The following is a 72,089-nucleotide window of genomic DNA, read 5'->3' as shown; positions in this document are numbered from 1 at the left end:
GCTAGATTATGTGGTCTATTAAAATAGACGATTCAAATGTCCATAATGTTCAAAACCATCGAAAAACTAACGTACAAATAGACTGTTTCAAGGCAGTTGCTAGAAGATATATATGATTCTTTTTTTAGGATGCCGAGTTTACCTTTGTTTATGTGCCTCTTCTAATACCCCGAGCACAACATTTGCTAGTAATCAATATTCTAATTTCAGTTTTATCCAGTGTTTAGTTCCAGTTAGCATAAAGCTATTAATTTCAATTTCATGAACAGTACTGCATATTTTTTAATTAGGAAATGAGACGTTGGAAAGGAGTTATTTCAAATTTTTATTCTTTTCAACCATATTTTCGGTCAGCTTTCTAAATAGCCATGTGTTCAATCAGTACAATCTTAAAAGCGGTGATTAAAAGTGTAATGAGTGCATTGCCTCTTAAAAATTAATAGACCAATATAAGCATGCACCTATTTTTACAAATCTAGCAAACAAATTCAGCTACTGGCAAGGAAAGATGAAGAAAGCTATAAGACAAAACATGAATAAACATGATAACTAGCATAACAAACAACCTGATAATAAAAATTGAACGAAATCTATTTTTACAGCCAAAAGCCTTCAACAGTTCCATAATGAAGCTTAAACAATTTAGCTTCAAGATTCTTGAAAGCGAAACAATGACGCCCATACAATAAACATAATGAAAGCTAAAGCATTTGGTTAGTGTCATAAACAGATGATTCAAATGACCTCAACAGCTGTGAGTCTGTAAACTGCCTACCATCATGATGCATCATAACAGCTTGACCATGTGAATTACTAGTTTGTGCCTGTGAAGTCCTGTGCATCAAGTCCATGGTGCGTTCAATATCTTGGGAAGTTGTTGGATGGGAACCTCTAAAATTATTTCCCTGCAACAACCCGAACATGTGTCCTTCATAGTTTCCAATACCACCTAGTTGCTCTCCTTGGTGCTCTTTATCTAAACTTACAGGAAAGCCACTTGTGGAGGACTGGGAGCTATTAGTTAGCAATTTGTCTGGCGAGACAAGACCAAAGTTGCGCTGTGCTGCTTGCTGGTGCACCATGAGAGGCTGAGTCATTTCTTGTATAAGCTAATCCATTGTAACACCAACACTCCTTGGGGTAATGTGATCAAATGAGGCTGAACTTGGAGCCCCCCTTGAGGTCCAGGAGTTCGATGACAGAAGAGAGAGAGCACACCCAGAGTCAGAGACTCCTGATAAAGTAGCTGATGCTACACCTAACCCTGCAAGATCTTCACCAGAGGAAGATGATGAGAGTGTCAGAGCTTGACTCACATGTCCCCCAGTGCTTTGCAGGTACTGAGGAATGCCCTGATTAATAGCACCGCCAGGTACACCCTTATTGGAACTCTGTAGATACAAAAGCAACTTGTCTGTGTTGTAACGAGAGAGGGAGCTTCCCATTACTTGTCCATCAAATGGTGATTGGTCACCTGACTTGACCCTTGGCCAACATCCTTTTCCATAGCCAAGCTTGAAGTCAATAGAATCCCCCAAAAATGAACTTGTGTCGTATCGTGAGTGCATGAAATGTGATCTATCCATCAATAAGTTGCTAATTCGCCTGTCATCTGTTATTTAAATATGAGAGAGATGTTAGTTTGCACATGCAGTGCAGCTGTGTTATTTTCCTGACAGTAGCTCATAAAGAGCAACAACTAATTAATTAATTTTTGAATTTACCAAGAAGATTTTAGTTGAAACTATTTTTTGCTAACAGACATCTGTAAATCCTTGTGCCTAATTGAGCATAGGAATTGGGAACATGGCTGTGGTCAGAATTTTCTTTGTCTAAGGTTTAACATTAATCTCAGATTGGATTACCTCTAGTTGCAAATATAGAGGCCCTAACGAGTAGAACAGATGGGCATGGGAGTGAGGAAATGTTGTAGAATAATACACCATGGACGCCTGTTCTATGAACCAAAAGGTTACATGTTGCAAAGTTGTATACTGAAATGTAACATGATTCATCACTAATTATTGTCGATGGCTATTAAAGCTCTTAGTGCAGGAATATTATTCACAACTGCAGATTAAAGCAAACTATGTGTACTGTGGGTCGAGAAAACACCAAAGCAATTGACATCCTCAAGTTTAAAGCACTACCAATGTCAAAATCTCACAAACATTATGCAAAGGAAATCAAATTGCAAAACGAAAAACTTAGGGTTCGTTTGGTGAGCGGAATAGGAATATGTATTTCGAAATAGAATGCATTCCTGTTCTCTGTTTGGTTCAGCCAATATTTGATAAAAATTTGCGGACCCAAAAATTTATGTTTTCTAAAATTTTTTAAAATAGAATAGGAATACATATTCCAATAATACCTATTTTGGTGGAATTGCAAAACCTCATTTTTGGGCCAAAAATGGAATACATATTCCATTTTTACTTCGTATTCCAATCTCATTTTGGTGCATCCAAACAAGGAATTCAAAATTTTTGGAATACGTATCCCTATTCCACTCATCAAACGGGCCCTTATGAGTTAGGATGATGTCTAGCTAAAACATTACACACTAAGGGAAGAATTAAGTTTCAAAAAAAAAGTCAACTTTGACTATTTAACACTTTTGATCTGAGAATTAAACTTAGTGTGTGATATTTAAGCCATTCTAGCTCAGAAATGATCGAGGAATTCACCCACTTTTCATGGGTTGGCTTTATCCTTGCATTTAGGTGGATGAATTTATTATAATGAATGGTACTCATTAAATGGAAAATGGAAAATGGTACTCATAGATGATTTCAATCGTAGGACATGGGTGTATTTTTTAAAGAATAAATCTGAAGCATTTGATAAATTTGTAGAATTTAAAGCCCAGGCTGAAAGAGAATGTGGACATTACATCAAGGTCCTCAGATCAGATAGAGGAGGGGAGTATACCTCCAATTCTTTTGTAAATTTTTGCAGGAAACATGGCATAAAGAAAGAGCTCACAACTAGCTATACACCACAGTAGAATGGAGTGGCTGAAAGAAAGAATAGGACCATTGTTGAAATGGAAAGGAGCATGATGAAAGAGAAAGGTCTCACAACTGAATTTTGGGGAGAGGCTGTGGCAACAACAGTTTACCTAATCAATAGCTGTCCCACAAAGGCAGTTCGTGACAGAATTCCAATGGAAGCATGGTCATGAAGAAGATGGACGGTTTAACACTTAAGGGTATTTGGATGTGTTGCATATGCACATGTGCATAAAGAGCAAAGGAAAAAATTTGATAACAAAGGTGTGAAATGCATTTTCACAGGGTACAGTCCAGAATCAAAGGCATACAAATTGTATGACCCACTGAATAACAAGATGATGCTTTCAAGAGATGTGGAATTTCTTGCAAATCAGTCTTGGTATGGTTCAATTGATGAATCACCAAGCACTTCAAGTAAAGTGCCAATCATGAGTGAAGAGGATGCTGATGAACATCAAGAAGAAGGAGTAGATAGAAGGAAAGGCAAGCAGCCTCAGTCATTACCGAGCTCCTCTAGGCATGACAAAGTGTCAGGGCCAAGCAATAGTAGCAAAGATTCTAATCCCACACTCTCCTCCCTGTTACCAAGAAAGACCAAGAGTCTTAGGGAGATATACCAAGATGAAAGGTATGAATATTATGATGAGAGTGTTAATTTTGCATTATTTTCTCATAGTGATCCAATATATTTTGAAGAAGCTATTAAGGAGAAGAAATGGTGTAAGGCCATGGATGAGGAAATAGATGCCATAGAAAGGAATGAGACATGGGAGCTAACTGATTTGCCTCCCAAGAAGCAAGTGATTGGAGTGAAATGGGTCTACAAGACCAAATGCAATGTTGAAGGCAATATTGATAGGCATAAGGCAAGGCTAGTAGTCAAGGGCTAAAAATAGTAGTATGGAAGAGATTATGATGAGACCTATTCCCCTGTTGCAAGAATGGAAACCGTGCGTGTTGTCATAGCAATTGCAGCTCAACACAAGTGGAAGGTATTTCAAATGGATGTGAAGCAGAGGCTGAATACATAGCAGAAAATGGAGCAGCATGTCAAGCTATTTGGCTAAGGAGGATCTTGACAGATTTGAATGAAAGGCAAGGAGATGGAACCACAATTTATTGTGACAACATCTCATATATTGCTTTGTCTAAGAATCCAGTCTTCAATGGGAGAAGCAAACACATAGAGATCAGATATCACTTTATCGGAGAGTTGGTGGAGAATGGGGATATCAAAATTGAATATTGCAAGTCTGAACAATAGCTAGCAAAAATTTTTACCAAGCCATTAGACATTGAAAGTTTTGTACACCTAAGAGAGTGTCTTGGTGTAGTTTATTTGGATCAGTAGTGATCCTTATTTTTTTGGCTTGGGATAAAGGGGGAGTGTTGGAATATTAATTGTGGTTGGTTGTTTCTCCCTAGAGCCAAATGCCCACCTACCACCCTGAACGTTCAAAAAATCCGTTACGGGTAGGTGAGATTTTGAAATTGAAAATGAGAGGGAAAATAATTTTGCTGAAGACAAAAGGAATGTTTTATCATTCATTTTGATCAGTTAGTTAAGAAAGAGAAAGAGCTCAGAAATTGCAGAGAAGAAAGAAGGAAAAGTGATCAGTAGATCCATTGGTGCAGAGACAGGAGGAAGTGTTATTCATGCCTGTAGTAGCACGTGCTCCTTTGTGTCATTCTGTAAGTTTATAGCTTATTTTTTTTCATTTTTCCTATTGAAGCAGTGATTGCTCCAGGCATTTTTGTATGCAGCCATTAGAGCTACACGTTTAATGTTTAAAGTTTGAAGCCTAAAGTTTTTTAAGTTTTAAAATTTTAGGGTTATTTTTAGGGTTTTCTGGTTGAAGCCGAATGCTCCCAGATTTCTAATAGTTTGAATTATATTTGAATAGAAAGTAAGCAGGCATACTTGAATCCATTATTTTCCTTCTTCTATTCATTGCATTTTGGAAAGTTTATTTGGAAGTTTCAAGCTTTGAGTTTCTGGTTTTAATGGTGAAATCATTCACCCTGGAAGTTTGTCACTCGGTTTGCTCTTTAGCTTGAGTTTTAATTTTATAGTCATTACCGAGTTCAATCAGTGCCTTCATCTACCAAGCTCCTCTCTACAGTGTCTACCGAGTTCACTCGGTGTCTTCATCTACCGAGCTCCACTCTCTTGTGGCTACCAAGTACACTCGGTAATCGCTTTGCCTACCGAGTTCACTTGGTAATCACACCCTCTTTGGTTACCAAGTTGTGAGCTCTTCATTTACCGAGCTCACTCGATATCCTTTGGTTACTAAGTTGTGTGTTTACCGAGCTCACTCGATAACCTCTCCTGCTACCTTTTTTTTTGGTTACCGAGCAAAATTTATCACTCAATAATAGTTGTTCCCGAGCAAATCTTAGGGTTAGGTTGTTTTTTGTGATTGAATTTTTTTTTAATATTTTCTCACATAATGTACACTATCTTCATGATTCCGGGTGGTGTGTTGTAGAACTATCTAGAGGCATCGGAGCTTTTGAACTGGATGGTTTTTGCATTTTTGGCCACAACTAGTGAGCGATCTAGTTTGTTGAGAGCACATAGGAGGTGCAGCTTGCAATAAAATTGGAAGTGAATTTTTTTCTCAAGACCCACGAAGATGAAGCACATGCCCAAGTTTGGGACCGAGATTGTGGGTGGGGTTATGCTGAGCGAGACCCTTGAAGAGATGCTGGCGAAATGGGGATTCAAGGACAAGCGATAGGAGGAGGTAGTGTCTGGCCTACATGCCCATTTTCATAATAGGGCTATGTATTTTTCTTATTCTTTGCAGTGTTTTGAATGGTTATGTTGAGGTGTCATGGTAGCTGGTGGCTGGTAGCTGGGTGTGCAAAGGGCGATGTCTATTTAGCAGAATATATGTATCAGATTTGATGTTTTATTTTTATTTATTAATTAATTAAAAAGTCATAGAATCAAGTTTTTTGATTTTTTATTTAGTTAATATATAAAACAAAATGTCAAATCCGGTGCATTTCTGTCATAAGGAGATTTGTCAAGTGCTCTTAAGAGGTTTGGCACTTTGGGAAAACTTGTTTCTAATGGAGTAGTTTTATAATGTAAGATAAGTTTTTGGACATAAAAGTACAAAGGCAAGCCTTCAACTAAAAGCCTATTGACTAATTAAATAAAATTTAATTGAAAAGAATATAAATTACCTCTAAGGATCTTTGCCATATCGAGCATTGGATATATATATATATATATATATATATATATATATATATATTGTGCATTAAGATTATGTTTTTTTTTAATAATGAATAATAATTGTTTTTCTATATTTTGTGGAGTAAATGAATTAGAAGCTCAATGCTAGTCTCTATAGGTTGGCCACCAATTTGGGTACGTTTAGGAGAGGATACACTTTGGTAGAATAGAGTTCTATAATTCTATAGATTGTAGCTGCTATCAAGATCAACTAGTAATGCATTACATAGACTAGTAGGAGAAACAATCATCCACAAAAGTTGAACAATAAGTAATTGGACTGCAAGGAAAATAATCTACTTAGAAACAAACATCTCATGATTAAAGCCTTATTTATCTCCATTACCAGTAATGTGGATGTCATTAAACCATCATTCTAAATAGCTTGGACCATTTAAGCATCAATATGAGACCAATACAAGCACTTATGAGTACAACAATGAGATCGATACTATTTTCTTTAAGGGAAACCAAACTAGAAATCACTTATGGAGACCAATGGTCACAACTTAGAAATCCACTTAATTAGAAACCATTGTCACACTAGAAGCCAATTATGGAAGACCAAAATGTTGGATTAATTAGGAAAGGAAGGATGCTAAGAGGAGCGGGAGAGGTGTAAATCAATATCCTCTAAAAATTTTATGCCTTTTCAAATTTGATTACCCCTTTGTATTTTTATCCACTTCGTAAACATACACATACATTACTTCAATATTTATATGAAAGTAAATATAGCTAATATATCTTGACATATGCATGTAAACATAAATCAACAACATGAAACATAAAAAGGTGATTTGGTCACGTAGAAACCCAAGGTAGTTAGAGGGAAAACTATTGTGGGGATGGTACCCACAAATCCATCACTACTGCAGTAAGAGGTTGCCTTATTAAGGCTACAATGGGGTATCACTTCTAGTGACTTACTCTAGTAGGAGTAATACAATCAAATCTATAAAGATCTACCTTTTGCAAAGATTTTACAACACTATACTGAGTGTGTACTCTATTAAGATATTTACAATAATATTTTTAGGTCTACCTTGTGAAAAGATCTTACTATTAAATTGATTAGAAAATAGCAATGAAAATGATCTATATAATTGCAACTTACTTTGCTTGATCAAATCACTCTTCTTCTCAACTATTCACCTCCTATGAAGGATGTTTCAAATCCTTCCTTATGCTACTTGAATCTTTGGTTTGTATTAGAACTTCCTCCTTGAACTTCTAGTATAACCCTCTAATAGAAAACATCTTCAACAACAACAATATTTTAGCAGGAATAACACCAACATCAATCTATAAATTGTTCCCTATAGGTCTGTAAATATGTATCTTTTTCCTCCTATGATCCTTGACCACATTAGGGTTTAGGAATGTTCTAGAAATCACACTTGATCTAAATCAATGATCTAGAGTCACCGTTGTTCCATTATTTTCTTTCCTTTTAGTTCATTGGCTTCCATTCTATGTTGGAATCATAAACAATCAAATCACATTTACCAATAAATCTTATCGAGTCATTTTCTTGATCTTTGTAAATGTAGTTTTTTGCTTAGTGAGATTGTTGTTCTTAAGATCTTGTGTCATTTTAAAGATTTATGTATCCTTTGTAAGGCTTTATAACTTTGTTGTCACTCAGTGACCTTCCTGCTTGGTTAAGCTTGATCTTCCTGGTGATGTCTCTTCTCAGCGAGTATTGGATTGCTCAATGTATATTGAGCTTGGTTATTACTATCATACTTATACTTATTTCTTCTCCTTTGCTCAAGCACAATAGCATGGCTTGGTAACTATGTCTACTGGGAAATATCATTTGTTCTTCTCTTCTCTATCTTTTTGGCATTAATGGTCCAACATGAATCTGCAATGAGAATAACACATGAGTTGAACTTAAAATTCCATATAAGTCGTCCCTTTTAGAAGTGAACTTGGGTCTCACGGGGATAATTTAATGTTTTAACCAATTGATGTCAATAGCTTGGACATATTTCTTATATTTTGATTAGTGTGCCTTTAATATGGTTATTAGTCTATGAGAGTTGGGCTCACAACATCACCGCATCCCAATATTATTATCATCCATTCTTTCAGAATGATCCCAATCTTGCTCAAAACTTTGACCAGATTCATATTTGAAAATGTTGATTTGAGTCTTAAGCTTTTACAATTTAAATTTTGACTAAATCTCAAAAAAATAGATTTTGAAAGCCCCAGTGAAGAGAGGATGAATTTTCAAGGCCAAAACATTAGGTCATATAAAAAATTTGAGTTCACTAGTATAGGAAATATAAACGATTTACATTAGGCATCTAGATTATTTAAATAATGTAGTCAATTACATAAAAAATCAACTTAGAAAAATGAAAGTTTTGTTGATCACACATGAAACTAATTAACCATGTAATCTTGGATTTTTTGGATAATGAAAACAATGTCTTATGATTCATCAATTAATTGGACTCTTCTTTGCTTTACATATGCAGATGTAGAATTAATCTTTAGAAGTGGCAAATTTAGCCTAATGTGTGAAATTGAGTTTTAAGACATTGGAGTGGAACTAATATAAATATGATTAGTGGTGTTGACTTTCCTTGAGCTTCTAAATTTTGTTGTTTACAAACACCTTTGAAAAAATCTATTGAACCATAAGAGTTATGTTCTTAGAAAATCCCTAGTTTGACTTATTTAATAACTTTAGAACAAAGATCAAAGCCAATCAAATTTGTAGTGGCCTTAGGGTGATGCATGTTCATGTAACTTATATAATTATTATTTTTATAACCTTATCATTCATTGATGAAACATGTATGATTTCAAATGAATGAGTGAATGCTCTTAAATAGAATTGTTGGGTGCTCTTGATAGCACATATATTCTACATAATGATGGCATTCTTATGAATTTTACCAAAGATTATCCTCTCCCAAAATTACCCAAACACTATTATCCACTATTATTCTACTTACCTCTCATCCTCCAACACCTACTCATAGGCATATACCTACTAGAACCATTTCATACACCTATGTTTCTCATACCGCTATTCCTTCTCATCTTAAGACTGCTTAATTATTGTATGATGCCAACATGGTTTCTTTTTCTACCATAATCTCATTATGTATTACAACTCACCCCCTTTATATTTCATCCATTATTTTCCACACTCTACACAACACAAATATTCTGATCTCTATCTTGGATACACCGTCAAAGGAATTTGATCAACTTTAGAATATGTGGATGGGTAGATATTATATACAATCCTCCAAATTATACACATCTCATTTGAAATGGTTATTTATCCAACTTCCCATTGACTTCATGGCATTAAGATTTGAATTTTACTATAGAAAAGAAGATCATAATGTTCATTTGCAAGATTTCAATGACACATTCCTAAATTTCTGATATAATGATAGAGGCTTAATTAAATTATTTATGAAACCCTTAAGATATTATGTCATCAAAAGTTTTCTACTATTTAGCTATGTTCTATCCATTCTTTTATTATCTATCTACAACTTTATTTTAATTATTTTATAATAATTGACTAATTTGATTAAATGTTCTTGACACAATAAGCCTATCATTGATTCCCATTCAATTTGAATATATGTATGGTAAAGTGAATCATCACCTAAATGATGATTAGTTGGGTTGAATCTTGATAGAGCACTTCAAGAGCTTTGTGGTGCTTCAAATGATTTGTCATGGACACGTGGATCAAAACTTATGACATCTAGTGATTAGGTCTTCTAGTATTAGAAACATAAAAGATGTGTTGGACACATTTAAATGAGTTTTAAAAGGAAGTTACATATGTTGGTGTATGTTTTGAAAAATTATAGGGCATCTTGGATGGGAGATAAATTAGGCACAACTTTTTTGGACGGTGTAGACACTCAAAAATGGTTTGCATCTACGACCTCATCACCTCTTCATACTAATTCATCCCATTTTCTCATTCTACTAACTTCAATCCTTTGGCTAGATTGACCATATTATGTCATTTGTATCCCCTTTCGTATCAATTTCATATCAACTCAGAATCATATCAAATCAACTCAGAATCATATCAAATCAACTCGGAATCACCCCAAATCAACTTGAAATCACCCCAAATCAACCCAAAATCACTCAAAATCAGTCCTAATCAACCCAAAACATATCGAACATCTCAAATCAATCATCATTTATCCACTCCTAGGCATTGCTGTGGCTTTCAGTGCCTTGGAAACCTATCAACTTATCAATCTTATCAATCTGACCTTAGTACTGTCATGGCTCTCAATGCTAGGTCAAAATATCATTCATGTCATTCAATCTTTGAGATTTTTGAGGCTTTCAATGTCAGATCATGGCATCATCAACTATTTTAATAATATTGACAGTGTCTGTTAGCTTTATTATGATCAAACCTTATCAATCAATTTCAATCCTATAGCATTTACAATGTCGGTTAAATGTTACATATCAATTAATTCATGTCATGTATCCTTGGCATGTTATCAATTTTGATCTATCAATTAATTTGACCATGGCTTTGGTCTACCTTTTCATCATCTTATTCGATATCCATCATCGTCACATTTTCATCAAAGGATACGGTCGCATTCATTTAATCAATTTGGCCAATCATCTACTAATTTTCTCTATAGGATTAAATAACCCATAATTTAATTATATTATTCTCACTAATTATTCTTCCTGATTATCATGCTCAATTAATTAATTTTATTAATTAATTGATTCATTATCTGCAAACCATGGAAATTTACAATTTCCTAAGTTCCATTTTCTATCATTAATTCCATTCTCTACTAATTCTTATTTTGTGGAATAAAAGGATTTTTAATTCAAATATTCCATAAAATATTTCATCATCATGACACTTGGATGTGACACCTCGTGGGTTCTCCTTTGACACTTGGCTGAGATTTTTCATAATCAAATATTCTTACCTCTTACGCATGTCATTATTTGGCTTATTCGTCATAGATTCTTGGCTTTATGTGGGTTGAGGAATCGTATGATGCGTCATAGATTCTCTTCCAAATTTGACTCTCGTGTGTCATAGAATCTTACTTTTGGCATATTCTGTCATATGCGTCATAGAAATTATTATTACCTCTTATGCATGTCCCTATTTGGCTTATTCATCATAGATTCTTGGCTTTAAGTGGGTTGAGGAATCTTATGACGTGTCATAGATTCTCTTCCACATTTAGCCAAATTTGACTCTCATGTGTCATAGAATCTTACATTTGGCATATTTTGTCATATGCGTCATAGGAATCTCTTGCCACATTGCATGTCTGTAGGTGACAAATCCAATGCTCTCACCCTACATGAAAATTATAAAATGAACACTCTTTCTCTCATTTTGGGTCCTTAAAAGCTAGAATGCTTAAGTCTTGAGTCCTTGAATCTTTGAGTTTTTGAGTGTCTACTAATTTTCATTTAGCATTCTCTCTCTCTCACATAAAATCATACTTCAAGTATTCTCATGGCATTATCCACATCATAGCTTTTGGCTTCAATCTTGTGTGCACTATAGGAAAATTGGAGCTACAATCATTTGGAGAAGAACGACGAACATGGGAGCTACAAATAGAAAAGGGAGTTTTTGATTATGTTTGCTTTCTTTTGTTTAGTTTGGCTTTCATGGTAGACTAGTAGGTGCTAATATATGTTGATTGAGTTTGTGATTTGCTCATAGTATGTTATGCATTTAACTCATTTTTCTAGTCCTACAGATGGTTTCATGCATTATATCTCTTATATATCAGATGTATGTAATGGAAGTTGAGTATAAGAGTACTATATCTTAGAGTTATCCCAACATCTCTAAGTGTTGATACTCTTGTGAGAAGTTTTCTCTAAAACTATATTTTATTGTCTTATTTATTTTAAAATAATATATTGGATAGTTTTTGAAGTGTGGGACTTTTTGTGAAATTGGTTTCACTGCATAAATCACTATATTGTGGTATTTATGTTTATTTATTTTAAATTTCTATAACTCTTGTAAATATTTAAAGAGTTTTTCTTAAGCTCTATCTCGAGATTATTATAGGAAGTTGATATGTTAGCCTAACTTCTTTACAAACACTTTTGTATGAGAACCATCAAGGAACTAAACACTGTTGCACACCAAACATCTTTTCCATAAGTTTTCTTGGGATATTTGTTGAGGAAAATAACTACCACCAAGAAAAACTCACCATGATTTTCACCACCTTGGGAATATAAATTTTAGTTAGATTTCCACGCCATAAATGATTTGGGTTTACCTCATTTTTGTCTACCACTTTCTTTGTCTCGTACTTCTTGGCTTTGGGCTTGGAACCTAACACTGATGTTGATATTGTTGTTTTTTTTTCATGGAGAAGAGATCAAGTTGCCTTAATTTACAAGTAGTTAAATTTTTAGGTGTGGTCAAAGGAAAAATATTTTAGATGTTGGAATAAGATCACACAACTTAGTGTAAGTGGGATGTGTTTCTAGATTTACACTAAGGGCTCCTGTGATCTAAATTACTAAGCATTTTGAAGTGGAGATGGAAATAGGAAATCATTCAACCTTTAAATGGGTTTATTTGACATTTGATTTGAGTTTTCAAGTCTATTACTAGAGAGGGTCGGGTGGTCAAGAGTAGATATCGTAAAAGGCTCGTCATGATAAGCATGCCAAGTTCAATGATTATTAATTCAAATTTTAGTTTATTTGGATAGGCGATGTTATTTTTATACCTAAAATTCTTCTCGTTGTCTTAGGATCTCAATTTCTAGCCCATCCTTATAATTGTTAGTTCTAAGATATTATGTGGTATTTTGAACTTCTTCCATGAATGTATAATCTTTCAGGTGGGACTCTATTAGGTGAAAATTTAGTAGTAAACAAGATAATGCCCTATTAAATTAATATCTTATAGTAGGCAATTAGTTTATTATGTTAACAAATAACATGATGATCAATTTAAGCATTGTATGGAGTACCGTTCAATTGAAATGTTTGTCAAATCAAATTGTTGTAACGTATTATATTACTATCAAGTTTATTTTCTTATAACTATGTGGTAATTATATATCCATTTTTTCCACTTCTTCTCATATATTGATATAGGAAGGATATTTCAAATGCTTACTTCCTTTCAAGGACCAAAAAGACTATAATATAACCAACTATTGCTGTAATTATCAATTAATCACCATAAACTAGAAACAAAAATTAGAATAAAACTCTAATGGGTTAGTGAATGAATTGGAATCTATATTTTTCAATGATAATCACATGTTGATGTTTTTATTTGATGTCCATACTAAGGCATTCACCTAGGTTCTAGACATTCATATTACTTAATTTTACTTGGAGACCACATATGAAATTTCTCACTTTTGATGGTGGTAAGTTTTCCACCTAAAGTGTCACTTCCATCTTTAATGGGCTTATCAATTTATCCAATTTTAACCCTTTTTTTTTATTGTGTCGCACAAACACCTTTCCACCTTTGATCATGATCCACCTTTACTAGATGTGTGGCACAAACATCATTCCACTTTGGAGAGTGACCCCCTCTAATGGATATTTGAAACCTTCTTTATTTCATCTTATGTAGATGATAAGTGATTAAGACACATGTCATAATATAAATGATATGCTTTATGGAATCAAATTGTGTACAAAATAGTTTTACACTTGATGCAAAAGAGTTGTGTACAATATGATTCCAAAAGCATATCATTTACATTGTAATGGATTGCTGAAATATACTATCATTACTTTTCATAATCTTATGAACTCCTATGTTCTCACCTTGGTTTATTTAATCATAAGGCCTCCTTTGTAATATCATTTCAATAGATTCATTGAAGTGAAGGAAGTTAATTAATCTATTACATTAAAGTGGCAAGAATGTAGTTTATTCTTGTCATATTTACTCTCTGCCATTTTTATGTTTTGCATCTTGGGTGGCCACCTTCATGGCCAAATATTACACCACAAGATACATTGAACCTACAAAAGCTACTATAAATAATAAATATATAAACAAAATAGATAAATACAAAATAAAATATTTTTTGTTAATGTCAAATTGATCTCGAACTTTCAATACTCCTGCATCCTCTAAGCTATCATTATTAATTAATGCTTATAGTTGGAAGTGTGGCAACCAAACCTCCCTTATTAATAGTTTGATCCTAAAACTCTATTAAAATAGTGGGTATGTAAATTTTACTAGTATAACTTTTAACTATTTTATCTCCATCTTTAAACTAGACTGATACAATACAGCCTTATGTTCCCATATACACCATCTAGTATCCTTGATGCATTTCAACTACCTCTAGTCTCCTATTAATCATATTATTAGTCAATCCAAATAAATCTCTAGAAAATAAACTATTTATTCTATAATGCCTATTCGTAGTTTAGTTTTATCTTTCTTGTAGGCTTCCAAGAGTAAACCTAAGTCTAGGAGGAGTGGATATAATGCCTAACCCTAGTAGACTTTTCCTGTTGGATTGTCGAATTCTATTAGGCCTATTTTATGATTATGTTTTATGATCATCGGTACTTGGCTACCGAATTTGATTAAATTTTATTTCATGCTCATTTGATTTATGTGATGAGTTACTTGGTCATTTCATGTGTTCATGATTATTTCTATGATGATATATGCATGTTCATACATTGATTTTGATTATTGCATGATGATAGTTGGATGGATTATTTATATGTGGTTTCTATGGTTACTTACCCCATACTTGCATGTGTATGGTGTACATGTATGTTTTACTTTATGATTGATGTTCCTAATGTGGTTGAGGGACGGAGTCGTAATCATCTGCTAGTCAAGATCTACGCAATGTACCACTCTCTGCTATTACCTAGTTAGTTTATAATATATGAGTATGTACATGTGTGGATTTAATGCAGATTGCAGGTACTGGGTACCAACTTCCCTAAATTGCCAGGATGAGCCTACCCTATTGTAGTATCTCAATGGTATAAGTGGGGAGATAACTCTTGAGTCCATATCCTAACCTAAGCCAATTGTCCTAGAAAGTAGGACAAGTATCTGAGTTTTTACCCATTTGAATTTATCAAGTGACGTGAATTCGTGATTTTGACCTTGAAGTTTGATTATGTTCTTTGTTTCAGTTGAGTTTTCGTATTTAGTTTTGTGAGTCTGGTGTGATTTTTTCAGTTATAATCAAATCAAGTTAAAAGATAATTTAATGATTTAATTTAATGGAATTTTTATAAAGAAAATTCAATATTTAATTAATCAAGAAATTAATTAAATAAAAGAATTAAATTTAAATAATTTATTAAAGTTCTAATTTTGGCGTATTTATATTTATTTAATTTAATAATTATTATTTAAGAGTTTTATTTAAATAATAAACAATAAATAATATTATCAGTTAAATTAATAAATATATTACTTAAAACATCTCATGATTTAATAAGAGAGATAAAACATTAATTTAATAAAGTTTATTTTAATTAAATTGCATAAAGCTTGTGCATGAAATTAAAATAATAAAGGATAAAGGCTTTTCATATGATTGCACAACCAAAGCCCTGATTTGTGGGAAATACTCTTTATTAGGAAATTGGAGTTCATTTCTACATACACAAGTTTGGAGGAGCCAATTTCTAAGAAGAGGGTTTTGGAAAGGAAGGAAATTCTTGCGTGTTTTGTGTGTTTGTTGTTTTAGCATCAGATTTAGGTAGGATCTTGTGGGTATGTGCAGTAGTTGCTCATTCTTGATTTCTTTGCCTTCTCCATGTTTGCGAACCTATTTTCAAAATTGAATTGAATTTGAAACCCTTGAATGCGATTTTATCATTCCTCATTTGAGAAACCTCTATTTATGAACTGATCTTGAAACCCTTGTTCGTGATATTATTGTCCTTCATTGTGAAATCATCTATATGTAAATTAGAAAATTGAAACCCTTGTATTGAAATTTTTGCTCTTCATTTCTTGAAAACAATCGGTGAATGAATTTAGTTTTGAAACCCTTATTGAATGGATTTGAAGGGTTGTTTTGAATTGTTAAATCAGGTTGTGGATTTTGAAAAGAAAATCATTTTTTAAAAAAGTTTTTTGGTTGTTTGATCTAGGTTTCTATACTAGGGTTATGTTGGAGAATTTATGAAAAAAAAAAAAAACAAATGTAATTACATAGTAATTTGTAATTGCTATATAATTACATTATTAAATATTAAAAAAGGAGGAATCCAAATTTAACTGAGAGGGGCATTGCATTTTGTGGTTTTTATTTTAAAAAAAAATTATTTTTAGGCAGGTGCGGGCCACCACTCCCTACGCCCCTTTCTCTCCTCCCTATGTTTTACCGAGGGGCGATCTAGTTATTGTTGTTGCACAACATGTACTACTGCAATACATAGCATTGTTGCTGCGACAAGTTTACTCTCAGTCGCACGGGCCTACAATGCTTTTTTTTTTTTTATTGCATTTTTTTAATGGTTTTCAAATTTTAAAATTATAATTATATTTAAATTTAATTTGTTTTAATTTAAAATTATTAAAATTATTTAATTTATTATTGTATAGTTTAGTTAAATATTATATTATTATTATTAATTATGATTATTAATAAATTTAAAATTATTTATTAATAGTTGTAGTTTTTATATTAATAACTAATATTAATTTCTATTTTTATTAATATATATTTTAGAATGATAAAAAAAAAAATTTAGATGATAATTTCAAGTGGATTGGAAATGAGGTTTCAGAGTTACATCAATTGGGTTTAATTTAAACTAATTGTTTTAAACCTAATGTTGATTTATCTAAATGAACATGATGAATTTAAGGGATACATTTTTAAATAGAGTACGAAACATGGAAACCTAAAAACCTTTAGTGAACTATTATGTTTTCAAAACTAAATGGATTATGAAACTTAATGGTACAATTTTATATGAAAATGATTTGTAACACTAGGGAAATTTTATGATTTGAAAACCTTAGTAGTTATCATACTTTGAGAAGGCAAAAATTGTAATGTGTATGTTTACTAAACTCTTATGTTTTGATAATGAATTGAACTATGAAACAATGTTTAAACAACTTTATATGAATTATTGAATTGTCTAGGATTCTAGTGAACTTAGAAACCTTAGTGAATCTGGCAAGTAGAGAAATGGAAACTAAAACCCTGATTGAGACTGAAAACATTATGAACTATGATATTTGGAAATGAAAATGAAAGCTAAAAACCATAGTGAAAATTAAACCTTTGTGTTTTCAAAACCGAATGTATCAAGAAAGTTACATTGTATGTACCGTATGCGATGTGTGATTTACTAATGTTTGGTTTTGGGGTTGACTTATCTTTGACTAGTCAGGTTGTATTACGAGAGGCTTGGGGGTTTTAGTTTGTGATGATATTATGGCTTATTTTTTGTTACGATCTTTTATACATGCCCATGGTAATGTGTCATGCATGTTCTATGAGAAATTTGTTCAGATGACTATTATTGCTTTCCAATATCTCTTGTGTAGAACTAAAGTGAATGGTGTGACTTTTCTAGTATAACCTTTTGAGTCTTCGATTAGTTATCTTTGGATTGCTTCCTAGTTTCTTGTATAGGACTGAGGTGATTATGTGATTTGTTCTTGGTGATGTCATGTTATGATGTAGATTTGGTTTATGTGTAGTTGAGTTTGGATTAGTCCTATTAGGATGATCGTATTGGTGGAATCTATAATTAAGATCAGTTATATTTTAGTACTTTCCATTTGCTTGTTTAAGAATTGATGTGTGGTTTTTGGTCTTATAATACCTTCTACTTTTGTTGAGCTTAGGGTAGGTTATATATATGTCATGTTGGAAAGTGGCTTGCAATGGAGGCCGAAGCCCAGAGAGGTTTCCTGGGTAACCCATTGTAGCTTATTATAATAAGTGATAACATTTCATTAAATGGGTTGAAATAAATTAATAAGATAAGGTGCCACATAAAGTCACTAGGGGTCTAAAGTCCGAAGGGACTATCAAGGTAACCTTAGAGTTGACTTGTTAGTATGTCTTGTTTGTACGAAAGGATATTGATGTTGCATAGAGACACTAAGGGGTCGGAGTCCATAGTGGTTGGGAGGGTAACCTTATAGTTGGCTCATGTGATGACACTTGCCCACTTGCATAGTAGATTTCCTACATGTCATTGTTGCCTCTGCGATTAGTTGATACTTGTGCCTTGGTACCCTTTGAGATAGTTTTCTTTCAAGTGTTTCCTTGACCTAGATGTTGGTTATGACTTGTGTTTTGATATCCATATGGGACTTGAGTTTATCTCCTTAGTGCAGTGGGAGTGGGCCATTTAGGTTCCATGAGGTCAGGTGGTAGTGCATATTTCTTATACCTTTGAGATCCGACCGTTGGATTCCATTGCTAGATGTATCTATGCAATTAATCCTTTCTTTTTAACCTTCTATTTCTATTGGATGATTATTCTCTTTTATATTGTACTTGATTATCAAAGATCTTGTGAGATGTTGTACTTGATTATCAAAGATCTTATGAGATGTTGTATATTATTGATGATGTATATTCTTTGAGCTTATCATACCATGTGACTTGTACATTAGATGATTAAACATTTCTAACTATTGCCAAGTGACATCTTATATAATTGTATATTGCTTAAATAGATCTGTGCTTGTAATAATTCTATGATGTGGATTTTGGTTATGTGTTAGATTTAATTTTAATTAAACTTAAATGTGATTCAATGTCATGGAACCCTTAAGAATTTTAATTTTTTTTATGGTATGTGTTTATGTGTATGTTATTACTTCCCCTATATTATATATGTTGTTGTTATGTTATTATCTTTCAAAAAAAATTGTTTGGAAAACTTAGTGAAATTTTAGGTTAATTTCTTTTGGGTTTGCTAGCGGGGTGTTACATATTCGTATTTACTCATCAAGTAACTTGTTCTTTATCTCCTACACTTGAGGAGGATCCATTGCTATTTTTATCCATAGCTTTGTTATCTTCAAATAGCTATATGGCTGATATCAAACACACTTAGAGTTGTTTATGTCACATCACCCTCAATATAAATGATTACTTATAGTGGTATATATTTTCCATCATGCATATACCTCACAAAGAATATAGACAACTCTTTTATACTCCTGATAATATTTACCATATCAGGTAAGACTTGATAACACTATGTGGCAATTAAGATTTAATAATTTGCAATGTCTTATCTAGATGGTGAAATTCAAACAAGTTCACTTGCAATACTTGCAATGGTGAATGTGTGGTATATTATGCAACCTATTCTCATAATTGATATGAGAGAATTGAGGGTGTTGTGATTGGGGAACACATATCATATCTCAAATCTGATCATAGACTATTGTACATAAATTTGTTGTGGGCAAATGATAAGCTATTTGGGACAAAATCTCAATTTCCTCAACGATCACTTTCATAAGGGAAAAAATCTTTTGACTGAAAAAATGGTAAACATCTTTAGGGCTACAATGAGACTCTATAAGGGGGGAGGACATGCAAGTGCACAATGTTAATAGCTATGCATTAACAAAAATCTTTAAACGGAGTATAGTTAGATAAGGAATTTAAAATGGGTAGGAATATATGAGAATCAAATTAAATAAACCTTGACATTAAAGTTTACAAGAAGATTCTAAAGATGAAATGAGTAGATTTTATGGTCACAAGGAAAGAGGAACTAATTTTCCTTAGTAAAAATAACCCAAACTATTTCGGAAAGAACTGTAGTCTAAAAGGAAACAAACTAAAAACAATATTATAGCCACTTAATGGTTTGATTATGCTAGAAAGTTGTATGAACAAGAAGGTGAGGTGGACCCACCACCCTTGGTCAACAACATGAACAAAAAATCATCGTGAAAGAGATGAAGATGGGTATTAAGAAACTAGGACCACATTACGAATATCTTCAATAATATTAGTCCACATAGGTTTCCTAAAGATTGGACATCAGCCTGGAATGCCCTATTTTAAGAGTGATGATGTCAATAACCCCTCCAACTATAGGAATGATCAATCCTCAATTTATAAACTTATTTGGCAACGTAATAGAAAATAGGTTGAAGAAAAACATAAACGTATAAAAAGTCAAACTAGTTTTAGGCCAAAACACTCAACAATTGATCATTGTATTGCTTTAAGGCACATTATCAAAAAGAGTGGGAGAAAAAGGATGAGGTATTTTTGTTGTTTTGTTGACTTTAGAAAGGCTCTCTACACTGTCCCTAAGGACAAGCTTTAGGTCAAAATGGAAGAATTAAGGATCCCTATACAAAACTTCAGTTCACATTTCAAAATCAAAACTTGAGTCCGCATTTTTAATTCAAAACTTTAGCTAACATTTCAAAATCAGAACTTGAGTCAGCATTTTAAATTCAAAAATTTAGCTAACATTTCAAAATCAAAACTTTAATTGACATTTTAAAATGTTTCATGAGCAATATTGGGGTCAAACAAGGTTGCCCACTATTACCTACTATGTTTGTTTCACTTATAAAATGTTTCATGAGCGATATTGGGGTCAAACAAGGTTGCCCACTATCATCTACTATGTTTGTTTGGCTTATAAAATGTTTCATGAGTGATATTGGGGTCAAACAAGGTTGCCCACTATCACCTACTATGTTTGTTTGGCTTATACATTGACAAACTTGAAGAGTGGTTAAACCTGCAAAATACTGAGGGTATCAAGTTGAGAGAATATTTAATAAGGTTGTTGCTTTATGCGGACAACTACTCTCTTTTTCCCTTGAGCACTTTTGCAAAATATTTTTACTATAGGTCAATATCAAAAAGACTAAAGTCTTGATTTTCTCTAATTGTTAAAAGCAGTATCAACATAAGTTTTATTTTGAAAAAATACCCTTATATCGTAGGATTGACTTCAACAAAAAACTAAGATGAAATGGTTGCAGAAAGAAAAGAAAGTTAGAAAGATGGAAGACATTTTATGCTCTCCAAAACAAGTGTTGAGAGGCAAGCATTTAGGATTGTTCTACTGATTGTTTTTATGGGTGTGAGTCATTGACCATCAACACTTAAGACTCACAATGGAAGAAAATCAAGGGAATCCAAAAGCATATGATCACAAACAAGTTTAGAATCAAAAGCACTATCCCATTTGATATAATGCTAAGTGAAATGGGAGCTACCCCTATCAAAGAACTTGCTATGGTGCATCTAAAAAGTTTTCTAAAAAGAATCCAAAAAAGTACATGGTGCAACACAACATAAAGTTGATGAGTAAATAGAATATTCATTTCAATGTGTCCCACAAACAATAAATATCTTTTTTATGGATAAAATTTACAAGAAAATTGGGGGAATTGGTTTGGAAGTATATACATTATATCAATGAATTCAATCTCAAATGTGACTAACTTCAAAATGTACGGAAGAATGCAAAAGAGGCTTGGGAAGAGAGAGTTTGCCTGTGTTGAACAACACTTTATTTTAAAATGTGTTGCATACAAGGACAAGAGGACCAAGTTACTCGATATAGTGCATTGAAAAGTTAAAAGTGCTCATCATAAACTTGCACATTTAACCTCAAACTTTATAAAATTTCTTTCTTAATTCATCCCTTGCCATTGTAATGACACCTCATGGAAACATGGAAACATAATAAGATGACCAAGTTAATGGCTATAGTGCATTAAAAAGTTGGAAGTGCTCATCATAAACTTGCACAAGGAGTTACTCAAATTGGCTATGTTCCTCATAAACTTCATAAATTTTCTTCCTAATTTATCCCTTACCATTGTAACTTGCCATTGTAAAAACTTGTGAAAACATGAAAACATAATGAGAACCAGCTTGTGCCTTCCCATTAAGCCCACAAAAAAGTTATAACCTCATCTTTCTTTTTGAGATGTTTGTTTGTTACATTCTACTTGTTTAAGGATATTTGTAATTATCTAGTCAGTTTGCTGATCGAATTGCATTGTAAATCATATGTGAAACCCTGTACAAAACCAGTTATTATACATTACATAACAGAACAAGAAGAAAGAAAACTTTATTCCGAATACACGTGTGAATAGTAATTGCAATGAAAGAATTCGAGGTTGGGAAGCAACCTTTTAATGGAATAATGATGGATTAGATTACTGCTCCCAATTACAAATCATTACTTTGCCCCCACGGTTAAAGAATCAACAATGTAATATGCAGTCGCAGACGATGCAATGGTGCATCTTGAATTGAACCCACTTCGTCATCTGCTAAGGGATGAATTCATCATAGCGGCTCATCTGAAGGATGCTTGGATCTCTTCCAGAGTTCGTCCTTTGGTTTCCGGAACACACAATACCACAAAGGCCAGTGTGAAGGTGCACACAATAGAATATAGCGTGAATGTCCCTGCAACAATAAGACGGTAATAATGGAACTTCAGAAAACTGTTCATAATGAGCAATTATTTACTCATTTTTTGACAATATGTTTTCTAGCCTACTCTAGACTAAATATGGTTCGCAAGATCTATCAAATGGATATAGGTGTTTCATCCACATTCCTGCTGCAATCTGTTTTTAGATCTACAAACGGGGCATACATTCCCTACCCCTGCTGGATTTGAACATGCTACCTCTCTTTCAAGGATATGTTTTTACTTGTTTAAAGATTGAAACTTTTCCCACACAAATAGGCCAGATAAGGCTAATAGACATTTTAGAACTCGCCTAGTTCCAATCTTCCAACATTCAGTATCAGGGGACATGGCATGCCCTGAAGGCTTAATGGACCAATATAGGAATCTAGGAGAGACCACAAATATTGTCGTCTGGTCTAATTGCTTTACTAAAAGTGTATACCATATAGAGAAGCGGTGCACATTCCATCATGTTTGTTATAGCGGAACTCTTCCATTTGGCAATGATTTAGTGGGCAATTTTGGTATGCTTAAGTGATGCACAGCTTAAGGCTAAAAACTCACCAGCATAGCTCCATTGCATTAGTAAATTGATAGTCATTGTCACCACCCATGATGTCATCCAATGTGCCAGGGTTGCTACACTGCCAGCAAGACCCTTGACATTGAGTGGAAGTATCTACAGTAGCACAGGAAGAGTTAGATAATAGAGAAACGGATTATTAGTAGCATCACTTTAAGTGATTAAAGGACCAAGAGATTCTTCCCGGTGTTTCTATAAAGGGTGCAATAATGTGACCTAGTCAATGTTACAAGTGTGTTACCTCAGACATGATAATCCATGGGATGGCACCCATACCAAGTGAGAAGGAAACGATGAAAATCTGTAATCAAATCAGCAAATAACAAATGATATATATCAATATGACAAGAGAACGATGTGACAGAGAATGTCTAGTTAATGCATAGAAGTTTTAGTATGTGTTAAAAATCCTAAGAGCTATGTTACTCAAGTGTTCTATTATTTCCAATTTCTATATTCATATTTGAGTTTTCATTCCCAACTTACCAGCAAACTTGTTAAAGCTAATACACTGAAGAACATTTCATATTGAGAAGCTCCTTCCATATGGCTCTGCAATAAGAGCAAACTAGAAGTTAGCTTTGGACAGCCAAGAAATTCCATACCATCAGGCACCAGATAACACCACCAAATAAGTGTTCAGTAGAAAGTGAAGGCATGCTTTTCATAGAGCTTCAAATCAACCATTAGGCTTTTTAGAGGCGCTGCATTCAAGTAAGATGAGAGACCAAGAAGGAAACGACATATGGCTTTTAGTGACACTACCTTCAAGTAAAATGAGAGGCCAACAAGAAAATGACATATGGCCATCCCTCCTGATGAGACCTATTGACAAAACAATAAAACATGTTAGTTCTCTCCACCATTGAATCTATGCTCCCAAATGAAACAATACAAAATCGTGATAACTGCAAGGTTTTTCTCACCATAAGGAGAAGACGTCGACCAGCTTTGTCCATTAGGCATACAGTAAGCCCAGTTGTGAGCACCTGTAACATTATCCTTTATTCATAAGCAACATGAGACTAAATCATGACAGACAAATTCATGCAGGACTTCAAGACAATAATTAAACCTGAATGGCACCAAGTCCAAGTGATGCAGCACTAGCAGATGAAATCCCTGCAAATTTGTGGATAGCACAAATCGTAGCTCAGTGCTTTGTTTAAGAAATAAGATTAACATAGACACTATGAACTAAAAATCACTTCCAACAACCTTTTATCTCGTTGACTTTAAATTTCTAAGATAATTCTCTGCTGCCAAAGGCTATTGCAAAGCATGCTATAGATTCCATAGTTTATAATATGATAAATTGAACATGAATAAAGACATGATATAGAACCTCAACTTTAGATACCTATAGGCTAGAACTCACCAACAGATTTGAAAATGGAAATGCTGTAAAACATAATACCATTAACTCCACTTAATTGCTGCAAAAGTTGTAGCCCAATACCAATCTGCAGTCTCCCATTTCAAGACAATATCAGCATACAAAATTGTGAGTTGTGTCCATTTTGGAAGAATGAAGTAGTTGTTGACTGATAAACCTACTTGTGTAAATTGGCCAAATGGGGAAATCTTAAGATGTAACTCACAGTGAGAGGAAGGGCATATCTCTGTTCAAAGATCTCACCGAATTTGATTCTACTTTGCTGACTATTCATCTCCATGACACTCTAGACTCATAATATTTCCATTAGTTAGACAAGATTCTACCATTATAGAGGTTATGTTAACTAATAGACAATTAAATCCCATTCACGATAGGAAAAGCTTAAAAAAAAAGCAAAATCTATACAAAAGCAGATGACTCCTCAAACTGGTAGAATATTGAAAACACAGTAAGAAGTTTGATGATGCAATTAATGGAATAGGCAAAAAATGCAGTTCATCTTGGAGAAATTGTAGCACCTTGATTTCAATTGCTTCAAGGGAGACATCAATATTAGATCCTCGGAGTGCTTGTAGTGAAGCTTCAAAACTATCATTACCAACTTTTGCCTGCACTCAAGTAATCATAAATTTGCCAAATAAGTTTCTTTGTATAGTACATGTCATTTTAAAATTGTTAGCGATAATTGAATAATATCATTTCAAAATGTATCTGTATGTGAAATATGCTCACCAGCCATCTTGGGGATTCTGGTATGAAGAAGAGGCCGAATACCAAAAGGGCACAAGGGATCATACCTGTCCAGCTAAAGTTGTCAACCTATGATTTCTTTCATAAAAGTTAAAAATCTAATTTATTTTTTTAAATTCACCTAGCAAAAGCATAATAAAAGGTACCTGCAACTGCAAGAGGACGCCATGAAAGGAACAGTCCAAATAGATATGCCAGCATAATACCAATTGTCACAGAAAGCTGTTGAAAAATCAATTAAGTATAAGATTCAAAACTGTATCAAATTACACTTTATATTAGGACTATTATCATGATTAATATACAAAAGAATTTTGAGTTTACAAAACAGACCTGATTTATTGCCCCAAGACCTCCTCGCAAATGCTTTGGTGCAATCTCAGATATGTATACTGGTACCTAAAAGACCCATGATATGGTTAGATTCATAGCTGTCCACGTGCCTGTATGCTCTTTAATTTATTAAGTGTAATAATTTATGGCTTAAAAATGACAACAATAGGCTTGTTCTAGATTGTGAAAAAAAATTGACTTACAGTGAATGAGATGACTCCCACTCCAAAGCCTGTGAGCACTCTTCCCAAGTACAAAAATGAAGAATCCTGTAACCATAGGGTGATGACATCAAAAAGAGGAATTTCCTTATGCTCCAAAGGAAAATCACTATCAAACTTCTTATTCGTTTAGCTATCATTTTATCAAAGGAAAATTAGCTTGCCTTGGCAAAAGAAATAGCAAGCCACCCAAGAATGTTGGGAATGGAAGCTACTAGTAATGCCTACACGCAAACAAAGAAGAGGTTATGCAAATCTAAATGTGTGTTAATTGCACTCATCTTTAAAGACTGGGTACAAAAAAGAATTTATATGACCATCGTTGCTACTAGATGTACAAGACAAAATCTTGCAGTGTATCCCTTTAGCGGTAGCATATTAGGTCTAACATATAAATTTATTTTAGTAAAGAAAGAAAAACATTGAAGGCACTTACCCCTTTCCGTCCAATATAATCAGCAACTTGTCCACTAATTATTGCACCCACCATGGCTCCAACATTAGTTAAAGATCCAAATAAGGAGAACTAACAGAAACAACAAGACTCTATATTAGGATCTACCACATAAACTATATTCTATCCTATTGCAAAAATGCATTCATCAAATAATAGTACCTGGGAAACAGTTAACCCAAGATCATTGATGATCCCACTTTGTGTGGGCGAAGAGTATCCAATCTGCAAGAACGTTGCTATCAGAAACTTCCTTTTTTTATTCAGGTCGACTCTTGTAATGGATGCATGGATTAAAAATCAATCTATTCAAATAAGAAACTATAACTTACACAGAAACCAAACTGTACAGGCCCCAGGGCAACTATTAATGTACATAATATTGCAGTTATAGCACTTCCACAGAAGATTTCAACATTATCTGCCTTTCTAGCATCTTTACCACCATGACAACCACATTTGGATATGGTTAGACGTGTGCTTCCTTTCTCTAAGAGAGCCTTTTTAATATCTCCATTGCCACCCATGCTTCCCTTTTCCAAATCATCCATGTACTCCATTGTTTTTATAGGGTAAAATCCGTAGTGACCAAATTTTCTGCAAACTTACAGGCCTGCACAGCCAAAATCCTGCTGGCAAAATATTCAACGCTCCCCTCAGGACCCGTGACAAGGGCTTAACTACCTCTTATGTACCATAAGTTGAGTAGTTCTATTGGGCACTGACAGATCGGTCTTTTGGTGCAATGGCAACTCCACTCTAACAAGTGGTCCAAGTTTGAATCCTCAAAATGTCAGGTAATGCTCAAGTAACGCTGAGGGGATATTGTTGGAAAAATGTTCAACACACCCCTCTATAAGTTTAGTGGTTGTATCAGACACTAACAGATCAGTCTTTTTGGTGATAGCAAGGATAGCAACATGCAACATGCAAAGAAGTAGAGACTCAAAGATTCAACAATTTGGATTTTCAAAACTTAAGCATTCTAGATTCCAGGACACAAGATTTCAACATTCCAGGATTCAAGGACCCAAAATGAGAGAAAGAGTGCTCATTTTATAATTTTCATGTAGGGTGAGAGCATTGGATTTGTCACCCACACACATGCGATGTGGCAAGAGATTCCTATGATGCATATGACAGAATATGCCAAATGTAAGATTCTATGACACATGAGAGTCAAATTTGGCTAAATGTGGAAGAGAATCTATGACGCATCATAAGATTCCTCAACCCACTTAAAGCCAAGAATCTATGACGAATAAGCCAAATAGGGCATGCGTAAGAGGTAATAATAATTCCTATGACACATATGACAGAATATGCCAAAAGTAAGATTCTATGACACATGAGAGTCAAATTTGGAAGAGAATCTATGACCCGTCATAAGATTCCTCAACCCACTTAAAGCCAAGAATCTATGACGAATAAGCCAAATAGGGACACGTGTAAGAGATAAGAATATTTGATTAGGAAAAATCTCAGCCAAGTGTCAAAGGAGAATCCACGAGGTGTCATATCCAAGTGTCATGATGATGGAATATTTGAATTAAAAATCCTCTTATTCCAAAAAATAAGAATTAGCAGAAAATGGATTTAATGATGAAAAATGGAACTTAGGAATTAAGAATTTCCATGGTTTGCAAATAATGAATCAATTAATTAATAAAATTAATTAATTGACGATGATAAACTAATTAATTAATAAAATTAATTAATTGACGATGATAATTAGGAAGAATAATTAGAAAGAATAAGATTAAATTATGGGTTATTTAATCCTATAGAGAAAATTAGCAGATGATTGGCCAAATTGATTAAATGAATGCGATTGTATCCTTTGATGAAAATGTGACGATGATGGATATCGAATGAGATGATGAAAATGTAGACCAAAGCCATGGTCAAATTAATTGATAGATCAAAATTGATAACATGCCAAGGACACATGACATGAATTAATTGATATGTAACATTTAACCGACATTTTAAATGCTACAAGATTGAAATTGACTGATAAGGTTTGATCATAATAACACTGACGGACACTATCAATATTATTAAAATGGTTGATGATGCCATGATCTGACATTGAAAGCCTCAACAATGTCAAAGATTGAATGACATGAATGATATTTTGATTCCCATCAATACAACTTCATAACCTATACATTCATAATGATATAATTCTCCGATGATATGGATATAAGTAGAAGCCAGCAAACCCAGTTAACATATTCAAAATCCTTGCAAAGAAAATTGAAGAAGACAACAATAGAGGAATAATAATGATTTTAAAAAGATAAATAGGTTTTAAGATATATAACAACAGACTCTAATTAAAGATAATTACCAGAGTAACATAAAAGTGGAAATAATCGAAAGGCACATCACTCTCTTAGTGCAAATTTTCACGGCTTAAACAGTTCCATTTTAGTAATTTCATAACAAGGTTTGAGCAGTTTCCATTTTAGGACCTGTCAATAATACCTATATGATGAAACATGAAGAAAGCTAGATTATGTGGTCTATTAAAATAGACGATTCAAATGTCCATAATGCTCAAAACCATCGAAAAACTAACGTACAAATAGACTGTTTCAAGGCAGTTGCTAGAAGATATATATGATTCTTTTTTTAGGATGCCGAGTTTACCTTTGTTTATGTGCCTCTTCTAATACCCCGAGCACAACATTTGCTAGTAATGAATATTCTAATTTCAGTTTTATCTAGTGTTTAGTTCCAGTTAGCATAAAGCTATTAATTTCAATTTCATGAACAGTACTGCATATTTTTTAATTAGGAAATGAGATGTTGGAAAGGAGTTATTTCAAATTTTTATTCTTTTCAACCATATTTTCGGTCAGCTTTCTAAATAGCCATGTGTTCAATCAGTACAATCTTAAAAGCGGTGATTAAAAGTGTAATGAGTGCATTGCCTCTTAAAAATTAATAGACCAATATAAGCATGCACCTATTTTTACAAATCTAGAAAAAAAATTCAGCTACTGGCAAGGAAAGATGAAGAAAGCTATAAGACAAAACATGAATAAACATGATAACTAGCATAACAAACAACCTGATAATAAAAATTGAACGAAATCTATTTTTACAGCCAAAAGCCTTCAACAGTTCCATAATGAAGCTTAAACAGTTTAGCTTCAAGATTCTTGAAAGCGAAACAATGACGCCCATACAATAAACATAATGAAAGCTAAAGCATTTGGTTAGTGTCATAAATAGAGGATTCAAATGACCTCAACAGCTATGAGTCTGTAAACTGCCTACCATCATGATGCATCATAATAGCTTGACCATGTGAATTACTAATTTGTGCCTGTGAAGTCCTGTGCATCAAGTCCATGGTGCATTCAATATCTTGGGAAGTTTTTGGATGGGAACCTCTAAAATTATTTCCCTGCAACAACCCGAACATGTGTCCTTCATAGTTTCCAATACCACCTAGTTGCTCTCCTTGGTGCTCTTTATCTAAACTTACAAGAAAGCCACTTGTGGAGGACTGGGAGCTATTAGTTAGCAATTTGTCTGGCGAGACAAGACCAAAGTTGCGCTATGCTGCTTGCTGGTGCACCATGAGAGGCTGAGTGGTTTCTTGTATAAGCTAATCCATTGTAACAACAACACTCCTTGGGGTAATGTGATCAAATGAGGCTGAACTTGGAGCCCCCCTTGAGGTCCAGGAGTTCGATGACAGAAGAGAGAGAGCACACCCAGAGTCAGAGACTCCTGATAAAGTAGCTGATGCTACACCTAACCCTACAAGATCTTCACCGAAGGAAGATGATGAGAGTGTCAGAGCTTGACTCACATGTCCCCCAGTGCTTTGCAGGTACTGAGGAATGCCCTGATTAATAGCACCGCCAGGTACACCCTTATTGGAACTCTGTAGATACAAAAGCAACTTGTCTGTGTTGTAACGAGAGAGGGAGCTTCCCATTACTTGTCCATCAAATGGTGATTGGTCACCTGACTTGACCCTTGGCCAACATCCTTTTCCATAGCCAAGCTTGAAGTCAATGGAATCCCCCAAAAATGAACTTGTGCCGTATCGTGAGTGCATGAAATGTGATCTATCCATCAATAAGTTGCTAATTCGCCTGTCATCTGTTATTTAAATATGAGAGAGATGTTAGTTTGCACATGCAGTGTAGCTGTGTTATTTTCCTGACAGTAGCTCATAAAGAGCAACAACTAATTAATTAATTTTTGAATTTACCAAGAAGATTTTAGTTGAAACTATTTTTTGCTAACAGACATCTGTAAATCCTTGTGCCTAATTGAGCATAGGAATTGGGAACATGGTTGTGGTCAGAATTTTCTTTGTCTAAGGTTTAACATTAATCTCAGATTGGATTACCTCTAGTTGCAAATATAGAGGCCCTAACGAGTAGAACAGATGGGCATGGGAGTGAGGAAATGTTGTAGAATAATACACCATGGACGCCTGTTCTATGAACCAAAAGGTTACATGTTGCAAAGTTGTATACAGAAATGTAACATGATTCATCACTAATTATTGTTGATGGCTATTAAAGCTCTTAGTGCAGGAATATTATTCACAACTGCAGATTAAAGCAAACTATGTGTACTGTGGGTCGAGAAAACACCAAAGCAATTGACATCCTCAAGTTTAAAGCACTACCAATGTCAAAATCTCACAAACATTATGCAAAGGAAATCAAATTGCAAAACGAAAAACTTAGGGTTCGTTTGGTGAGCGGAATAGGAATATGTATTTCGAAATAGAATGCATTCCTGTTCTCTGTTTGGTTCAGCCAATATTTGATAAAAATTTGCGGACCCAAAAATTTATGTTTTCTAAAATTTTTTAAAATAGAATAGGAATACATATTCCAATAATACCTATTTTGGTGGAATTGCAAAACCTCATTTTTGGGCCAAAAATGGAATACATATTCCATTTTTACTTCGTATTCCAATCTCATTTTGGTGCATCCAAACAAGGAATTCAAAATTTTTGGAATACGTATCCCTATTCCACTCATCAAACGGGCCCTTATGAGTTAGGATGATGTCTAGCTAAAATATTACACACTAAGGGAAGAATTAAGTTTCAGAAAAAAAGTCAACTTTGACTATTTAACACTTTTGATCTGAGAATTAAACTTAGTGTGTGATATTTAAGCCATTCTAGCTCAGAAACGACCGAGGAATTCACCCACTTTTCATGGGTTGGCTTTATCCCTGCATTTAGGTGGATGAATTTATTATAATGAATGGTACTCATTAAATGGAAAATGGAAAATGGTACTCATAGATGATTTCAATCGTAGGACATGGGTGTATTTTTTAAAGAATAAATCTGAAGCATTTGATAAATTTGTAGAATTTAAAGCCCAGGCTGAAAGAGAATGTGGACATTACATCAAGGTCCTCAGATCAGATAGAGGAGGGGAGTATACCTCCAATTCTTTTGTAAATTTTTGCAGGAAACATGGCATAAAGAAAGAGCTCACAACTAGCTATACACCACAGTAGAATGGAGTGGCTGAAAGAAAGAATAGGACCATTGTTGAAATGGAAAGGAGCATGATGAAAGAGAAAGGTCTCACAACTAAATTTTGGGGAGAGGCTGTGGCAACAACAGTTTACCTAATCAATAGGTGTCCCACAAAGGCAGTTCGTGACAGAATTCCAATGGAAGCATGGTCACGAAGAAGATGGACAGTTTAACACTTAAGGGTATTTGGATGTGTTGCATATGCACATGTGCATAAAGAGCAAAGGAAAAAATTTGATAACAAAGGTGTGAAATGCATTTTCACAGGGTACAGTCCAGAATCAAAGGCATACAAATTGTATGACCCACTGAATAACAAGATGATGCTTTCAAGAGATGTGGAATTTCTTGCAAATCAGTCTTGGTATGGTTCAATTGATGAATCACCAAGCACTTCAAGTAAAGTGCCAATCATGAGTGAAGAGGATGCTGATGAACATCAAGAAGAAGGAGTAGATAGAAGGAAAGGCAAGCAACCTCAGTCATTACCGAGCTCCTCTAGGCATGACAAAGTGTCAGGGCCAAGCAATAGTAGCAAAGATTCTAATCGCACACTCTCCTCCCTGTTACCAAGAAAGACCAAGAGTCTTAGGGAGATATACCAAGATGAAAGGTATGAATATTATGATGAGAGTGTTAATTTTGCATTATTTTCTCATAGTGATCCAATATATTTTGAAGAAGCTATTAAGGAGAAGAAATGGTGTAAGGCCATGGATGAGGAAATAGATGCCATAGAAAGGAATGAGACATGGGAGCTAACTGATTTGCTTCCCAAGAAGCAAGTGATTGGAGTGAAATGGGTCTACAAGACCAAATGCAATGTTGAAGGCAATATTGATAGGCATAAGGCAAGGCTAGTAGTCAAGGGCTAAAAATAGTAGTATGGAAGAGATTATGATGAGACCTATTCCCCTGTTGCAAGAATGGAAATCGTGCGTGTTGTCATAGCAATTGCAGCTCAACACAAGTGGAAGGTATTTCAAATGGATGTGAAGCAGAGGCTGAATACATAGCAGAAAATGGAGCAGCATGTCAAGCTATTTGGCTAAGGAGGATCTTGACAGATTTGAATGAAAGGCAAGGAGATGGAACCACAATTTATTGTGACAACATCTCATATATTGCTTTGTCTAAGAATCCAGTCTTCAATGGGAGAAGCAAACACATAGAGATCAGATATCACTTTATCAGAGAGTTGGTGGATAATGGGGATATCAAAATTGAATATTGCAAGTTTGAACAATAGCTAGCAAAAATTTTTACCAAGCCATTAGACATTGAAAGTTTTGTACACCTAAGAGAGTGTCTTGGTGTAGTTTATTTGGATCAGTAGTGATCCTTATTTGTTTGGCTTGGGATAAAGGGGGAGTGTTGGAATATTAATTGTGGTTGGTTGTTTCTCCCTAGAGCCAAATGCCCACCTACCACCCTGAACGTTCAAAAAATCTATTACGGGTAGGTGAGATTTTGAAATCGAAAATGAGAGGGAAAATAATTTTTCTGAAGACAAAAGGAATGTTTTATCATTCATTTTGATCAGTTAGTTAAGAAAGAGAAAGAGATCAGAAATTGCAGAGAAGAAAGAAGGAAAAGTGATTAGTAGATCCATTGGTGCAGAGACAGGAGGAAGTGTTATTCATGCCTGTAGTAGCACGTGCTCCTTTGTGTCATTCTGTAAGTTTATAGCTTATTTTTTTTCATTTTTCCTATTGAAGCAGTGATTGCTCCAGGCATTTTTGTATGCAGCCATTAGAGCTACACGTTTAATGTTTAAAGTTTGAAGCCTAAAGTTTTTTAAGTTTTAAAATTTTAGGGTTATTTTTAGGGTTTTCTGGTTGAAGCCGAATGCTCCCAGATTTCTAATAGTTTGAATTATATTTGAATAGAAAGTAAGCAGGCATACTTGAATCCATTATTTTCCTTCTTCTATTCATTGCATTTTGGAAAGTTTATTTGGAAGTTTCAAGCTTTGAGTTTCTGGTTTTAATGGTGAAATCATTCACCCTGGAAGTTTGTCACTCGGTTTGCTCTTTAGCTTGAGTTTTAATTTTATAGTCATTACCGAGTTCAATTAGTGCCTTAATCTACCAAGCTCCTCTCTACAGTGTCTACCGAGTTCACTCGGTGTCTTCATCTACCGAGCTCCACTCTCTTGTGGCTACCAAGTTCACTCGGTAATCGCTTTGCCTACCGAGTTCACTTGGTAATCACACCCTCTTTGGTTACCAAGTTGTGAGCTCTTCATTTACCGAGCTCACTCGATATCCTTTGGTTACTAAGTTGTGTGTTTACCGAGTTCACTCGATAACCTCTCCTGCTACCTTTTTTTTTGGTTACCGAGCAAAATTTATCACTCAATAATAGTTGTTCCCGAGCAAATCTTAGGGTTAGGTTGTTTTTTGTGATTGAATTTTTTTTTAATATTTTCTCACATAATGTACACTATCTTCATGATTCTGGGTGGTGTGTTGTAGAACTATCTAGAGGCATCGGAGCTTTTGAACTGGATGGTTTTTGCATTTTTGGCCACAACTAGTGAGCGATCTAGTTTGTTGAGAGCACATAGGAGGTGCAGCTTGCAATAAAATTGGAAGTGAATTTTTTTCTCGAGACCCACGAAGATGAAGCACATGCCCAAGTTTGGGACCGAGATTGTGGGTGGGGTTATGCTGAGCGAGACCCTTGAAGAGATGCTGGCGAAATGGGGATTCAAGGACAAGCGATAGGAGGAGGTAGTGTCTGGCCTACATGCCCATTTTCATAATAGGGCTATGTATTTTTCTTGTTCTTTGCAGTGTTTTGAATGGTTATGTTGAGGTGTCATGGTAGCTGGTGGCTGGTAGCTGGGTGTGCAAAGGGCGATGTCTATTTAGCAGAATATATGTATCAGATTTGATGTTTTATTTTTATTTATTAATTAATTAAAAATGCATAGAATCAAGTTTTTTGATTTTTTATTTAGTTAATATATAAAACAAAATGTCAAATCCAGTGCATTTCTGTCATAAGGAGATTTGTCAAGTGCTCTTAAGAGGTTTGGCACTTTGGGAAAACTTGTTTCTAGTGGAGTAGTTTTATAATGTAAGATAAGTTTTTGGACATAAAAGTACAAAGGCAAGCCTTCAACTAAAAGCCTATTGACTAATTAAATAAAATTTAATTGAAAAGAATATAAATTACCTCTAAGGATCTTTGCCATATCGAGCATTGGATATATATATATATATATATATATATATTGTGCATTAAGATTATGTATTTTTTTAATAATGAATAATAATTGTTTTTCTATATTTTGTGGAGTAAATGAATTAGAAGCTCAATGCTAGTCTCTATAGGTTGGCCACCAATTTGGGTACGTTTAGGAGAGGATACACTTTGGTAGAATAGAGTTCTATAATTCTATAGATTGTAGCTGCTATCAAGATCAACTAGTAATGCATTACATAGACTAGTAGGAGAAACAATCATCCACAAAAGTTGAACAATAAGTAATTGGACTGCAAGGAAAATAATCTACTTAGAAACAAACATCTCATGATTGAAGCCTTATTTATCTCCATTACCAGTAATGTGGATGTCATTAAACCATCATTCTAAATAGCTTGGACCATTTAAGCATCAATATGAGACCAATACAAGCACTTATGAGTACAACAATGAGATCGATACTATTTTCTTTAAGGGAAACCAAACTAGAAATCACTTATGGAGACCAATGGTCACAACTTAGAAATCCACTTAATTAGAAACCATTGTCACACTAGAAGCCAATTACGGAAGACCAAAATGTTGGATTAATTAGGAAAGGAAGGATGCTAAGAGGAGCGGGAGAGGTGTAAATCAATATCCTCTAAAAATTTTATGCCTTTTCAAATTTGATTACCCCTTTGTATTTTTATCCACTTCGTAAACATACACATACATTACTTCAATATTTATATGAAAGTAAATATAGCTAATATATCTTGACATATGCATGTAAACATAAATCAACAACATGAAACATAAAAAGGTGATTTGGTCACGTAGAAACCCAAGGTAGTTAGAGGGAAAACTATTGTGGGGATGGTACCCACAAATCCATCACTACTGCAGTAAGAGGTTGCCTTATTAAGGCTACAATGGGGTATCACTTCTAGTGACTTACTCTAGTAGGAGTAATACAATCAAATCTATAAAGATCTACCTTTTGCAAAGATTTTACAACACTATACTGAGTGTGTACTCTATTAAGATATTTACAATAATATTTTTAGGTCTACCTTGTGAAAAGATCTTACTATTAAATTGATTAGAAAATAGCAATGAAAATGATCTATATAATTGCAACTTACTTTGCTTGATCAAATCACTCTTCTTCTCAACTATTCACCTCCTATGAAGGATGTTTCAAATCCTTCCTTATGCTACTTGAATCTTTGGTTTGTATTAGAACTTCCTCCTTGAACTTCTAGTATAACCCTCTAATAGAAAACATCTTCAACAACAACAATATTTTAGCAGGAATAACACCAACATCAATCTATAAATTGTTCCCTATAGGTCTGTAAATATGTATCTTTTTCCTCCTATGATCCTTGACCACATTAGGGTTTAGGAATGTTCTAGAAATCACACTTGATCTAAATCAATGATCTAGAGTCACCGTTGTTCCATTATTTTCTTTCCTTTTAGTTCATTGGCTTCCATTCTATGTTGGAATCATAAACAATCAAATCACATTTACCAATAAATCTTATCGAGTCATTTTCTTGATCTTTGTAAATGTAGTTTTTTGCTTAGTGAGATTGTTGTTCTTAAGATCTTGTGTCATTTTAAAGATTTATGTATCCTTTGTAAGGCTTTATAACTTTGTTGTCACTCAGTGACCTTCCTGCTTGGTTAAGCTTGATCTTCCTGGTGATGTCTCTTCTCAGCGAGTATTGGATTGCTCAATGTATATTGAGCTTGGTTATTACTATCATACTTATACTTATTTCTTCTCCTTTGCTCAAGCACAATAGCATGGCTTGGTAACTATGTCTACTGGGAAATATCATTTGTTCTTCTCTTCTCTATCTTTTTGGCATTAATGGTCCAACATGAATCTGCAATGAGAATAACACATGAGTTGAACTTAAAATTCCATATAAGTCGTCCCTTTTAGAAGTGAACTTGGGTCTCACGGGGATAATTTAATGTTTTAACCAATTGATGTCAATAGCTTGGACATATTTCTTATATTTTGATTAGTGTGCCTTTAATATGGTTATTAGTCTATGAGAGTTGGGCTCACAACATCACCGCATCCCAATATTATTATCATCCATTCTTTCAGAATGATCCCAATCTTGCTCAAAACTTTGACCAGATTCATATTTGAAAATGTTGATTTGAGTCTTAAGCTTTTACAATTTAAATTTTGACTAAATCTCAAAAAAATAGATTTTGAAAGCCCCAGTGAAGAGAGGATGAATTTTCAAGGCCAAAACATTAGGTCATATAAAAAATTTGAGTTCACTAGTATAGGAAATATAAACGATTTACATTAGGCATCTAGATTATTTAAATAATGTAGTCAATTACATAAAAAATCAACTTAGAAAAATGAAAGTTTTGTTGATCACACATGAAACTAATTAACCATGTAATCTTGGATTTTTTGGATAATGAAAACAATGTCTTATGATTCATCAATTAATTGGACTCTTCTTTGCTTTACATATGCAGATGTAGAATTAATCTTTAGAAGTGGCAAATTTAGCCTAATGTGTGAAATTGAGTTTTAAGACATTGGAGTGGAACTAATATAAATATGATTAGTGGTGTTGACTTTCCTTGAGCTTCTAAATTTTGTTGTTTACAAACACCTTTGAAAAAATCTATTGAACCATAAGAGTTATGTTCTTAGAAAATCCCTAGTTTGACTTATTTAATAACTTTAGAACAAAGATCAAAGCCAATCAAATTTGTAGTGGCCTTAGGGTGATGCATGTTCATGTAACTTATATAATTATTATTTTTATAACCTTATCATTCGTTGATGAAACATGTATGATTTCAAATGAATGAGTGAATGCTCTTAAATAGAATTGTTGGGTGCTCTTGATAGCACATATATTCTACATAATGATGGCATTCTTATGAATTTTACCAAAGATTATCCTCTCCCAAAATTACCCAAACACTATTATCCACTATTATTCTACTTACCTCTCATCCTCCAACACCTACTCATAGGCATATACCTACTAGAACCATTTCATACACCTATGTTTCTCATACCGCTATTCCTTCTCATCTTAAGACTGCTTAATTATTGTATGATGCCAACATGGTTTCTTTTTCTACCATAATCTCATTATGTATTACAACTCACCCCCTTTATATTTCATCCATTATTTTCCACACTCTACACAACACAAATATTCTGATCTCTATCTTGGATACACCGTCAAAGGAATTTGATCAACTTTAGAATATGTGGATGGGTAGATATTATATACAATCCTCCAAATTATACACATCTCATTTGAAATGGTTATTTATCCAACTTCCCATTGACTTCATGGCATTAAGATTTGAATTTTACTATAGAAAAGAAGATCATAATGTTCATTTGCAAGATTTCAATGACACATTCCTAAATTTCTGATATAATGATAGAGGCTTAATTAAATTATTTATGAAACCCTTAAGATATTATGTCATCAAAAGTTTTCTACTATTTAGCTATGTTCTATCCATTCTTTTATTATCTATCTACAACTTTATTTTAATTATTTTATAATAATTGACTAATTTGATTAAATGTTCTTGACACAATAAGCCTATCATTGATTCCCATTCAATTTGAATATATGTATGGTAAAGTGAATCATCACCTAAATGATGATTAGTTGGGTTGAATCTTGATAGAGCACTTCAAGAGCTTTGTGGTGCTTCAAATGATTTGTCATGGACACGTGGATCAAAACTTATGACATCTAGTGATTAGGTCTTCTAGTATTAGAAACATAAAAGATGTGTTGGACACATTTAAATGAGTTTTAAAAGGAAGTTACATATGTTGGTGTATGTTTTGAAAAATTATAGGGCATCTTGGATGGGAGATAAATTAGGCACAACTTTTTTGGACGGTGTAGACACTCAAAAATGGTTTGCATCTACGACCTCATCACCTCTTCATACTAATTCATCCCATTTTCTCATTCTACTAACTTCAATCCTTTGGCTAGATTGACCATATTATGTCATTTGTATCCCCTTTCGTATCAATTTCATATCAACTCAGAATCATATCAAATCAACTCAGAATCATATCAAATCAACTCGGAATCACCCCAAATCAACTTGAAATCACCCCAAATCAACCCAAAATCACTCAAAATCAGGCCTAATCAACCCAAAACATATCGAACATCTCAAATCAATCATCATTTATCCACTCCTAGGCATTGCTGTGGCTTTCAGTGCCTTGGAAACCTATCAACTTATCAATCTTATCAATCTGACCTTAGTACTGTCATGGCTCTCAATGCTAGGTCAAAATATCATTCATGTCATTCAATCTTTGAGATTTTTGAGGCTTTCAATGTCAGATCATGGCATCATCAACTATTTTAATAATATTGACAGTGTCTGTTAGCTTTATTATGATCAAACCTTATCAATCAATTTCAATCCTATAGCATTTACAATGTCGGTTAAATGTTACATATCAATTAATTCATGTCATGTATCCTTGGCATGTTATCAATTTTGATCTATCAATTAATTTGACCATGGCTTTGGTCTACCTTTTCATCATCTTATTCGATATCCATCATCGTCACATTTTCATCAAAGGATACGGTCGCATTCATTTAATCAATTTGGCCAATCATCTACTAATTTTCTCTATAGGATTAAATAACCCATAATTTAATTATATTATTCTCACTAATTATTCTTCCTGATTATCATGCTCAATTAATTAATTTTATTAATTAATTGATTCATTATCTGCAAACCATGGAAATTTACAATTTCCTAAGTTCCATTTTCTATCATTAATTCCATTCTCTACTAATTCTTATTTTGTGGAGTAAAAGGATTTTTAATTCAAATATTCCATAAAATATTTCATCATCATGACACTTGGATGTGACACCTCGTGGGTTCTCCTTTGACACTTGGCTGAGATTTTTCATAATCAAATATTCTTACCTCTTATGCATGTCATTATTTGGCTTATTCGTCATAGATTCTTGGCTTTACGTGGGTTGAGGAATCGTATGATGCGTCATAGATTCTCTTCCAAATTTGACTCTCGTGTGTCATAGAATCTTACTTTTGGCATATTCTGTCATATGCGTCATAGAAATTATTATTACCTCTTATGCATGTCCCTATTTTGCTTATTCATCATAGATTCTTGGCTTTAAGTGGGTTGAGGAATCTTATGACGTGTCATAGATTCTCTTCCACATTTAGCCAAATTTGACTCTCATGTGTCATAGAATCTTACATTTGGCATATTTTGTCATATGCGTCATAGGAATCTCTTGCCACATTGCATGTCTGTAGGTGACAAATCCAATGCTCTCACCCTACATGAAAATTATAAAATGAACACTCTTTCTCTCATTTTGGGTCCTTAAAAGCTAGAATGCTTAAGTCTTGAGTCCTTGAATCTTTGAGTTTTTGAGTGTCTACTAATTTTCATTTAGCATTCTCTCTCTCTCACATAAAATCATACTTCAAGTATTCTCATGGCATTATCCACATCATAGCTTTTGGCTTCAATCTTGTGTGCACTATAGGAAAATTGGAGCTACAATCATTTGGAGAAGAACGACGAACATGGGAGCTACAAATAGAAAAGGGAGTTTTTGATTATGTTTGCTTTCTTTTGTTTAGTTTGGCTTTCATGGTAGACTAGTAGGTGCTAATATATGTTGATTGAGTTTGTGATTTGCTCATAGTATGTTATGCATTTAACTCATTTTTCTAGTCCTACAGATGGTTTCATGCATTATATCTCTTATATATCAGATGTATGTAATGGAAGTTGAGTATAAGAGTACTATATCTTAGAGTTATCCCAACATCTCTAAGTGTTGATACTCTTGTGAGAAGTTTTCTCTAAAACTATATTTTATTGTCTTATTTATTTTAAAATAATATATTGGATAGTTTTTGAAGTGTGGGACTTTTTGTGAAATTGGTTTCACTGCATAAATCACTATATTGTGGTATTTATGTTTATTTATTTTAAATTTCTATAACTCTTGTAAATATTTAAAGAGTTTTTCTTAAGCTCTATCTCGAGATTATTATAGGAAGTTGATATGTTAGCCTAACTTCTTTACAAACACTTTTGTATGAGAACCATCAAGGAACTAAACACTGTTGCACACCAAACATCTTTTCCATAAGTTTTCTTGGGATATTTGTTGAGGAAAATAACTACCACCAAGAAAAACTCACCATGATTTTCACCACCTTGGGAATATAAATTTTAGTTAGATTTCCACGCCATAAATGATTTGGGTTTACCTCATTTTTGTCTACCACTTTCTTTGTCTCGTACTTCTTGGCTTTGGGCTTGGAACCTAACACTGATGTTGATATTGTTGTTTTTTTTCATGGAGAAGAGATCAAGTTGCCTTAATTTACAAGTAGTTAAATTTTTAGGTGTGGTCAAAGGAAAAATATTTTAGATGTTGGAATAAGATCACACAACTTAGTGTAAGTGGGATGTGTTTCTAGATTTACACTAAGGGCTCCTGTGATCTAAATTACTAAGCATTTTGAAGTGGAGATGGAAATAGGAAATCATTCAACCTTTAAATGGGTTTATTTGACATTTGATTTGAGTTTTCAAGTCTATTACTAGAGAGGGTCGGGTGGTCAAGAGTAGATATCGTAAAAGGCTCGTCATGATAAGCATGCCAAGTTCAATGATTATTAATTCAAATTTTAGTTTATTTGGATAGGCGATGTTATTTTTATACCTAAAATTCTTCTCGTTGTCTTAGGATCTCAATTTCTAGCCCATCCTTATAATTGTTAGTTCTAAGATATTATGTGGTATTTTGAACTTCTTCCATGAATGTATAATCTTTCAGGTGGGACTCTATTAGGTGAAAATTTAGTAGTAAACAAGATAATGCCCTATTAAATTAATATCTTATAGTAGGCAATTAGTTTATTATGTTAACAAATAACATGATGATCAATTTAAGCATTGTATGGAGTACCGTTCAATTGAAATGTTTGTCAAATCAAATTGTTGTAACGTATTATATTACTATCAAGTTTATTTTCTTATAACTATGTGGTAATTATATATCCATTTTTTCCACTTCTTCTCATATATTGATATAGGAAGGATATTTCAAATGCTTACTTCCTTTCAAGGACCAAAAAGACTATAATATAACCAACTATTGCTGTAATTATCAATTAATCACCATAAACTAGAAACAAAAATTAGAATAAAACTCTAATGGGTTAGTGAATGAATTGGAATCTATATTTTTCAATGATAATCACATGTTGATGTTTTTATTTGATGTCCATACTAAGGCATTCACCTAGGTTCTAGACATTCATATTACTTAATTTTACTTGGAGACCACATATGAAATTTCTCACTTTTGATGGTGGTAAGTTTTCCACCTAAAGTGTCACTTCCATCTTTAATGGGCTTATCAATTTATCCAATTTTAACCCTTTTTTTTTATTGTGTCGCACAAACACCTTTCCACCTTTGATCATGATCCACCTTTACTAGATGTGTGGCACAAACATCATTCCACTTTGGAGAGTGACCCCCTCTAATGGATATTTGAAACCTTCTTTATTTCATCTTATGTAGATGATAAGTGATTAAGACACATGTCATAATATAAATGATATGCTTTATGGAATCAAATTGTGTACAAAATAGTTTTACACTTGATGCAAAAGAGTTGTGTACAATATGATTCCAAAAGCATATCATTTACATTGTAATGGATTGCTGAAATATACTATCATTACTTTTCATAATCTTATGAACTCCTATGTTCTCACCTTGGTTTATTTAATCATAAGGCCTCCTTTGTAATATCATTTCAATAGATTCATTGAAGTGAAGGAAGTTAATTAATCTATTACATTAAAGTGGCAAGAATGTAGTTTATTCTTGTCATATTTACTCTCTGCCATTTTTATGTTTTGCATCTTGGGTGGCCACCTTCATGGCCAAATATTACACCACAAGATACATTGAACCTACAAAAGCTACTATAAATAATAAATATATAAACAAAATAGATAAATACAAAATAAAATATTTTTTGTTAATGTCAAATTGATCTCGAACTTTCAATACTCCTGCATCCTCTAAGCTATCATTATTAATTAATGCTTATAGTTGGAAGTGTGGCAACCAAACCTCCCTTATTAATAGTTTGATCCTAAAACTCTATTAAAATAGTGGGTATGTAAATTTTACTAGTATAACTTTTAACTATTTTATCTCCATCTTTAAACTAGACTGATACAATACAGCCTTATGTTCCCATATACACCATCTAGTATCCTTGATGCATTTCAACTACCTCTAGTCTCCTATTAATCATATTATTAGTCAATCCAAATAAATCTCTAGAAAATAAACTATTTATTCTATAATGCCTATTCGTAGTTTAGTTTTATCTTTCTTGTAGGCTTCCAAGAGTAAACCTAAGTCTAGGAGGAGTGGATATAATGCCTAACCCTAGTAGACTTTTCCTGTTGGATTGTCGAATTCTATTAGGCCTATTTTATGATTATGTTTTATGATCATCGGTACTTGGCTACCGAATTTGATTAAATTTTATTTCATGCTCATTTGATTTATGTGATGAGTTACTTGGTCATTTCATGTGTTCATGATTATTTCTATGATGATATATGCATGTTCATACATTGATTTTGATTATTGCATGATGATAGTTGGATGGATTATTTATATGTGGTTTCTATGGTTACTTACCCCATACTTGCATGTGTATGGTGTACATGTATGTTTTACTTTATGATTGATGTTCCTAATGTGGTTGAGGGACGGAGTCGTAATCATCTGCTAGTCAAGATCTACGCAATGTACCACTCTCTGCTATTACCTAGTTAGTTTATAATATATGAGTATGTACATGTGTGGATTTAATGCAGATTGCAGGTACTGGGTACCAACTTCCCTAAATTGCCAGGATGAGCCTACCCTATTGTAGTATCTCAATGGTATAAGTGGGGAGATAACTCTTGAGTCCATATCCTAACCTAAGCCAATTGTCCTAGAAAGTAGGACAAGTATCTGAGTTTTTACCCATTTGAATTTATCAAGTGACGTGAATTCGTGATTTTGACCTTGAAGTTTGATTATGTTCTTTGTTTCAGTTGAGTTTTCGTATTTAGTTTTGTGAGTCTGGTGTGATTTTTTCAGTTATAATCAAATCAAGTTAAAAGATAATTTAATGATTTAATTTAATGGAATTTTTATAAAGAAAATTCAATATTTAATTAATCAAGAAATTAATTAAATAAAAGAATTAAATTTAAATAATTTATTAAAGTTCTAATTTTGGCGTATTTATATTTATTTAATTTAATAATTATTATTTAAGAGTTTTATTTAAATAATAAACAATAAATAATATTATCAGTTAAATTAATAAATATATTACTTAAAACATCTCATGATTTAATAAGAGAGATAAAACATTAATTTAATAAAGTTTATTTTAATTAAATTGCATAAAGCTTGTGCATGAAATTAAAATAATAAAGGATAAAGGCTTTTCATATGATTGCACAACCAAAGCCCTGATTTGTGGGAAATACTCTTTATTAGGAAATTGGAGTTCATTTCTACATACACAAGTTTGGAGGAGCCAATTTCTAAGAAGAGGGTTTTGGAAAGGAAGGAAATTCTTGCGTGTTTTGTGTGTTTGTTGTTTTAGCATCAGATTTAGGTAGGATCTTGTGGGTATGTGCAGTAGTTGCTCATTCTTGATTTCTTTGCCTTCTCCATGTTTGCGAACCTATTTTCAAAATTGAATTGAATTTGAAACCCTTGAATGCGATTTTATCATTCCTCATTTGAGAAACCTCTATTTATGAACTGATCTTGAAACCCTTGTTCGTGATATTATTGTCCTTCATTGTGAAATCATCTATATGTAAATTAGAAAATTGAAACCCTTGTATTGAAATTTTTGCTCTTCATTTCTTGAAAACAATCGGTGAATGAATTTAGTTTTGAAACCCTTATTGAATGGATTTGAAGGGTTGTTTTGAATTGTTAAATCAGGTTGTGGATTTTGAAAAGAAAATCATTTTTTAAAAAAGTTTTTTGGTTGTTTGATCTAGGTTTCTATACTAGGGTTATGTTGGAGAATTTATGAAAAAAAAAAAAAACAAATGTAATTACATAGTAATTTGTAATTGCTATATAATTACATTATTAAATATTAAAAAAGGAGGAATCCAAATTTAACTGAGAGGGGCATTGCATTTTGTGGTTTTTATTTTAAAAAAAAATTATTTTTAGGCAGGTGCGGGCCACCACTCCCTACGCCCCTTTCTCTCCTCCCTATGTTTTACCGAGGGGCGATCTAGTTATTGTTGTTGCACAACATGTACTACTGCAATACATAGCATTGTTGCTGCGACAAGTTTACTCTCAGTCGCACGGGCCTACAATGCTTTTTTTTTTTTTATTGCATTTTTTTAATGGTTTTCAAATTTTAAAATTATAATTATATTTAAATTTAATTTGTTTTAATTTAAAATTATTAAAATTATTTAATTTATTATTGTATAGTTTAGTTAAATATTATATTATTATTATTAATTATGATTATTAATAAATTTAAAATTATTTATTAATAGTTGTAGTTTTTATATTAATAACTAATATTAATTTCTATTTTTATTAATATATATTTTAGAATGATAAAAAAAAAAATTTAGATGATAATTTCAAGTGGATTGGAAATGAGGTTTCAGAGTTACATCAATTGGGTTTAATTTAAACTAATTGTTTTAAACCTAATGTTGATTTATCTAAATGAACATGATGAATTTAAGGGATACATTTTTAAATAGAGTACGAAACATGGAAACCTAAAAACCTTTAGTGAACTATTATGTTTTCAAAACTAAATGGATTATGAAACTTAATGGTACAATTTTATATGAAAATGATTTGTAACACTAGGGAAATTTTATGATTTGAAAACCTTAGTAGTTATCATACTTTGAGAAGGCAAAAATTGTAATGTGTATGTTTACTAAACTCTTATGTTTTGATAATGAATTGAACTATGAAACAATGTTTAAACAACTTTATATGAATTATTGAATTGTCTAGGATTCTAGTGAACTTAGAAACCTTAGTGAATCTGGCAACTAGAGAAATGGAAACTAAAACCCTGATTGAGACTGAAAACATTATGAACTATGATATTTGGAAATGAAAATGAAAGCTAAAAACCATAGTGAAAATTAAACCTTTGTGTTTTCAAAACCGAATGTATCAAGAAAGTTACATTGTATGTACCGTATGCGATGTGTGATTTACTAATGTTTGGTTTTGGGGTTGACTTATCTTTGACTAGTCAGGTTGTATTACGAGAGGCTTGGGGGTTTTAGTTTGTGATGATATTATGGCTTATTTTTTGTTACGATCTTTTATACATGCCCATGGTAATGTGTCATGCATGTTCTATGAGAAATTTGTTCAGATGACTATTATTGCTTTCCAATATCTCTTGTGTAGAACTAAAGTGAATGGTGTGACTTTTCTAGTATAACCTTTTGAGTCTTCGATTAGTTATCTTTGGATTGCTTCCTAGTTTCTTGTATAGGACTGAGGTGATTATGTGATTTGTTCTTGGTGATGTCATGTTATGATGTAGATTTGGTTTATGTGTAGTTGAGTTTGGATTAGTCCTATTAGGATGATCGTATTGGTGGAATCTATAATTAAGATCAGTTATATTTTAGTACTTTCCATTTGCTTGTTTAAGAATTGATGTGTGGTTTTTGGTCTTATAATACCTTCTACTTTTGTTGAGCTTAGGGTAGGTTATATATATGTCATGTTGGAAAGTGGCTTGCAATGGAGGCCGAAGCCCAGAGAGGTTTCCTGGGTAACCCATTGTAGCTTATTATAATAAGTGATAACATTTCATTAAATGGGTTGAAATAAATTAATAAGATAAGGTGCCACATAAAGTCACTAGGGGTCTAAAGTCCGAAGGGACTATCAAGGTAACCTTAGAGTTGACTTGTTAGTATGTCTTGTTTGTACGAAAGGATATTGATGTTGCATAGAGACACTAAGGGGTCGGAGTCCATAGTGGTTGGGAGGGTAACCTTATAGTTGGCTCATGTGATGACACTTGCCCACTTGCATAGTAGATTTCCTACATGTCATTGTTGCCTCTGCGATTAGTTGATACTTGTGCCTTGGTACCCTTTGAGATAGTTTTCTTTCAAGTGTTTCCTTGACCTAGATGTTGGTTATGACTTGTGTTTTGATATCCATATGGGACTTGAGTTTATCTCCTTAGTGCAGTGGGAGTGGGCCATTTAGGTTCCATGAGGTCAGGTGGTAGTGCATATTTCTTATACCTTTGAGATCCGACCGTTGGATTCCATTGCTAGATGTATCTATGCAATTAATCCTTTCTTTTTAACCTTCTATTTCTATTGGATGATTATTCTCTTTTATATTGTACTTGATTATCAAAGATCTTGTGAGATGTTGTACTTGATTATCAAAGATCTTATGAGATGTTGTATATTATTGATGATGTATATTCTTTGAGCTTATCATACCATGTGACTTGTACATTAGATGATTAAACATTTCTAACTATTGCCAAGTGACATCTTATATAATTGTATATTGCTTAAATAGATCTGTGCTTGTAATAATTCTATGATGTGGATTTTGGTTATGTGTTAGATTTAATTTTAATTAAACTTAAATGTGATTCAATGTCATGGAACCCTTAAGAATTTTAATTTTTTTTATGGTATGTGTTTATGTGTATGTTATTACTTCCCCTATATTATATATGTTGTTGTTATGTTATTATCTTTCAAAAAAAATTGTTTGGAAAACTTAGTGAAATTTTAGGTTAATTTCTTTTGGGTTTGCTAGCGGGGTGTTACATATTCGTATTTACTCATCAAGTAACTTGTTCTTTATCTCCTACACTTGAGGAGGATCCATTGCTATTTTTATCCATAGCTTTGTTATCTTCAAATAGCTATATGGCTGATATCAAACACACTTAGAGTTGTTTATGTCACATCACCCTCAATATAAATGATTACTTATAGTGGTATATATTTTCCATCATGCATATACCTCACAAAGAATATAGACAACTCTTTTATACTCCTGATAATATTTACCATATCAGGTAAGACTTGATAACACTATGTGGCAATTAAGATTTAATAATTTGCAATGTCTTATCTAGATGGTGAAATTCAAACAAGTTCACTTGCAATACTTGCAATGGTGAATGTGTGGTATATTATGCAACCTATTCTCATAATTGATATGAGAGAATTGAGGGTGTTGTGATTGGGGAACACATATCATATCTCAAATCTGATCATAGACTATTGTACATAAATTTGTTGTGGGCAAATGATAAGCTATTTGGGACAAAATCTCAATTTCCTCAACGATCACTTTCATAAGGGAAAAAATCTTTTGACTGAAAAAATGGTAAACATCTTTAGGGCTACAATGAGACTCTATAAGGGGGGAGGACATGCAAGTGCACAATGTTAATAGCTATGCATTAACAAAAATCTTTAAACGGAGTATAGTTAGATAAGGAATTTAAAATGGGTAGGAATATATGAGAATCAAATTAAATAAACCTTGACATTAAAGTTTACAAGAAGATTCTAAAGATGAAATGAGTAGATTTTATGGTCACAAGGAAAGAGGAACTAATTTTCCTTAGTAAAAATAACCCAAACTATTTCGGAAAGAACTGTAGTCTAAAAGGAAACAAACTAAAAACAATATTATAGCCACTTAATGGTTTGATTATGCTAGAAAGTTGTATGAACAAGAAGGTGAGGTGGACCCACCACCCTTGGTCAACAACATGAACAAAAAATCATCGTGAAAGAGATGAAGATGGGTATTAAGAAACTAGGACCACATTACGAATATCTTCAATAATATTAGTCCACATAGGTTTCCTAAAGATTGGACATCAGCCTGGAATGCCCTATTTTAAGAGTGATGATGTCAATAACCCCTCCAACTATAGGAATGATCAATCCTCAATTTATAAACTTATTTGGCAACGTAATAGAAAATAGGTTGAAGAAAAACATAAACGTATAAAAAGTCAAACTAGTTTTAGGCCAAAACACTCAACAATTGATCATTGTATTGCTTTAAGGCACATTATCAAAAAGAGTGGGAGAAAAAGGATGAGGTATTTTTGTTGTTTTGTTGACTTTAGAAAGGCTCTCTACACTGTCCCTAAGGACAAGCTTTAGGTCAAAATGGAAGAATTAAGGATCCCTATACAAAACTTCAGTTCACATTTCAAAATCAAAACTTGAGTCCGCATTTTTAATTCAAAACTTTAGCTAACATTTCAAAATCAGAACTTGAGTCAGCATTTTAAATTCAAAAATTTAGCTAACATTTCAAAATCAAAACTTTAATTGACATTTTAAAATGTTTCATGAGCAATATTGGGGTCAAACAAGGTTGCCCACTATTACCTACTATGTTTGTTTCGCTTATAAAATGTTTCATGAGCGATATTGGGGTCAAACAAGGTTGCCCACTATCATCTACTATGTTTGTTTGGCTTATAAAATGTTTCATGAGTGATATTGGGGTCAAACAAGGTTGCCCACTATCACCTACTATGTTTGTTTGGCTTATACATTGACAAACTTGAAGAGTGGTTAAACCTGCAAAATACTGAGGGTATCAAGTTGAGAGAATATTTAATAAGGTTGTTGCTTTATGCGGACAACTACTCTCTTTTTCCCTTGAGCACTTTTGCAAAATATTTTTACTATAGGTCAATATCAAAAAGACTAAAGTCTTGATTTTCTCTAATTGTTAAAAGCAGTATCAACATAAGTTTTATTTTGAAAAAATACCCTTATATCGTAGGATTGACTTCAACAAAAAACTAAGATGAAATGGTTGCAGAAAGAAAAGAAAGTTAGAAAGATGGAAGACATTTTATGCTCTCCAAAACAAGTGTTGAGAGGCAAGCATTTAGGATTGTTCTACTGATTGTTTTTATGGGTGTGAGTCATTGACCATCAACACTTAAGACTCACAATGGAAGAAAATCAAGGGAATCCAAAAGCATATGATCATAAACAAGTTTAGAATCAAAAGCACTATCCCATTTGATATAATGCTAAGTGAAATGGGAGCTACCCCTATCAAAGAACTTGCTATGGTGCATCTAAAAAGTTTTCTAAAAAGAATCCAAAAAAGTACATGGTGCAACACAACATAAAGTTGATGAGTAAATAGAATATTCATTTCAATGTGTCCCACAAACAATAAATATCTTTTTTATGGATAAAATTTACAAGAAAATTGGGGGAATTGGTTTGGAAGTATATACATTATATCAATGAATTCAATCTCAAATGTGACTAACTTCAAAATGTACGGAAGAATGCAAAAGAGGCTTGGGAAGAGAGAGTTTGCCTGTGTTGAACAACACTTTATTTTAAAATGTGTTGCATACAAGGACAAGAGGACCAAGTTACTCGATATAGTGCATTGAAAAGTTAAAAGTGCTCATCATAAACTTGCACATTTAACCTCAAACTTTATAAAATTTCTTTCTTAATTCATCCCTTGCCATTGTAATGACACCTCATGGAAACATGGAAACATAATAAGATGACCAAGTTAATGGCTATAGTGCATTAAAAAGTTGGAAGTGCTCATCATAAACTTGCACAAGGAGTTACTCAAATTGGCTATGTTCCTCATAAACTTCATAAATTTTCTTCCTAATTTATCCCTTACCATTGTAACTTGCCATTGTAAAAACTTGTGAAAACATGAAAACATAATGAGAACCAGCTTGTGCCTTCCCATTAAGCCCACAAAAAAGTTATAACCTCATCTTTCTTTTTGAGATGTTTGTTTGTTACATTCTACTTGTTTAAGGATATTTGTAATTATCTAGTCAGTTTGCTGATCGAATTGCATTGTAAATCATATGTGAAACCCTGTACAAAACCAGTTATTATACATTACATAACAGAACAAGAAGAAAGAAAACTTTATTCCGAATACACGTGTGAATAGTAATTGCAATGAAAGAATTCGAGGTTGGGAAGCAACCTTTTAATGGAATAATGATGGATTAGATTACTGCTCCCAATTACAAATCATTACTTTGCCCCCACGGTTAAAGAATCAACAATGTAATATGCAGTCGCAGACGATGCAATGGTGCATCTTGAATTGAACCCACTTCGTCATCTGCTAAGGGATGAATTCATCATAGCGGCTCATCTGAAGGATGCTTGGATCTCTTCCAGAGTTCGTCCTTTGGTTTCCGGAACACACAATACCACAAAGGCCAGTGTGAAGGTGCACACAATAGAATATAGCGTGAATGTCCCTGCAACAATAAGACGGTAATAATGGAACTTCAGAAAACTGTTCATAATGAGCAATTATTTACTCATTTTTTGACAATATGTTTTCTAGCCTACTCTAGACTAAATATGGTTCGCAAGATCTATCAAATGGATATAGGTGTTTCATCCACATTCCTGCTGCAATCTGTTTTTAGATCTACAAACGGGGCATACATTCCCTACCCCTGCTGGATTTGAACATGCTACCTCTCTTTCAAGGATATGTTTTTACTTGTTTAAAGATTGAAACTTTTCCCACACAAATAGGCCAGATAAGGCTAATAGACATTTTAGAACTCGCCTAGTTCCAATCTTCCAACATTCAGTATCAGGGGACATGGCATGCCCTGAAGGCTTAATGGACCAATATAGGAATCTAGGAGAGACCACAAATATTGTCGTCTGGTCTAATTGCTTTACTAAAAGTGTATACCATATAGAGAAGCGGTGCACATTCCATCATGTTTGTTATAGCGGAACTCTTCCATTTGGCAATGATTTAGTGGGCAATTTTGGTATGCTTAAGTGATGCACAGCTTAAGGCTAAAAACTCACCAGCATAGCTCCATTGCATTAGTAAATTGATAGTCATTGTCACCACCCATGATGTCATCCAATGTGCCAGGGTTGCTACACTGCCAGCAAGACCCTTGACATTGAGTGGAAGTATCTACAGTAGCACAGGAAGAGTTAGATAATAGAGAAACGGATTATTAGTAGCATCACTTTAAGTGATTAAAGGACCAAGAGATTCTTCCCGGTGTTTCTATAAAGGGTGCAATAATGTGACCTAGTCAATGTTACAAGTGTGTTACCTCAGACATGATAATCCATGGGATGGCACCCATACCAAGTGAGAAGGAAACGATGAAAATCTGTAATCAAATCAGCAAATAACAAATGATATATATCAATATGACAAGAGAACGATGTGACAGAGAATGTCTAGTTAATGCATAGAAGTTTTAGTATGTGTTAAAAATCCTAAGAGCTATGTTACTCAAGTGTTCTATTATTTCCAATTTCTATATTCATATTTGAGTTTTCATTCCCAACTTACCAGCAAACTTGTTAAAGCTAATACACTGAAGAACATTTCATATTGAGAAGCTCCTTCCATATGGCTCTGCAATAAGAGCAAACTAGAAGTTAGCTTTGGACAGCCAAGAAATTCCATACCATCAGGCACCAGATAACACCACCAAATAAGTGTTCAGTAGAAAGTGAAGGCATGCTTTTCATAGAGCTTCAAATCAACCATTAGGCTTTTTAGAGGCGCTGCATTCAAGTAAGATGAGAGACCAAGAAGGAAACGACATATGGCTTTTAGTGACACTACCTTCAAGTAAAATGAGAGGCCAACAAGAAAATGACATATGGCCATCCCTCCTGATGAGACCTATTGACAAAACAATAAAACATGTTAGTTCTCTCCACCATTGAATCTATGCTCCCAAATGAAACAATACAAAATCGTGATAACTGCAAGGTTTTTCTCACCATAAGGAGAAGACGTCGACCAGCTTTGTCCATTAGGCATACAGTAAGCCCAGTTGTGAGCACCTGTAACATTATCCTTTATTCATAAGCAACATGAGACTAAATCATGACAGACAAATTCATGCAGGACTTCAAGACAATAATTAAACCTGAATGGCACCAAGTCCAAGTGATGCAGCACTAGCAGATGAAATCCCTGCAAATTTGTGGATAGCACAAATCGTAGCTCAGTGCTTTGTTTAAGAAATAAGATTAACATAGACACTATGAACTAAAAATCACTTCCAACAACCTTTTATCTCGTTGACTTTAAATTTCTAAGATAATTCTCTGCTGCCAAAGGCTATTGCAAAGCATGCTATAGATTCCATAGTTTATAATATGATAAATTGAACATGAATAAAGACATGATATAGAACCTCAACTTTAGATACCTATAGGCTAGAACTCACCAACAGATTTGAAAATGGAAATGCTGTAAAACATAATACCATTAACTCCACTTAATTGCTGCAAAAGTTGCAGCCCAATACCAATCTGCAGTCTCCCATTTCAAGACAATATCAGCATACAAAATTGTGAGTTGTGTCCATTTTGGAAGAATGAAGTAGTTGTTGACTGATAAACCTACTTGTGTAAATTGGCCAAATGGGGAAATCTTAAGATGTAACTCACAGTGAGAGGAAGGGCATATCTCCGTTCAAAGATCTCATCGAATTTGATTCTACTTTGCTGACTATTCATCTCCATGACACTCTAGACTCATAATATTTCCATTAGTTAGACAAGATTCTACCATTATAGAGGTTATGTTAACTAATAGACAATTAAATCCCATTCACGATAGGAAAAGCTTAAAAAAAAAGCAAAATCTATACAAAAGCAGATGACTCCTCAAACTGGTAGAATATTGAAAACACAGTAAGAAGTTTGATGATGCAATTAATGGAACAGGCAAAAAATGCAGTTCATCTTGGAGAAATTGTAGCACCTTGATTTCAATTGCTTCAAGGGAGACATCAATATTAGATCCTCGGAGTGCTTGTAGTGAAGCTTCAAAACTATCATTACCAACTTTTGCCTGCACTCAAGTAATCATAAATTTGCCAAATAAGTTTCTTTGTATAGTACATGTCATTTTAAAATTGTTAGCGATAATTGAATAATATCATTTCAAAATGTATCTGTATGTGAAATATGCTCACCAGCCATCTTGGGGATTCTGGTATGAAGAAGAGGCCGAATACCAAAAGGGCACAAGGGATCATACCTGTCCAGCTAAAGTTGTCAACCTATGATTTCTTTCATAAAAGTTAAAAATCTAATTTATTTTTTTAAATTCACCTAGCAAAAGCATAATAAAAGGTACCTGCAACTGCAAGAGGACGCCATGAAAGGAACAGTCCAAATAGATATGCCAGCATAATACCAATTGTCACAGAAAGCTGTTGAAAAATCAATTAAGTATAAGATTCAAAACTGTATCAAATTACACTTTATATTAGGACTATTATCATGATTAATATACAAAAGAATTTTGAGTTTACAAAACAGACCTGATTTATTGCCCCAAGACCTCCTCGCAAATGCTTTGGTGCAATCTCAGATATGTATACTGGTACCTAAAAGACCCATGATATGGTTAGATTCATAGCTGTCCACGTGCCTGTATGCTCTTTAATTTATTAAGTGTAATAATTTATGGCTTAAAAATGACAACAATAGGCTTGTTCTAGATTGTGAAAAAAAATTGACTTACAGTGAATGAGATGACTCCCACTCCAAAGCCTGTGAGCACTCTTCCCAAGTACAAAAATGAAGAATCCTGTAACCATAGGGTGATGACATCAAAAAGAGGAATTTCCTTATGCTCCAAAGGAAAATCACTATCAAACTTCTTATTCATTTAGCTATCATTTTATCAAAGGAAAATTAGCTTGCCTTGGCAAAAGAAATAGCAAGCCACCCAAGAATGTTGGGAATGGAAGCTACTAGTAATGCCTACACGCAAACAAAGAAGAGTTTATGCAAATCTAAATGTGTGTTAATTGCACTCATCTTTAAAGACTGGGTACAAAAAAGAATTTATATGACCATCGTTGCTACTAGATGTACAAGACAAAATCTTGCAGTGTATCCCTTTAGCGGTAGCATATTAGGTCTAACATATAAATTTATTTTAGTAAAGAAAGAAAAACATTGAAGGCACTTACCCCTTTCTGTCCAATATAATCAGCAACTTGTCCACTAATTATTGCACCCACCATGGCTCCAACATTAGTTAAAGATCCAAATAAGGAGAACTAACAGAAACAACAAGACTCTATATTAGGATCTACCACATAAACTATATTCTATCCTATTGCAAAAATGCATTCATCAAATAATAGTACCTGGGAAACAGTTAACCCAAGATCATTGATGATCCCACTTTGTGTGGGCGAAGAGTATCCAATCTGCAAGAACGTTGCTATCAGAAACTTCCTTTTTTTATTCAGGTCGACTCTTGTAATGGATGCATGGATTAAAAATCAATCTATTCAAATAAGAAACTATAACTTACACAGAAACCAAACTGTACAGGCCCCAGGGCAACTATTAATGTACATAATATTGCAGTTATAGCACTTCCACAGAAGATTTCAACATTATCTGCCTTTCTAGCATCTTTACCGCCATGACAACCACATTTGGATATGGTTAGACGTGTGCTTCCTTTCTCTAAGAGAGCCTTTTTAATATCTCCATTGCCACCCATGCTTCCCTTTTCCAAATCATCCATGTACTCCATTGTTTTTATAGGGTAAAATCCGTAGTGACCAAATTTTCTGCAAACTTACAGGCCTGCACAGCCAAAATCCTGCTGGCAAAATATTCAACGCTCCCCTCAGGACCCGTGACAAGGGCTTAACTACCTCTTATGTACCATAAGTTGAGTAGTTCTATTGGGCACTGACAGATCGGTCTTTTGGTGCAATGGCAACTCCACTCTAACAAGTGGTCCAAGTTCGAATCCTCAAAATGTCAGGTAATGCTCAAGTAACGCTGAGGGGATATTGTTGGAAAAATGTTCAACACACCCCTCTATAAGTTTAGTGGTTGTATCAGACACTAACAGATCAGTCTTTTTGGTGATAGCAAGGATAGCAACATGCAACATGCAAAGAAGTAGAGACTCAAAGATTCAACAATTTGGATTTTCAAAACTTAAGCATTCTAGATTCCAGGACACAAGATTTCAACATTCCAGGATTCAAGGACCCAAAATGAGAGAAAGAGTGCTCATTTTATAATTTTCATGTAGGGTGAGAGCATTGGATTTGTCACCCACACACATGCAATGTGGCAAGAGATTCCTATGATGCATATGACAGAATATGCCAAATGTAAGATTCTATGACACATGAGAGTCAAATTTGGCTAAATGTGGAAGAGAATCTATGACGCATCATAAGATTCCTCAACCCACTTAAAGCCAAGAATCTATGACGAATAAGCCAAATAGGGCATGCGTAAGAGGTAATAATAATTCCTATGACGCATATGACAGAATATGCCAAAAGTAAGATTCTATGACACACGAGAGTCAAATTTGGAAGAGAATCTATGACCCGTCATAAGATTCCTCAACCCACTTAAAGCCAAGAATCTATGACGAATAAGCCAAATAGGGACATGTGTAAGAGATAAGAATATTTGATTAGGAAAAATCTCAGCCAAGTGTCAAAGGAGAATCCACGAGGTGTCATATCCAAGTGTCATGATGATGGAATATTTGAATTAAAAATCCTCTTATTCCAAAAAATAAGAATTAGCAGAAAATGGATTTAATGATGAAAAATGGAACTTAGGAATTAAGAATTTCCATGGTTTGCAAGTAATGAATCAATTAATTAATAAAATTAATTAATTGACGATGATAAACTAATTAATTAATAAAATTAATTAATTGAGGATGATAATTAGGAAGAATAATTAGAAAGAATAAGATTAAATTATGGGTTATTTAATCCTATAGAGAAAATTAGCAGATGATTGGCCAAATTGATTAAATGAATGCGATTGTATCCTTTGATGAAAATGTGACGATGATGGATATCGAATGAGATGATGAAAATGTAGACCAAAGCCATGGTCAAATTAATTGATAGATCAAAATTGATAACATGCCAAGGACACATGACATGAATTAATTGATATGTAACATTTAACCGACATTTTAAATGCTACAAGATTGAAATTGACTGATAAGGTTTGATCATAATAACACTGACGGACACTATCAATATTATTAAAATGGTTGATGATGCCATGATCTGACATTGAAAGCCTCAACAATGTCAAAGATTGAATGACATGAATGATATTTTGATTCCCATCAATACAACTTCATAACCTATACATTCATAATGATATAATTCTCCGATGATATGGATATAAGTAGAAGCCAGCAAACCCAGTTAACATATTCAAAATCCTTGCAAAGAAAATTGAAGAAGACAACAATAGAGGAATAATAATGATTTTAAAAAGATAAATAGGTTTTAAGCTATATAACAACAGACTCTAATTAAAGATAATTACCAGAGTAACATAAAAGTGGAAATAATCGAAAGGCACATCACTCTCTTAGTGCAAATTTTCACGGCTTAAACAGTTCCATTTCAGTAATTTCATAACAAGGTTTGAGTAGTTTCCATTTTAGGACCTGTCAATAATACCTATATGATGAAACATGAAGAAAGCTAGATTATGTGGTCTATTAAAATAGACGATTCAAATGTCCATAATGCTCAAAACCATCGAAAAACTAACGTACAAATAGACTGTTTCAAGGCAGTTGCTAGAAGATATATATGATTCTTTTTTTAGGATGCCGAGTTTACCTTTGTTTATGTGCCTCTTCTAATACCCCGAGCACAACATTTGCTAGTAATGAATATTCTAATTTCAATTTTATCCAGTGTTTAGTTCCAGTTAGCATAAAGCTATTAATTTCAATTTCATGAACAGTACTGCATATTTTTTAATTAGGAAATGAGATGTTGGAAAGGAGTTATTTCAAATTTTTATTCTTTTCAACCATATTTTCGGTCAGCTTTCTAAATAGCCATGTGTTCAATCAGTACAATCTTAAAAGCGGTGATTAAAAGTGTAATGAGTGCATTGCCTCTTAAAAATTAATAGACCAATATAAGCATGCACCTATTTTTACAAATCTAGCAAACAAATTCAGCTACTGGCAAGGAAAGATGAAGAAAGCTATAAGACAAAACATGAATAAACATGATAACTAGCATAACAAACAACCTAATAATAAAAATTGAACGAAATCTATTTTTACAACCAAAAGCCTTCAACAGTTCCATAATGAAGCTTAAACAGTTTAGCTTCAAGATTCTTGAAAGCGAAACAATGACGCCCATACAATAAACATAATGAAAGCTAAAGCATTTGGTTAGTGTCATAAATAGAGGATTCAAATGACCTCAACAGCTGTGAGTCTGTAAACTGCCTACCATCATGATGCATCATAATAGCTTGACCATGTGAATTACTACTTTGTGCCTGTGAAGTCCTGTGCATCAAGTCCATGGTGCATTCAATATCTTGGGAAGTTGTTGGATGGGAACCTCTAAAATTATTTCCCTGCAACAACCCGAACATGTGTCCTTCATAGTTTCCAATACCACCTAGTTGCTCTCCTTGGTTCTCTTTATCTAAACTTACAAGAAAGCCACTTGTGGAGGACTGGGAGCTATTAGTTAGCAATTTGTCTGGCGAGACAAGACCAAAGTTGCGCTGTGCTGCTTGCTGGTGCACCATGAGAGGCTGAGTGGTTTCTTGTATAAGCTAATCCATTGTAACAACAACACTCCTTGGGGTAATGTGATCAAATGAGGCTGAACTTGGAGCCCCCCTTGAGGTCCAGGAGTTCGATGACAGAAGAGAGAGAGCACACCCAGAGTCAGAGACTCCTGATAAAGTAGCTGATGCTACACCTAACCCTACAAGATCTTCACCGAAGGAAGATGATGAGAGTGTCAGAGCTTGACTCACATGTCCCCCAGTGCTTTGCAGGTACTGAGGAATGCCCTGATTAATAGCACCGCCAGGTACACCCTTATTGGAACTCTGTAGATACAAAAGCAACTTGTCTGTGTTGTAACGAGAGAGGGAGCTTCCCATTACTTGTCCATCAAATGGTGATTGGTCACCTGACTTGACCCTTGGCCAACATCCTTTTCCATAGCCAAGCTTGAAGTCAATGGAATCCCCCAAAAATGAACTTGTGCCGTATCGTGAGTGCATGAAATGTGATCTATCCATCAATAAGTTGCTAATTCGCCTGTCATCTGTTATTTAAATATGAGAGAGATGTTAGTTTGCACATGCAGTGCAGCTATGTTATTTTCCTGACAGTAGCTCATAAAGAGCAACAACTAATTAAATAATTTTTGAATTTACCAAGAAGATTTTAGTTGAAACTATTTTTTGCTAACAGACATCTGTAAATCCTTGTGCCTAATTGAGCATAGGAATTGGGAACATGGTTGTGGTCAGAATTTTCTTTGTCTAAGGTTTAACATTAATCTCAGATTGGATTACCTCTAGTTGCAAATATAGAGGCCCTAACGAGTAGAACAGATGGGCATGGGAGTGAGGAAATGTTGTAGAATAATACACCATGGACGCCTGTTCTATGAACCAAAAGGTTACATGTTGCAAAGTTGTATACTGAAATGTAACATGATTCATCACTAATTATTGTCGATGGCTATTAAAGCTCTTAGTGCAGGAATATTATTCACAACTGCAGATTAAAGCAAACTATGTGTACTGTGGGTCGAGAAAACACCAAAGCAATTGACATCCTCAAGTTTAAAGCACTACCAATGTCAAAATCTCACAAAAATTATGCAAAGGAAATCAAATTGCAAAACGAAAAACTTAGGGTTCGTTTGGTGAGCGGAATAGGAATATGTATTTCGAAATAGAATGCATTCCTGTTCTCTGTTTGGTTCAGCCAATATTTGATAAAAATTTGCGGACCCAAAAATTTATGTTTTCTAAAATTTTTTAAAATAGAATAGGAATACATATTCCAATAATACCTATTTTGGTGGAATTGCAAAACCTCATTTTTGGGCCAAAAATGGAATACATATTCCATTTTTACTTCGTATTCCAATCTCATTTTGGTGCATCCAAACAAGGAATTCAAAATTTTTGGAATACGTATCCCTATTCCACTCATCAAACGGGCCCTTATGAGTTAGGATGATGTCTAGCTAAAATATTACACACTAAGGGAAGAATTAAGTTTCAGAAAAAAAGTCAACTTTGACTATTTAACACTTTTGATCTGAGAATTAAACTTAGTGTGTGATATTTAAGCCATTCTAGCTCAGAAACGACCGAGGAATTCACCCACTTTTCATGGGTTGGCTTTATCCCTGCATTTAGGTGGATGAATTTATTATAATGAATGGTACTCATTAAATGGAAAATGGAAAATGGTACTCATAGATGATTTCAATCGTAGGACATGGGTGTATTTTTTAAAGAATAAATCTGAAGCATTTGATAAATTTGTAGAATTTAAAGCCCAGGCTGAAAGAGAATGTGGACATTACATCAAGGTCCTCAGATCAGATAGAGGAGGGGAGTATACCTCCAATTCTTTTGTAAATTTTTGCAGGAAACATGGCATAAAGAAAGAGCTCACAACTAGCTATACACCACAGTAGAATGGAGTGGCTGAAAGAAAGAATAGGACCATTGTTGAAATGGAAAGGAGCATGATGAAAGAGAAAGGTCTCACAACTAAATTTTGGGGAGAGGCTGTGGCAACAACAGTTTACCTAATCAATAGGTGTCCCACAAAGGCAGTTCGTGACAGAATTCCAATGGAAGCATGGTCACGAAGAAGATGGACAGTTTAACACTTAAGGGTATTTGGATGTGTTGCATATGCACATGTGCATAAAGAGCAAAGGAAAAAATTTGATAACAAAGGTGTGAAATGCATTTTCACAGGGTACAGTCCAGAATCAAAGGCATACAAATTGTATGACCCACTGAATAACAAGATGATGCTTTCAAGAGATGTGGAATTTCTTGCAAATCAGTCTTGGTATGGTTCAATTGATGAATCACCAAGCACTTCAAGTAAAGTGCCAATCATGAGTGAAGAGGATGCTGATGAACATCAAGAAGAAGGAATAGATAGAAGGAAAGGCAAGCAGCCTCAGTCATTACCGAGCTCCTCTAGGCATGACAAAGTGTCAGGGCCAAGCAATAGTAGCAAAGATTCTAATCGCACACTCTCCTCCCTGTTACCAAGAAAGACCAAGAGTCTTAGGGAGATATACCAAGATGAAAGGTATGAATATTATGATGAGAGTGTTAATTTTGCATTATTTTCTCATAGTGATCCAATATATTTTGAAGAAGCTATTAAGGAGAAGAAATGGTGTAAGGCCATGGATGAGGAAATAGATGCCATAGAAAGGAATGAGACATGGGAGCTAACTGATTTTCTTCCCAAGAAGCAAGTGATTGGAGTGAAATGGGTCTACAAGACCAAATGCAATGTTGAAGGCAATATTGATAGGCATAAGGCAAGGCTAGTAGTCAAGGGCTAAAAATAGTAGTATGGAAGAGATTATGATGAGACCTATTCCCCTGTTGCAAGAATGGAAACCGTGCGTGTTGTCATAGCAATTGCAGCTCAACACAAGTGGAAGGTATTTCAAATGGATGTGAAGCAGAGGCTGAATACATAGCAGAAAATGGAGCAGCATGTCAAGCTATTTGGCTAAGGAGGATCTTGACAGATTTGAATGAAAGGCAAGGAGATGGAACCACAATTTATTGTGACAACATCTCATATATTGCTTTGTCTAAGAATCCAGTCTTCAATGGGAGAAGCAAACACATAGAGATCAGATATCACTTTATCAGAGAGTTGGTGGAGAATGGGGATATCAAAATTGAATATTGCAAGTTTGAACAATAGCTAGCAAAAATTTTTACCAAGCCATTAGACATTGAAAGTTTTGTACACCTAAGAGAGTGTCTTGGTGTAGTTTATTTGGATCAGTAGTGATCCTTATTTGTTTGGCTTGGGATAAAGGGGGAGTGTTGGAATATTAATTGTGGTTGGTTGTTTCTCCCTAGAGCCAAATGCCCACCTACCACCCTGAACGTTCAAAAAATCTATTACGGGTAGGTGAGATTTTGAAATCGAAAATGAGAGGGAAAATAATTTTGCTGAAGACAAAAGGAATGTTTTATCATTCATTTTGATCAGTTAGTTAAGAAAGAGAAAGAGATCAGAAATTGCAGAGAAGAAAGAAGGAAAAGTGATCAGTAGATCCATTGGTGCAGAGACAGGAGGAAGTGTTATTCATGCCTGTAGTAGCACATGCTCCTTTGTGTCATTCTGTAAGTTTATAGCTTATTTTTTTTCATTTTTCCTATTGAAGCAGTGATTGCTCCAGGCATTTTTGTATGCAGCCATTAGAGCTACACGTTTAATGTTTAAAGTTTGAAGCCTAAAGTTTTTTAAGTTTTAAAATTTTAGGGTTATTTTTAGGGTTTTCTGGTTGAAGCCGAATGCTCCCAGATTTCTAATAGTTTGAATTATATTTGAATAGAAAGTAAGCAGGCATACTTGAATCCATTATTTTCCTTCTTCTATTCATTGCATTTTGGAAAGTTTATTTGGAAGTTTCAAGCTTTGAGTTTCTGGTTTTAATGGTGAAATCATTCACCCTGGAAGTTTGTCACTCGGTTTGCTCTTTAGCTTGAGTTTTAATTTTATAGTCATTACCGAGTTCAATCAGTGCCTTCATCTACCAAGCTCCTCTCTACAGTGTCTACCGAGTTCACTCGGTGTCTTCATCTACCGAGCTCCACTCTCTTGTGGCTACCAAGTTCACTCGGTAATCGCTTTGCCTACCGAGTTCACTTGGTAATCACACCCTCTTTGGTTACCAAGTTGTGAGCTCTTCATTTACCGAGCTCACTCGATATCCTTTGGTTACTAAGTTGTGTGTTTACCGAGTTCACTCGATAACCTCTCCTACTACCTTTTTTTTTGGTTACCGAGCAAAATTTATCACTCAATAATAGTTGTTCCCGAGCAAATCTTAGGGTTAGGTTGTTTTTTGTGATTGAATTTTTTTTTAATATTTTCTCACATAATGTACACTATCTTCATGATTCCGGGTGGTGTGTTGTAGAACTATCTAGAGGCATCGGAGCTTTTGAACTGGATGGTTTTTGCATTTTTGGCCACAACTAGTGAGCGATCTAGTTTGTTGAGAGCACATAGGAGGTGCAGCTTGCAATAAAATTGGAAGTGAATTTTTTTCTCCAGAGCCACGAAGATGAAGCACATGCCCAAGTTTGGGACCGAGATTGTGGGTGGGGTTATGCTGAGCGAGACCCTTGAAGAGATGCTGGCGAAATGGGGATTCAAGGACAAGCGATAGGAGGAGGTAGTGTCTGGCCTACATGCCCATTTTCATAATAGGGCTATGTATTTTTCTTGTTCTTTGCAGTGTTTTGAATGGTTATGTTGAGGTGTCATGGTAGCTGGTGGCTGGTAGCTGGGTGTGCAAAGGGCGATGTCTATTTAGCAGAATATATGTATCAGATTTGATGTTTTATTTTTATTTATTAATTAATTAAAAATGCATAGAATCAAGTTTTTTGATTTTTTATTTAGTTAATATATAAAACAAAATTTCAAATCCGGTGCATTTCTGTCATAACGAGATTTGTCAAGTGCTCTTAAGAGGTTTGGCACTTTGGGAAAACTTGTTTCTAGTGGAGTAGTTTTATAATGTAAGATAAGTTTTTGGACATAAAAGTACAAAGGCAAGCCTTCAACTAAAAGCCTATTGACTAATTAAATAAAATTTAATTGAAAAGAATATAAATTACCTCTAAGGATCTTTGCCATATCGAGCATTGGATATATATATATATATATATATATATATATATATATATATTGTGCATTAAGATTATGTATTTTTTTAATAATGAATAATAATTGTTTTTCTATATTTTGTGGAGTAAATGAATTAGAAGCTCAATGCTAGTCTCTATAGGTTGGCCACCAATTTGGGTAGGTTTAGGAGAGGATACACTTTGGTAGAATAGAGTTCTATAATTCTATAGATTGTAGCTGCTATCAAGATCAACTAGTAATGCATTACATAGACTAGTAGGAGAAACAATCATCCACAAAAGTTGAACAATAAGTAATTGGACTGCAAGGAAAATAATCTACTTAGAAACAAACATCTCATGATTGAAGCCTTATTTATCTCCATTACCAGTAATGTGGATGTCATTAAACCATCATTCTAAATAGCTTGGACCATTTAAGCATCAATATGAGACCAATACAAGCACTTATGAGTACAACAATGAGATCGATACTATTTTCTTTAAGGGAAACCAAACTAGAAATCACTTATGGAGACCAATGGTCACAACTTAGAAATCCACTTAATTAGAAACCATTGTCACACTAGAAGCCAATTACGGAAGACCAAAATGTTGGATTAATTAGGAAAGGAAGGATGCTAAGAGGAGCGGGAGAGGTGTAAATCAATATCCTCTAAAAATTTTATGCCTTTTCAAATTTGATTACCCCTTTGTATTTTTATCCACTTCGTAAACATACACATACATTACTTCAATATTTATATGAAAGTAAATATAGCTAATATATCTTGACATATGCATGTAAACATAAATCAACAACATGAAACATAAAAAGGTGATTTGGTCACGTAGAAACCCAAGGTAGTTAGAGGGAAAACTATTATGGGGATGGTACCCACAAATCCATCACTACTGCAGTAAGAGGTTGCCTTATTAAGGCTACAATGGGGTATCACTTCTAGTGACTTACTCTACTAGGAGTAATACAATCAAATCTATAAAGATCTACCTTTTGCAAAGATTTTACAACACTATACTGAGTGTGTACTCTATTAAGATATTTACAATAATATTTTTAGGTCTACCTTGTGAAAAGATCTTACTATTAAATTGATTAGAAAATAGCAATGAAAATGATCTATATAATTGCAACTTACTTTGCTTGATCAAATCACTCTTCTTCTCAACTATTCACCTCCTATGAAGGATGTCTCAAATCCTTCCTTATGCTACTTGAATCTTTGGTTTGTATTAGAACTTCCTCCTTGAACTTCTAGTATAACCCTCTAATAGAAAACATCTTCAACAACAATAATATTTTAGCAGGAATAAGACCAACATCAATCTATAAATTGTTCCCTATAGGTCTGTAAATATGTATCTTTTTCCTCCTATGATCCTTGACCACATTAGGGTTTAGGAATGTTCTAGAAATCACACTTGATCTAAATCAATGATCTAGAGTCACCGTTGTTCCATTATTTTCTTTCCTTTTAGTTCATTGGCTTCCATTCTATGTTGGAATCATAAACAATCAAATCACATTTACCAATAAATCTTATCGAGTCATTTTCTTGATCTTTGTAAATGTAGTTTTTTGCTTAGTGAGATTGTTGTTCTTAAGATCTTGTGTCATTTTAAAGATTTATGTATCCTTTGTAAGGCTTTATAACTTTGTTGTCACTCAGTGACCTTCCTGCTTGGTTAAGCTTGATCTTCCTGGTGATGTCTCTTCTCGGCGAGTATTGGATTGCTCAATGTATATTGAGCTTGGTTATTACTATCATACTTATACTTATTTCTTCTCCTTTGCTAAAGCACAATAGCATGGCTTGGTAACTATGTCTACTGGGAAATATCAATTGTTCTTCTCTTCTCTATCTTTTTGGCATTAATGGTCCAACATGAATCTGCAATGAGAATAACACATGAGTTGAACTACCATCTAGTATCCTTGATGCATTTCAACTACCTCTAGTCTCCTATTAATCATATTATTAGTCAATCCAAATAAATCTCTAGAAAATAAACTATTTATTCTATAATGCCTATTCGTAGTTTAGTTTTATCTTTCTTGTAGGCTTCCAAGAGTAAACCTAAGTCTAGGAGGAGTGGATATAATGCCTAACCCTAGTAGACTTTTCCTGTTGGATTGTCGAATTCTATTAGGCCTATTTTATGATTATGTTTTATGATCATCGGTACTTGGCTACCGAATTTGATTAAATTTTATTTCATGCTCATTTGATTTATGTGATGAGTTACTTGGTCATTTCATGTGTTCATGATTATTTCTATGATGATATATGCATGTTCATACATTGATTTTGATTATTGCATGATGATAGTTGGATGGATTATTTATATGTGGTTTCTATGGTTACTTACCCCATACTTGCATGTGTATGGTGTACATGTATGTTTTACTTTATGATTGATGTTCCTAATGTGGTTGAGGGACGGAGTCGTAATCATCTGCTAGTCAAGATCTACGCAATGTACCACTCTCTGCTATTACCTAGTTAGTTTATAATATATGAGTATGTACATGTGTGGATTTAATGCAGATTGCAGGTACTGGGTACCAACTTCCCTAAATTGCCAGGATGAGCCTACCCTATTGTAGTATCTCAATGGTATAAGTGGGGAGATAACTCTTGAGTCCATATCCTAACCTAAGCCAATTGTCCTAGAAAGTAGGACAAGTATCTGAGTTTTTACCCATTTGAATTTATCAAGTGACGTGAATTCGTGATTTTGACCTTGAAGTTTGATTATGTTCTTTGTTTCAGTTGAGTTGTCGTATTTAGTTTTGTGAGTCTGGTGTGATTTTTTCAGTTATAATCAAATCAAGTTAAAAGATAATTTAATGATTTAATTTAATGGAATTTTTATAAAGAAAATTCAATATTTAATTAATCAAGAAATTAATTAAATAAAAGAATTAAATTTAAATATTTTATTAAAGTTCTAATTTTGGCGTATTTATATTAATTTAATTTAATAATTATTATTTAAGAGTTTTATTTAAATAATAAACAATAAATAATATTATCAGTTAAATTAATAAATATATTACTTAAAACATCTCATGATTTAATAAGAGAGATAAAACATTAATTTAATAAAGTTTATTTTAATTAAATTGCATAAAGCTTGTGCATGAAATTAAAATAATAAAGGATAAAGGCTTTTCATATGATTGCACAACCAAAGCCCTGATTTGTGGGAAATACTCTTTATTAGGAAATTGGAGTTCATTTCTACATACACAAGTTTGGAGGAGCCAATTTCTAAGAAGAGGGTTTTGGAAAGGAAGGAAATTCTTGCGTGTTTTGTGTGTTTGTTGTTTTAGCATCAGATTTAGGTAGGATCTTGTGGGTATGTGCAGTAGTTGCTCATTCTTGATTTCTTTGCCTTCTCCATGTTTGCGAACCTATTTTCAAAATTGAATTGAATTTGAAACCCTTGAATGCGATTTTATCATTCCTCATTTGAGAAACCTCTATTTATGAACTGATCTTGAAACCCTTGTTCGTGATATTATTGTCCTTCATTGTGAAATCATCTATATGTAAATTAGAAAATTGAAACCCTTGTATTGAAATTTTTTCTCTTCATTTCTTGAAAACAATCGGTGAATGAATTTAGTTTTGAAACCCTTATTGAATGGATTTGAAGGGTTGTTTTGAATTGTTAAATCAGGTTGTGGATTTTGAAAAGAAAAACATTTTTAAAAAAAGGTTTTTGGTTGTTTGATCTAGGTTTCTATACTAGGGTTATGTTGGAGAATTTATGAAAAAAAAAAAAAACAAATGTAATTACATAGTAATTTGTAATTGCTATATAATTACATTATTAAATATTAAAAAAGGAGGAATCCAAATTTAACTGAGAGGGGCATTGCATTTTGTGGTTTTTATTTAAAAAAAAAATTATTTTTAGGCAGGTGCGGGCCACCACTCCCTACGCCCCTTTCTCTCCTCCCTGTCTTTTACCGAGGGGCGATCTAGTTATTGTTGTTGCACAACATGTACTACTGCAATACATAGCATTGTTGCTGCGACAAGTTTACTCTCAGTCGCACGGGCCTACAATGCTTTTTTTTTTTTATTGCATTTTTTTAATGGTTTTCAAATTTTAAAATTATAATTATATTTAAATTTAATTTGTTTTAATTTAAAATTATTAAAATTATTTAATTTATTATTGTATAGTTTAGTTAAATATTATATTATTATTATTAATTATGATTATTAATAAATTTAAAATTATTTATTAATAGTTGTAGTTTTTATATTAATAACTAATATTAATTTCTATTTTTATTAATATATATTTTAGAATGATAAAAAAAAAAATTTAGATGATAATTTCAAGTGGATTGGAAATGAGGTTTCAGAGTTACATCAATTGGGTTTAATTTAAACTAATTGTTTTAAACCTAATGTTGATTTATCTAAATGAACATGATGAATTTAAGGGATACATTTTTAAATAGAGTACGAAACATGGAAACCTAAAAACCTTTAGTGAACTATTATGTTTTCAAAACTAAATGGATTATGAAACTTAATGGTACAATTTTATATGAAAATGATTTGTAACACTAGGGAAATTTTATGATTTGAAAACCTTAGTAGTTATCATACTTTGAGAAGGCAAAAATTGTAATGTGTATGTTTACTAAACTCTTATGTTTTGATAATGAATTGAACTATGAAACAATGTTTAAACAACTTTATATGAATTATTGAATTGTCTAGGATTCTAGTGAACTTAGAAACCTTAGTGAATCTGGCAACTAGAGAAATGGAAACTAAAACCCTGATTGAGACTGAAAACATTATGAACTATGATATTTGGAAATGAAAATGAAAGCTAAAAACCATAGTGAAAATTAAACCTTTGTGTTTTCAAAACCGAATGTATCAAGAAAGTTACATTGTATGTACCGTATGCGATGTGTGATTTACTAATGTTTGGTTTTGGGGTTGACTTATCTTTGACTAGTCAGGTTGTATTACGAGAGGCTTGGGGGTTTTAGTTTGTGATGATATTATGGCTTATTTTTTGTTACGATCTTTTATACATGCCCATGGTAATGTGTCATGCATGTTCTATGAGAAATTTGTTCAGATGACTATTATTGCTTTCCAATATCTCTTGTGTAGAACTAAAGTGAATGGTGTGACTTTTCTAGTATAACCTTTTGAGTCTTCGATTAGTTATCTTTGGATTGCTTCCTAGTTTCTTGTATAGGACTGAGGTGATTATGTGATTTGTTCTTGGTGATGTCATGTTATGATGTAGATTTGGTTTATGTGTAGTTGAGTTTGGATTAGTCCTATTAGGATGATCGTATTGGTGGAATCTATAATTAAGATCAGTTATATTTTAGTACTTTCCATTTGCTTGTTTAAGAATTGATGTGTGGTTTTTGGTCTTATAATACCTTCTACTTTTGTTGAGCTTAGGGTAGGTTATATATATGTCATGTTGGAAAGTGGCTTGCAATGGAGGCCGAAGCCCAGAGAGGTTTCCTGGGTAACCCATTGTAGCTTATTATAATAAGTGATAACATTTCATTAAATGGGTTAAAATAAATTAATAAGATAAGGTGCCACATAAAGTCACTAGGGGTCTAAAGTCCGAAGGGACTATCAAGGTAACCTTAGAGTTGACTTGTTAGTATGTCTTGTTTGTACGAAAGGATATTGATGTTGCATAGAGACACTAAGGGGTCGGAGTCCATAGTGGTTGGGAGGGTAACCTTATAGTTGGCTCATGTGATGACACTTGCCCACTTGCATAGTAGATTTCCTACATGTCATTGTTGCCTCTGCGATTAGTTGATACTTGTGCCTTGGTACCCTTTGAGATAGTTTTCTTTCAAGTGTTTCCTTGACCTAGATGTTGGTTATGACTTGTGTTTTGATATCCATATGGGACTTGAGTTTATCTCCTTAGTGCAGTGGGAGTGGTCCATTTAGGTTCCATGAGGTCAGGTGGTAGTGCATATTTCTTATACCTTTGAGATCCGACCGTTGGATTCCATTGCTAGATGTATCTATGCAATTAATCCTTTCTTTTTAACCTTCTATTTCTATTGGATGATTATTCTCTTTTATATTGTACTTGATTATCAAAGATCTTGTGAGATGTTGTACTTGATTATCAAAGATCTTATGAGATGTTGTATATTATTGATGATGTATATTCTTTTAGCTTATCATACCATGTGACTTGTACATTAGATGATTAAACATTTCTAACTATTGCCAAGTGACATCTTATATAATTGTATATTGCTTAAATAGATCTGTGCTTGTAATAATTCTATGATGTGGATTTTGGTTATGTGTTAGATTTAATTTTAATTAAACTTAAATGTGATTCAATGTCATGGAACCCTTAAGAATTTTAATTTTTTTTATGGTATGTGTTTATGTGTATGTTATTACTTCCCCTATATTATATATGTTGTTGTTATGTTATTATCTTTCAAAAAAAATTGTTTGGAAAACTTAGTGAAATTTTAGGTTAATTTCTTTTGGGTTTGCTAGCGGGGTGTTACATATTCGTATTTACTCATCAAGTAACTTGTTCTTTATCTCCTACACTTGAGGAGGATCCATTGCTATTTTTATCCATAGCTTTGTTATCTTCAAATAGCTATATGGTTGATATCAAACACACTTAGAGTTGTTTATGTCACATCACCCTCAATATAAATGATTACTTATAGTGGTATATATTTTCCATCATGCATATACCTCACAAAGAATATAGACAACTCTTTTATACTCCTGATAATATTTACCATATCAGGTAAGACTTGATAACACTATGTGGCAATTAAGATTTAATAATTTGCAATGTCTTATCTAGATGGTGAAATTCAAACAAGTTCACTTGCAATACTTGCAATGGTGAATGTGTGGTATATTATGCAACCTATTCTCATAATTGATATGAGAGAATTGAGGGTGTTGTGATTGGGGAACACATATCATATCTCAAATCTGATCATAGACTATTGTACATAAATTTGTTGTGGGCAAATGATAAGCTATTTGGGACAAAATCTCAATTTCCTCAACGATCACTTTCATAAGGGAAAAAATCTTTTGACTGAAAAAATGGTAAACATCTTTAGGGCTACAATGAGACTCTATAAGGGGGGAGGACATGCAAGTGCACAATGTTAATAGCTATGCATTAACAAAAATCTTTAAACGGAGTATAGTTAGATAAGGAATTTAAAATGGGTAGGAATATATGAGAATCAAATTAAATAAACCTTGACATTAAAGTTTACAAGAAGATTCTAAAGATGAAATGAGTAGATTTTATGGTCACAAGGAAAGAGGAACTAATTTTCCTTAGTAAAAATAACCCAAACTATTTCGGAAAGAACTGTAGTCTAAAAGGAAACAAACTAAAAACAATATTATAGCCACTTAATGGTTTGATTATGCTAGAAAGTTGTATGAACAAGAAGGTGAGGTGGACCCACCACCCTTGGTCAACAACATGAACAAAAAATCATCGTGAAAGAGATGAAGATGGGTATTAAGAAACTAGGACCACATTACGAATATCTTCAATAATATTAGTCCACATAGGTTTCCTAAAGATTGGACATCAGCCTGGAATGCCCTATTTTAAGAGTGATGATGTCAATAACCCCTCCAACTATAGGAATGATCAATCCTCAATTTATAAACTTATTTGGCAACGTAATAGAAAATAGGTTGAAGAAAAACATAAACGTATAAAAAGTCAAACTAGTTTTAGGCCAAAACACTCAACAATTGATCATTGTATTGCTTTAAGGCACATTATCAAAAAGAGTGGGAGAAAAAGGATGAGGTATTTTTGTTGTTTTGTTGACTTTAGAAAGGCTCTCTACACTGTCCCTAAGGACAAGCTTTAGG

General features: G+C 33.5%; 2 protein-coding genes and 3 pseudogenes across 2 annotated transcripts; all 5 read right to left on the bottom strand.

The window, feature by feature from the left end:
- Positions 1–701: 701 nt before the first annotated feature.
- LOC149572497 (uncharacterized) lies at positions 702–1,946 on the bottom strand (annotated as a pseudogene).
- Positions 1,947–22,464: 20,518 nt separating this feature from the next.
- LOC149572496 (sugar transporter ERD6-like 6) lies at positions 22,465–27,016 on the bottom strand. Its single transcript, XM_089811479.1, has 18 exons — positions 26,789–27,016; positions 26,619–26,681; positions 26,439–26,528; positions 26,167–26,226; positions 25,985–26,050; positions 25,782–25,847; positions 25,595–25,670; positions 25,431–25,495; positions 25,217–25,306; positions 24,901–24,981; positions 24,678–24,762; positions 24,375–24,421; positions 24,226–24,288; positions 24,065–24,124; positions 23,786–23,851; positions 23,541–23,600; positions 23,281–23,395; positions 22,465–22,706 (listed from the first exon to the last, which is right to left on the bottom strand). The coding sequence occupies exons 1-18, from the start codon at positions 27,014–27,016 to the stop codon at positions 22,594–22,596; spliced, it is 1,494 nt and encodes a 497-aa protein (XP_089667605.1). The 3' UTR covers positions 22,465–22,593.
- Positions 27,017–29,670: 2,654 nt separating this feature from the next.
- LOC149572495 (uncharacterized) lies at positions 29,671–30,585 on the bottom strand (annotated as a pseudogene).
- A 20,835-nt stretch (positions 30,586–51,420) lies between these two features.
- Positions 51,421–55,972, bottom strand: LOC149572494 (sugar transporter ERD6-like 6). The gene is made up of 18 exons (XM_089811464.1): positions 55,745–55,972; positions 55,575–55,637; positions 55,395–55,484; positions 55,123–55,182; positions 54,941–55,006; positions 54,738–54,803; positions 54,551–54,626; positions 54,387–54,451; positions 54,173–54,262; positions 53,857–53,937; positions 53,634–53,718; positions 53,331–53,377; positions 53,182–53,244; positions 53,021–53,080; positions 52,742–52,807; positions 52,497–52,556; positions 52,237–52,351; positions 51,421–51,662 (listed from the first exon to the last, which is right to left on the bottom strand). The coding sequence occupies exons 1-18, from the start codon at positions 55,970–55,972 to the stop codon at positions 51,550–51,552; spliced, it is 1,494 nt and encodes a 497-aa protein (XP_089667590.1). The 3' UTR covers positions 51,421–51,549.
- Positions 55,973–58,626: 2,654 nt separating this feature from the next.
- Positions 58,627–59,541, bottom strand: LOC149572493 (uncharacterized; annotated as a pseudogene).
- Between the last annotated feature and the right edge of the window lie 12,548 nt (positions 59,542–72,089).

Source organism: Cupressus sempervirens, chromosome 2, assembly GCF_028749045.1.
Source record: "Cupressus sempervirens isolate cs-2001-9-10 chromosome 2, ASM2874904v1, whole genome shotgun sequence".
Lineage (NCBI taxonomy): Eukaryota > Viridiplantae > Streptophyta > Pinopsida > Cupressales > Cupressaceae > Cupressus > Cupressus sempervirens.
The sequence above is the reverse complement of the archived record's forward strand: the minus strand, read 5'-3'. Positions and strand labels throughout refer to the sequence as shown.

Coding starts and splice junctions, on each gene's coding strand:
- LOC149572496 (XM_089811479.1), bottom strand. CDS start 27,016: ATGGAGTACATGGATGATTTGGAAAAGGGAAGCATGGGTGGCAATGGA. Junction 25,671..25,781: donor GTCTTGGGGCAATAAATCAG/GTCTGTTTTGTA, acceptor ATTTTTCAACAG/CTTTCTGTGACAATTGGTAT. Junction 22,707..23,280: donor AATGCAATGGAGCTATGCTG/GTGAGTTTTTAG, acceptor TTATTGTTGCAG/GGACATTCACGCTATATTCT.
- LOC149572494 (XM_089811464.1), bottom strand. CDS start 55,972: ATGGAGTACATGGATGATTTGGAAAAGGGAAGCATGGGTGGCAATGGA. Junction 54,452..54,550: donor GCGTCCTCTTGCAGTTGCAG/GTACCTTTTATT, acceptor TTAGCTGGACAG/GTATGATCCCTTGTGCCCTT. Junction 52,808..53,020: donor GCCTCTCATTTTACTTGAAG/GTAGTGTCACTA, acceptor CTCTTATTGCAG/AGCCATATGGAAGGAGCTTC.